At 33.1% G+C, this 50,897-nt stretch overlaps 4 protein-coding genes and 1 non-coding gene across 6 annotated transcripts; 3 read left to right on the forward strand and 2 right to left on the reverse strand.

Moving 5' to 3' along the window:
• The first annotated feature begins 5,052 nt into the window (after positions 1-5,052).
• LOC108844082 (probable pectinesterase/pectinesterase inhibitor 17) lies at positions 5,053-7,533 on the forward strand. The gene is made up of 2 exons (XM_018617284.2): positions 5,053-5,969; positions 6,613-7,533. Exons 1-2 carry the CDS (start codon positions 5,123-5,125, stop codon positions 7,296-7,298), a joined length of 1,533 nt encoding a protein of 510 aa, XP_018472786.1. The 5' UTR covers positions 5,053-5,122; the 3' UTR covers positions 7,299-7,533.
• Positions 7,534-23,231: 15,698 nt separating this feature from the next.
• On the reverse strand, positions 23,232-24,044 carry LOC108846555 (auxin-responsive protein SAUR36). Its single transcript, XM_018619782.2, has one exon. It carries the CDS (start codon positions 23,978-23,980, stop codon positions 23,498-23,500), a length of 483 nt encoding a protein of 160 aa, XP_018475284.1. The 5' UTR covers positions 23,981-24,044; the 3' UTR covers positions 23,232-23,497.
• Positions 24,045-35,220: 11,176 nt separating this feature from the next.
• Positions 35,221-35,327, reverse strand: LOC130510247 (small nucleolar RNA R71). Its single transcript, XR_008943925.1, has one exon. It is a non-coding gene; the product is annotated as a small nucleolar RNA R71 (small nucleolar RNA).
• Positions 35,328-45,295: 9,968 nt separating this feature from the next.
• Positions 45,296-47,219, forward strand: LOC130509442 (glutathione S-transferase T3-like). Of its 2 annotated transcripts, XM_057005403.1 has the most exons (3): positions 45,296-45,751; positions 45,870-45,973; positions 46,408-47,219. In XM_057005403.1, the coding sequence occupies exons 2-3, from the start codon at positions 45,930-45,932 to the stop codon at positions 46,964-46,966; spliced, it is 603 nt and encodes a 200-aa protein (XP_056861383.1). In that variant the 5' UTR covers positions 45,296-45,751; positions 45,870-45,929; the 3' UTR covers positions 46,967-47,219. The 2 variants fall into 2 exon arrangements, with proteins under 2 accessions (XP_056861383.1, XP_056861384.1); XM_057005404.1 differs by having other exon boundaries at positions 45,296-45,973.
• A 1,350-nt stretch (positions 47,220-48,569) lies between these two features.
• Positions 48,570-50,128, forward strand: LOC108817122 (putative disease resistance protein At4g11170). Its single transcript, XM_018589728.2, is given in 3 exon segments — positions 48,570-49,183; positions 49,274-49,422; positions 49,425-50,128. Coding segments are annotated over 3 exon segments (1,212 nt in total). The 5' UTR covers positions 48,570-48,638; the 3' UTR covers positions 49,943-50,128.
• The last annotated feature ends 769 nt before the right edge of the window (positions 50,129-50,897 follow it).

Genomic DNA, 50,897 nt, shown 5'->3' on the forward strand with positions numbered 1-50,897 from the left:
CTCTATGGATAATCAATGAGAAGACTAATTAACGTCCAGAGGTCAGATTACTTTGTTATTTCATGGTCAAATGAAAAAGACATGATAATTGAGGTCGTTGCTAATAAAATAAGTAACCTTTTTAATTCGCGTGTAGAAAGTCAATTCAGACCAGATGATAATGTTGGTAATCTACCCATAGATTGAGACCATATACGTTTTCTGCTAGTTTCTTCCGCCAAGGTTACATGGAACGCAGACTTGTTTTGAACGGCGAGGTTTCAAAAACCCAGAGCTTGATTGATAATACTAAGTAAACCTTTCAAAAAGAATGGGCAAAAAGGAATTGAAGGGAAAAAAAAAATGCTTTGTGTAACAGATTTTTTAAATGTATATTTTCCATTTCGATGGTGGGGCTTAATTCTTGGGCAGACTATGACGGACCACAGTCTATGATGTATATATAAACCTTAGCCCTTAGCTTGCACTAGTTCATTGTCTTGTGATCGTAATTTCAAGATTGACGTATGACTCCGGCGATATTGGTGCCTCAGCCTTTCTCACTATTAGTTTTTTTTTTTAAGTTTTAGTCTTCACATATTTTAAACACAATAAACATAATTAAAGAAAATGCAAGCTGTATTATGTCAAGTAGTTTCCAATTCTCACTCTTTTTTTTTTGATAAATCCTATCAAATTATCATATCGGTTCCGAAAAGAATACACTTAGTATTATAGAACGGACTATCCTGAAAACATACCACATTGTCTGACCGAATTTGAAATATCTTCCAACTAGTGCCAGGAATGGACCGATCATCTGTTACGGTTCATCATATAAACCACTTAGATCAAAGTCCAATTCCAAACTGGCCAAATAATGATAATTTAGTTCCAAAAAAAGATCGAACCCATAACTGATGTGAATACACATAGGGACGGAGGCAGTGTGTTAGGAGGGGGTCAGTTAACCCCATGAAATTTGGAAAATTAGTTTAGTTATCATCAAATATCCTATACTAACACCAATCCAAAAATATTATTCCTATAAAATTTTGTCTAACTACAAACCAATAAAAAATTATAATATATTAGTCTATACTATTATATATAATTAAAATAAATTGACCTAGTAAAACTAAATAAGCACACTTATTTCTTTAATTAGTTTTTCTTTTTATTTTTTTCCTTTTATGTATATATAATATTAATTTTTGCTTACTGAAATCAAATGCAGTTCAAGAATTTAGATTAAAAATAATACCTTTTTATTTTCTTCTTTTTAACTATAATTTATTTTTAATAAAAGTATTAGTAATCTATTATTTTAAAGAAGTAATTAATAGGAAAAAACTTATACTCCATTAAACTTTTCACTTTATGTAATTCCATAAAAATATTGTTTTGATTGAAATATATTATAAAACTAAAAATAGTATTAAAATTAAATTAGTAATAAAATAATGTAATGTGCATAATGTAAAAGTGCATAACGTTAATAATGATAATATTCATTTCATTTAAAAAAAAAATTTTAATTAAATATAATATGATCCCGGTAAAAATAATTTATGACTCTTCCAGTAGATACACACCAAATTCTAAGAGATTGTCATTATGCTACCACTACTCTGTTAATTCTAATTCATTTAATTTGAATGTTGACATAGATTTTTAGTAGTATGAACATATATTGGCATATAGCCGTGCATGCATGCACATTGCATGCATGTAAACCAGCTCTTCAACCACTTAATAATCCGTTTTTGGAGGGATAAGATCATTAATATCTTTTGCTTTTATAGTAGATGACCAACCTACCATCGCGATACGATTACGTAGGTACTATCAATTTCCTAATTTCAAGCAAACAAAATAGTTACATATAGATTTATGTCTATATATATTTTCCGTAAAATCTTAAGTATATCATTAGTCTAAAGATTCTAAACGTAGTTAACATATGTCTAAATGTAGTTGTCTTTCATTAGTCTAAACATGTACTAGTTATAGAGTTTAGTTTTGTACATGATCATAAGAATATATTTTTGTTTCAACTATGGAATCTTTAAGATAGATCTTGCTTGTGTTGTATTTGATTATGTAAACAAAAATATAAGAAGTAAAATATTTTTTGCCAATTCAAAGGTTTTTTAATTACCGGGGGTCAAAGTGGACACGTAATACAACTAAACATAATCTTCAGAAAAAGTGTCTCCTTTATACATTATCTTTTCACCGTTATAGTCTAACATACTTTAACCAAATAAAATAATTTGCTCTGATATCTAGAAAAAAAATGTGCAAATGGTTGGTAGTCGTATACTACGGCAAATGAATCGTATATATACGTTAGAAAAAAAAGCAGTGAAAACTGAAAATTTACGAAGTTGACGCGACGTCGATGGTTGATTAGTCATCGTTGAGGATAGGATGACGCTGTCTCTGCCTGACCTGCATATAATAAATTTTTATCATTATTGTTACAATTAGACACATAAACCAAACTAATCATATAGAGGCATGACTTTGAAATTTATTATTTCACTTTTGTTTAAGAGACCATTGGACATCATATTGAAATATACTACCTCAGACGCGTATATGCCAATAATGTTCTTCAATTGTATATAAATTTTGATAAACTATGTATTAGACTACTAACCAAGTGATAATAGCATAGTAATACTCATATCAGATATGGATTCAATTTTTTTTTAAACTGAATTGTCAATTATTTGATCAGTGCAGATTTGGATTTCGATCTATATTATTTACATGGTAGGTTATAGCAGATGATCAATCTACTTTTGATATTAATCGAAAGTTGTTCCAAACTCGAGTCAAACAGTGTGATACGATTTGGAACTACTCCATTTTTTAGCATTAAGTGCATTTTTCAAGATCGACCGGATCAGCCGATAGGACTTATTTAAAAAAAAAGAATAGGCTACTATATATGTAAACTACTTGCGATTTCCTAATCAATCAATACTATTAAAACATGAACATGACCTATTGATATATGTGTGGTCCAATTATTTTAATATAATTATTAAAGCTTTTTATTAATCATTTAAAAAGAAATATTATACAAATAAAAACATGAGTATAATTAAAAATACATAAAAATATTTTTTTTTTAAATGTAAAACAAAAAATATATCCACTTTTTTAAGGACGGGTCAAAATCCAGTAAACCTATTAATATTGGCTATCACATTTAAGTCGCTTCTAAGATTCGTATAAATTTTTAGTTGTGGACTGACTGTTTTTTTTTTTTTGAAAAGACTGGTTTCTTTTTTGGGCTTATTTGCCAACTAGCCATATTTTGATTGTAAATTAAGTAAATGTCTTTGATTTTGACATAATGCATTTTTTAGCTTTTGTACCATAAATTATCCGGTTCTATCCTTTGTGTTTGCAGGTAACAGGTAAAAAAGCAGAAGAGAGTAACGTGGTCAATAGAAAAAAAATCATCCACGTATAATTTTATTGACCACATACATATATACTGAATGTTCCATTCTATATCACCGAAATAGTATAAAAATTATAACTTCATCTACAACCTCTAAACACTAAATATATCCCATATTATCCATCTCAATCCCACACAACCCATATACTATACCCTAGACTCTAATCAGTAAACTATAAACCCAAATATAAACAAAGAAGTTAATACTAACCCTTATCATATTCCTTCATCTTATAAATACTAAATCCTAAACTCTAATTACTAAACCCTAATCCAATTATATATAAACCCTAATCCATATATAAACCCTAACCCAAATATAAACCCTAATCTAAATGTCAAAATCTAAAAAAGTACATAATATTTTATAATATTAATTTAAATTATATAATATTAAACTATACACTATAAATCATACTATATTTTTACAGGTTCAAAACATGTAATGATAGTGAGAATTTAAGAAAATTATAAACTATATTTCTTAACAAAATAGAACACATTTTAGTAACCGTCAAATGAAATGGAACATGGTAAAATAGTATAGTAACATAATATACTATCAAAATCTAAAAAGTACATAATATTATGTAATATTATATAATATTAGAAAATACAATATAGATCATAGTTCAATTTTTACAGATTCAAAACATGTAAGAATAGTGAGAACTTAAGAAAATTACAAACTATATTTTTAAACAAAATATAACATTTTTAGTAACCGTCAAATGGAATGGAACATGATAAAATAGTATAACAATATAATATATTGCATAATAAAATATAAAAGTACATATTGTTTTACATTCTATTCTATATGCATATAATAGAATAGAACACAATAAGTTCATCTTCTCCGATCAATTTTGGGTAATTAATAGAGACAAAAGATAAACACTTTATTTGACGAATCCGTACTGTGAGACGAAGCAGCGGTGTGAGTCGAAGTGCCGATGTGAAGGGAAAGAGATTCACATTGCTTCTTCTCACCACTTAGACTGTAACAACGTCTTCTCGCAATCGGTTTCAATCAGAGAAGATAAACAGTGGAGGATTTCAGATGGAATAAATTCAGAGAAAACTGATAGTCCGATGATGTGGAACAAACGATGGATTCAACATAAACTTTTTACTTTCTCAAAAGTCAAAAAAAAAAGATCTAATTACCTTTTCCATCAGGTTACGCCGGTTGAAAAAAAGAGTAATACAGTATTATTACGTATATATAACGGCGTGCATAGGAATGTTAGGGGAATTGGTTACTCAGTGAATTATGCTTTTTTTCACGTCATACACCCCAATTTCTCTTCTTTTTTTCTGATTGAAACTTATTCCAAATGTCACCTACTCAAATTATTATTATTGTAAACAGAAGAGAGCCAAAACAAGAGAATAAATTTCAACATAGAGAATATATGACGGGGTTACCAATCCGTTGGTTGGTACAGAAATATATGCGTTTTTGCTTCAGCTGCGACGAAATTACATATTAAATATATTAATATTATTTATTTAAATCTTCAAAAAAAACATTATTTATTTAATAAAAGCATAAAGTCACACACACATCTATATAAACACATCGATTCAAGACATGAATCTCATCATCCAATACCTTCAAACACAAGCTTCTCGTTTCTCAAAACATTTGGTCTTATAATGGTTTTTCGAGTTGATATTCTAACATTTGTGTTCCTATGCATTTTAGCGGCATCCACTGTTTGGGGGTACAACTCCAAAGACGTGAAAGCGTGGTGTAGTCAAACTCCAAACCCGAAACCATGCGAGTACTTCTTAACCCACAACTCAAACCAAAAGCCCATAAAATCCGAGTCAGAATTCCTCAAAATCTCAATGAAACTAGCTCTAGACCGAGCCATCCTCGCCAAATCCCACGCGTCCACACTAGGACCAAAGTGCCGCGACACACGTGAAAAAGCTGCTTGGGAAGATTGCATCAAGCTCTACGACTTCACCGTCTCTAAAATCAACGAGACTATGGACCCAAACGTGAAGTGCTCAAAAACCGACGCACAAACATGGCTCAGCACGGCTCTAACCAATCTCGAAACTTGTCGTGCCGGATTCTTAGAGTTTGGTGTTACCGATATCGTTCTTCCTTTGATGGCAAACAACGTCTCAAATCTTATATGCAATACACTCGCCATTAACAAAGTCCCTTTCAACTATACCCCACCCGAGAAAGACGGGTTCCCTTCGTGGGTCAAACCCGGTGACCGGAAGCTTCTGCAAAGCTCGACACCAAGAGATAACGCGGTGGTGGCTAAAGACGGGTCGGGTAATTTCAGGACAATTAAAGACGCAGTCAACGCTGCTTCGGGGAGTGGTAGGTTCGTGATATATGTGAAGCAAGGCGTTTACAGTGAGAATCTTGAGATTCGAAAAAAGAATGTTATGTTGAGAGGTGATGGTATAGGGAGAACGATTATTACCGGAAGCAGAAGTGTTGGAGGAGGATCGACCACGTTTAATTCAGCTACTGTCGGTATGTATTACAAAACAAAAAAAAATGATTAATTTTATTTATTTTCATGAGAAATATATATAGACTAAATGGTCGATCTTGTTTGCAAATTGTTACGTGCATGAAAACACCAAACTAGAGCAAAACTGAAAGTGATATATAAGAACCACTTTCCGCGTCCTATAGGTTGTACATAATCAAGATAATCTTAAGGTCTTTAGTTGTCGTTGGTGTCTTTTTCTTGCAAATTAAATTTCCATAGAATTTTAGAAAAGGAAAGTCAAATCATTATTATTCAAAAAAAAAAAAAATCATTATTATTCGTGTCCTGAGATACTTACAAGTATAATCAATCTTATATTTTGTCGATCTAAACTATATAATTGCATTTTATGATTTGGTTATGTTTTTATTAAAAACGGTTGGTCAGTTCACAAATTTGACGATTAAATTATACAATTATAAATCAATCATTTTTCCTTTTCTTTCTTTTTTTGAAAAAAAAATAATTTTTCATTTTCGTCCGTATTTTTTTATTAGTTTGTCGATTTTACTAGCATGGCCATTCATATTATGATTATCTATAAGATTATGTAATAATTCAACAATGTCATAATCAAAAAGGTAAGTAATCATTTTTATACTTTTTGTCAAATTACTACAGCCGCGGTTGGGGACGGGTTTATAGCACGTGGAATAACATTTAGAAACACGGCAGGTGCGAACAATGCACAAGCAGTAGCTCTAAGATCCGGGTCGGATCTATCTGTTTTCTACCAATGCAGCTTCGAAGGTTACCAAGATACACTTTATGTTCACTCCAACCGTCAATTCTACCGTGACTGTGATGTTTATGGAACTGTGGACTTCATCTTCGGAAATGCAGCTGCAGTTCTCCAAAACTGCAACATCTTTGCACGTCGTCCACGTAGTCGCACCAACACAATCACTGCTCAAGGAAGATCCGACCCGAACCAAAATACGGGTATTATTATCCACAACTCTCGGGTCACCGCAGCTTCGGATCTCCGACCTGTTTTGGGATCCACCAAGACTTATTTGGGTCGACCATGGAGACAATATTCTAGGACGGTGTTTATGAAGACTTCTCTTGATAGTTTGATTGATCCACGTGGGTGGCTTGAGTGGGACGGTAACTTTGCTTTAAGGACTTTGTTTTATGCTGAGTTTCAGAATACAGGTCCGGGTGCTTCGACCTCAGGTCGGGTTACATGGCCTGGATTCCGGGTCCTTGGTTCTACCTCAGATGCTTCGAGTTTTACTGTTGGTAGTTTTCTTGCCGGTAGCTCTTGGATTCCATCGGACGTACCATTTACTTCTGGACTTTAAGGGATATATATTGCTAATTCAAAATTTCATATGACTATAATATATGATGCAAAGTTGTATATACGACCCAATTGATTGGTCTATTACAAAGAATAAGTATTGCTTTTTACAATGTAATAATGGAAATTCTTGTATGTTTGTAGTAATTTCGCGTAATCTCTCTTTTTCTTTAAGTTTATTGTATTCAGTTTTCTGAAATAAATTTATCATATGATTAAAAGTTAAGGACTGTTCATTTTGTTCCTTACTTCCTTTCGTATATTATTGTAAAGCCCAACTAGAAATTCTGGTTTAGTCCTGAGTGAATGGGTTTAGCAGAAGGTCGAAAATAATAGGGCTTAAATGTTATTGCTACACATAGTTCATGTAAAAAAGGCAATGTTTTTAAACCCGACTCGAACACATAACCGAAAAATTTTCCAAGTCACTAGATATTAGATCTTTCACGGACGAACCACGGATTAATAAATTAATTAAATTTTAATATATAATTTATTAAAAATATAAGGAGAAATTTCACATTTCCTTGGGAAATTTTAATTTTCGTCTCTTTATTTTTAAACTTTATTCCACATATATAATATTTAATAATAGTTTAAATTATTTAATAGTTTTTGTAAGAAGGTAGGAGTTAGGACATATAATAAAACATAGCAAGACATTAAATTTCATAAATTTTAGATATCTAATGTCAAATAAAATTATTTTCAATCAAAATAAACCAAAAATAAACATCAAGATTGTAATTTTTGATAAAAAAGAAAATTGATATCAAATTTTATTAACCAGTTTTGGCTATATCTATCATCGTTCACTATATCATCTTAAGGTGGCATAATGAAATATTTATCAAAATCTAAATATCACAATAATTTTTTTAGTTGATATTATATGTGATGATTTTACAGAATTGAATCAAATCAATGAATTTTATTCACAGAAAACAATATTTATTTAGAACATGTAAAATAAAACGAATACAATAAAAGCATGTGATTCATGAAAAAGTATAAAACACAGTTTATATGATAGAAGTTAGAACCTAGAACTAAAAGTTAAAACAAATGCTATTCACGATGAACAAAATAAGAAAAAAATAAAGTTGGAAGAGATATAGAATATATGTGGCAGCAAAGAAAATGAAAATTTCATGAGAAGATTAAAAATTTTAAAGTAAAAACCTAATCTTTTATTTAGAATATAAAACAACTGGAAAATATATTTACAATACAAAACATTTTGATAAAGTAACTAAAACCTAAGAAAAAAACTAAATAAAAATTACTCATCGGTTCACCAGTAACCGGATTGCCGGATTTAAAGATTTTTAGTGGGTTTTATTAGGTTTTTGCTTAGCGGATATTTTTAAAATTCAAACTGGATTACTTAGAGAGTCATCGGATTTATCGGTCTGACCGCGAATCTGGATCGGACATAAAAAAAACATATAAAAACTGAAATTCCGGGATTGCTCATCAGATTAACTAATTAGATTATGCATGAACAGTAACTATATCTGATCAGTTTTTTTGTCAACATATCATATCAGTATTATTTACATTAATTAGGCATATTCAATTAGTCTACGCTATTTATCATATCAGATCAGTATTATTTATTGATAAAATTAATTTATAGCTTTACAAACGTTTTGAAATATTTAGTTATATACATGTACACACAAGTATACATTCATTCATTTGATAAAATGTCAAATGGAACTTATTCTCATTAACTATTACCATCATCCAACAACAAGTACAGTTGATATTTTCCTTTGTATGGACCAAATCCGCTAATGGTTACGGCAACACACGCAAATGAATGTCAACTCAGAAGATAATTCTTGAAATTGGACCAATCTAATCTACAACTCAAAGAAAATTTTAAACCAACCTATGATTTTTTTGTCCAGTTGCGAATTTATGACTAATTAATACACTTGAAAACGAAAGATCTCGCCGATATGAACATATCAGGTGGAGAAATAAATGCAAAGCTAACTATTCCAAGAAGGCAGGAACCGAGGCGTTCATCACTTCATGATTTAGTTTGAATAGTTTATATTGATATACCTATACTTACATTATACCCGAACCCAAACGTTGTTTCTTATTTTCCGTAATTCATACATGCATGCATTGCTTGTAATTTTGTGCTAAGTCGTATAATTTGTTTATGTGAAAATATCGTTTAACCATAACAGTAGCAAAATATGCTTGCCAAGATCTGAGATTTTGGGTCATACAAATTTATTAAAATTTTTAATTTTGGGGGTGAAGATTATAATCTTTCATTTGTTATATCTAGATCCAGCACTGGCTCTCGAGTGACGAGGTGTAGTTTACGGGTATTTATTATTTTAGTTAACATTTTCCTTTCCTCTTTGAGATTAAGATTTATGTCTTTTTTCTTTTTACTAGATCCGTGTCCACGCTACGCGCGGATAATGTGGTTATATATTTCTCTTTTTAAATTTATATAGATATATAATATCATTTGATAAATTTGTCCTAAAGAACCTATAAAGTTTGAGCTGTGGGAAGTAAATTAAGATCTTGTTATCCCTTTATTAATATTTTGTTGAGCATCTCCTTTGACCTAAAGAAATATATACGATACATCTTTTATGTAAATTCACTATCTGGACAAAAGTTTAGAGGGGAAGAATTTGAATATATGTAGATAAAGTGAAAAAAGACTCATACATATCGATCTGAAGGGTTTGTGGTTTTATTTAGAGAAGCAAAACAAACTATATGAAGCATGCCGGCATTATAACTTTAAAAATAGCATTTTCTATGAAACTAACATGAAGAAATCTAAAAAGCCTTCAGCTTAATACTACACCTAGCAATTGAGCATTTTGTTATTTTTTTAAGTTAATAGTAATGCACGTAAAGGTATGTCTGCTTCTTGAGTGTAGAAGATCATACCCACGAAATACTTTGTAGACGTAAAAAAGGAAAATTGTGAGATGATGGTTCGAGTTAAGCGAGTATTTTTTTTGACATCAAACGGATGTTCTGTTGTTCAAGCTTGAGGTGAGTACTTGATATATGAGGTTTGATGTTTATGAGAGGGCAAGGGAGAAATCTGAAACAAATATTTTGAGAATTGCTTACTACGTGAGGAGGTTTTAATGTTTATTCTAGTAAGTATTACATGTCTAATATTTTGTAAAGACGTATTAAAATAAAAATAAATTAAAAGACATATTAAAATTAGAATAAATTATATTAAATATAGAAAAATGAATACGTGAAAGATACATTGTATGAGAACATAAATATTTTGAGCTACTTATGCGTTTTTCTTTCTCGTGTTGATTGATAATAACCAGATGGAATTATTGTATATTGTAGGATATGTTCCACTAAATTAGTTATGATTTTACATATGTTTGAATAAACGTTTCATGTAAACCATGATGCTTAGAAGCAGTCATCGTGGTAGCCCAAAGAAATAAAAACTTAACTATCTAGGCCAACATCCAGTAAATGGTTTAATAATGATGATTAAAACTTCAGACACGTTCCCAGAACACAACACTCCACCAAATGGAAAAGTAGAAAGTTAGAGCCATCTAATACCATTAGTTAAGATCTGGTCTGGATCTATGTTAATTTTATAATTATTTAAAAGAAATGAATATAAAAAAGAACAATGAGTACGCAAACATGACTGTAAACAATGATCTCCTGACTGTGTAAATTAAAATTTTAGCTTAGTATTACAAACTCCTGTTAATTCCTATTTTTTATCAGCTGTGCAGATTCTTTGCCTCCTAACCAGGTGAGGTACTGAATGAATTCTCAGTTTTCGTAGCAGGAGCAGTACCAGCTTGGTGTCTGCATCATGCATGCCACAGAGAGCTAGCACCATGTATACAATAAGCTGGTGAAAACTCATTTTTTACATTATACATATTTATAAAACCCAATGAGGGAATAAAGTTCTAGTGTATGTCACTTCCAAGTTTCCACCTTCAGTGGCAGCCCATATCTACAACAGGGGATACTGACATATTCATGATTTCTAAGAAGTTAATGAAAGTGAATTAAAACTAATCATTCACAATAATGTTCAAAAACATGACATAAGTAATTGATCCGTACAAATGAGAGAAACGACAACTCAAGTTTGTTCTGGAAGCTTTTGGACACACTGCAAATTATATAGGATCCAAAACCTATTAAAAACTTATGGAGTAGAAAACTATTAGCTCAAACTTAATACAAACAGAGATTTTAATTCACACATGATAAGCACAACTTACATTAATATAATTTCCATGGACCGAGATAGAGTCTCCAACATATAAAGAAACAACTCCAAATGTTAGGTTCGTGACGCAGCCAGATGAAAACAGCTAGTGGTAGTGTTGTATCTCTAAACCAAAGTAAGCCAATCCTGCACACAGAGAGTGTGATATATTCCTATAAGAACTTGTCACTTACCTTAAATCCAATATAGATGTACAATTCTATAACAGAAATGAGTCCTTGCAATTAAAAAGCTACTGTATGATAATATTTCAAGAGGAAAACAAATGTGAAGCATACAGATGATGACTCTAAAGGACAATTCTTCTCGGGCTAAGAAAGATACATCAAGTCAAAAAAAAATTGTACTCATTCACCTGAAAATTAGCAAGCCTTAGATCATCAGTCACATAGATTTGGTGAAGAGTAGGTTTGAGAAGAGAGATATTTACCGGCTTGGAAAGAAGGAGACCTTTCCCATTTCGACATGAAGACCTAAGAATCATATTTTAGAGATAAGAGTCACTCTTTAACAATATTGTCTTTTCGTTTCACTGATCTGTTCTTATCTACTATCTTCAACGCGTCGGCTAAGATGTTCCTCTCGGTGAGGCTCGTGCATGGAATAAAACTCTGATAAGATAGAGATTACAATTTGGTTAATATACTACTCAAGACAGAGAGTGAGTGAGAGCAAGAGGTTAGAATAAAAGGTATGATCGGAGGCATCAGAGGGAGTACCAATGTCGAAAATCATATTTGAGATGAACCACCAAACACTGCAGTGGTAGCAGCCAAATTCGGTTTGCCTATCGAGCTTTTCTCCTCTACGAAGTTCTGAACCGTCTTTGCTTAACATATAAAAATCGGCTCGAACTCCGTCATATCGTGGAACGGTTTCTCGAAGATTGAACAACTCAACACATTAGTAAAGGGACCATGATCAAATAGACGCTTGAGGCAAGATTTGAGCACTGGTTGCATGTTGACTCCAGCTGGATCTTCATCCTGAAAATGACGATGACAAAGATCTGACTTCTCTTGCTCTTCACCAATCATGATCCAGTAAAATTTGTAGTTGAAAGTAACTTAGACGCACGACTAAAAAATGAAAACAAACTCACCATCGGATCATTAGGTTGGGAGAAAGCAAAAGCTGAATTATTACGTTTGTTTGGAAGACATTCTCTGCAAAACAAATAAAATAGACATTAAACGAACCTAGAGAAAGACGTAATACCTTTTTTAATTGGATTGCTGAGGAAATTATTCTGAAAAAGGAAGAAGTTCTGATTAATATAGACCACGCTTGGCCAAAAAAAGAAGAGATTTATAGAAAATACGTTTTGCAGAGCAAGAAAGAGGAACCGTTTGAGTTTCATTGCTGTATTTGTTTTTGTTTAAATCACTTAAATGACATGGCTGATTTGAAAGATATAATTGGTTGATTTTTTAATCCTATGTGGCATAGCTCAATGGAGCTCTTATTCCCCTTTTAATATTGTTCTGAAAAGGAAGAAGTTCTGATTAATATAGACCACGCTTGGCCAAAAAAAGGAAGAGATTTATAGAAAATACGTTTTGCAGAGCAAGAAAGAGGAACCGTTTGAGTTTCATTGCTGTATTTGTTTTTTGTTTAAATCACTTAAATGACATTGGCTGATTTGAAAGATATAATTGGTTGATTTTTTAATCCTATGTGGCATAGCTCAATGGAGCTCTTATTCCCCTTTTAATATTGTTAGATTGTTGTTGCTAAATAAAGAGTATGCCAATTTAAATTAAACGATTTTATTAAAATAGGTTCAGAAGAGAGAAAAAATTTAATAGAAATCCTTTACCAAAAAAAAAGAGAGAAAAAGGCATAACATATATATCTATATATATAAAAAGAGAAGTTGAATCTCTCCTGCTGCACACATCAGCGTCCACGTCATAAATTAGAAGTCTCACGAGTTGACCACATCAGATACGCACCGTATCACTTAAACTTTGTTCTCTCGAAATGGGCTTCGCAGTGGGCTTCGTCCAGCGCAAATAAAATGCTCTTCGGCACTAGGCCCATCGACACTGTTCTACGGAATCCCTAACAGATGTTCTCCTTCGTGTTTCTTCGTCTGTTTTCATTTGGCGCTGAGACTTTCTAGATTCTGTAACGGTGTTTGTGGTTAATCTTAAATCGTCTTTATTCTCCATCCCACTACGAATCAACCTATTGCGCTCTTCGTCTGCTAGATCCTTATATATATAAACCTTCGATGCGTCGTTTCCGGCAAAATCTATAATCTTCGGAGATCGCGATCTCTTCATCTCTCTGAAAAAGGCAGCGTCTTGTGGGGTTAGCAAGCTATTCGTCGGCGAGCAGGTGAGGCCAGCGACCATTTGGCATTTACCCGGAGCAACTACAACTTCAAGCTTTCTGACTATACAATGTCCATACGCTTATGGGTATTCTCAAAACTTGGATATATTATCAATATATAAGATACTCCAATTTTTCTTTTTCTTTTCCAGCTTTAAAATACTCCAAAATTTTGTGAGGCTCATATAATCCGTTCGTGAATATAATTATTTATTTTATAGTTATAGTTTAACTTGCAAATGTATGATTATAAATACAAACAAAAGTAATTTAAAAATATATATTATATTTTAACTATGTTTTCGCAAATGAAATTTCTATAAGTTCTATATGTATTAATGCTTTTTAAAAATATTAATAAACTTTAATATAAATATAAAATCACTGTTATAGAATAACTTACCAAAATCCAATCAAATGACATAGAAGATTAATCTTATTTCTTCTAAGAATAGGAATAGATGAAGTAGAATAAAAAAACTTATATGATGTATAAATCTTTTATAATTACAACACATTGTGAATGATATAGATGATATAGATGATATTAAAAAGGGAAAAACATTGACAATACAAGTCAGATCAAATATAAATAAACAAAAAAAAACATATTTGGATATTCTCATTTCTAAAATAAAACTATACTGTATAGGAAAATTGGTCAATTGTAATAAAATTATGTTTTCATCAAAACTAAAAAACCACACAAAAAATATAAAATAATAATATAATAGTATGGTCTCACAACATATTACATCAAATAAAATTAGAAACATCACATTAAAATAAGTATATATTAAATGTTAAAACAAAATAAAAAATAGACATTTTAAACTAAATATTTATAGTATACATATATAGATATAATTATGTTTAAATATTTTAAAAATATATAACTGGTCCGGATCCAGTATTTACATGCCTAAAATTTCAGTATCCAGATCTTAATGTTTTTAATTTGTATATTAGCCGTTTGAAATTATTTTATAGTTTCACATCCCGCCCGTAGGGCGGGCCGACCTAGTAGGAAATATACATACGAGAGAAAGTTTCAGGGCTTTTTTCAAATATGAGCTAAAATTTCAGTCAAACATAATATATCCTTTTTTTTGAATTTTTTTTCATCCTAATGTTCGAGTTATTTACGAAAATACCATTTTTGTTGTAAAATTAGTATTTTACCTTATCAATTTTCATCTTCACCAAGTATTTACAAATTGCAACTGTCATCAATAGACCAACCACCGTAAACAACCAAATTGAACTCTTAATGCACAAAAGTTTCAATTTTTTTACCCTTCATATTTCATTACTTTGCACACAAATCAAATTTAATTTCACTTTCTATCTAAATTCATTCCAAAAACCCAAAATTTTGATTCCAAACTTTGTAAGGTTCATAGAGACATTGAAGCTCATGATTTCTTGATCCAAAGAACACTGTTTTTGTTTTGTTATGAGTGGGTAGAATGGTTTAAAAAAATTATTGGTATAGTGTATCAATAACTTTAATAATGTAAAGTACTTTTGGCAAATACATGAACAAATTTACCAAATTCTTTTTATTAACATCTCTTAAGGTTACAAAAGAATTCACAACTAAAATAATACACATATGAATCATAAAACAAGTCATAAACAAAAAATTATTACACATTGAACTAAAATATTATCATCAACATAGATAAGCTAGGACTCCACTTGACATCATTACTTCTGTACCACTTTAGGTAGAAGACTTCCTAAAGACTTCGTAGGAAGTTTTCTAGTATAAAAATACATTAGAAGACTTCCAAAGAAGTTCTTCCAGAAGTTGCCTCATAAGTCTTCCAAAATCTGTCTTAGGTATGAAAAATCTACATATTTAAAAAGCATTAAATAGATTCAAAATAGAGAAGACTTCAAAAAATAAATTTTATTCTTAAATAATAAACCAAAACACTCATATTAGGTTGTATCTATAACTTTTTAGAATCTAATATATAAAACACACAAAAAAATCCAAAATTTGTACCACTTTGGGAAGAATACTTCAAAAGTCTTCTAGCATAAAATGCATTAGAAGACTTTCCAGAAATATTCCAATAGTCTTCTCAGAAGTCTTTCAAAGTCTATTTCAGATCTGTAAAAAAAATTGCAAATTCAAAAAACATTCAAATGGCTTCAAAACGGAGAAAAACTTCAAAATGAAAAATTATGATTACAAAATAACAAAACAATCACATTAGGTTGAATCTATAGCTTTTAGACTCTAACATATATAAAGCACACAAAATACATATCCAAAATTTATAGATTGCCTTTTGAAAGAGTGAAAGATGATAATCATTTAATGAAAAACCTGCAAAAAGAAGATAAACTAGTGAGAAGTCATAAAAAAGTTAGAAATGATTAAAGTTTGGTGTTTTGATATTCAAAGAGATTAGAAAAAGGTTAGAGAGTTACAAAGTAAAAAACATTACATTTTTTGTTGTAGCCATTTGAAAGGAAGAAAAAGAACGTGTAAATTTTCTTTACATACGGAGACGAAAATTCTAATTATGTTAAATATTTTCGATACAAAAGACTTACGAAAAAGTCTTCTAAGAGAAGACTTCCGAAGAAATCTTCTTTACCTTAAAATCAATGCAATAACACCTAAATAGCAGAAAAAACTTCCTTAAACTTAAAAGAAACTTAGAAAGTGTTTAAATCAAGTTATTAGATATTAAGTAAACATATTATATGTCAAATTTAGAAAAAAAGAATTTAAAATAAGATTTCAAAATCTAACCCTAAAAAATACGACCAGTACAATAACATATGTTTCCAAACCCCCAAACCAAAGATTATCGTGACTCAATCTACATTCACCATTTATGTTAAAAATAATTCAAAATTCTAGTAAAACTAAATTTTCATCATTTATAATGTTTATGAACATGATTTCGATTTTTTCCGTTTCAATTTTTTTTATTAAACTTATTAATTACTTTTAAGATCTAATACATGAGAAGACTTCCGTAAGACTTCTGGAAGACTTTGATTTAGGCGGAAAACTTAAATTACTCTAAATTTTATGCGGGAACCCTAATCCCCTAGTCTATATTTGAGAAGTGATTTGCCACATGTCGTCTCTACAATCGTTTTCACAAAAATAATTGTGACGTGGCTATTAACATTGATGACATGTCATATGATTAAATATGACATGAATAATTACATTTAATGCTGATATATTATTTTTGGAAATGTTTTTAGAATATGGCAATAACTCATATATTACATTTAATATTGATTTATTTTGGTTAAAACTTTGTAGAATATGGTAATAACTCATAAATCATCACTAAAATAAATATATTCAAATATGAGATTTTGAATTTCGAAATATTATATAATTTTACATTTATAATCATTAAATTTTTATTATCTAAAATTTTCTAAATTTTCTGAATTAAAAAATAAAATAAATCGTAATATCATTAGTTTCTTTTAGATATCTACAAATTATATAAATATTATTTAGTTTTTATTTTTGATAACTGTACAATTTTATATGACTTTAGTAATTTTGTACAAGTTGATTTAATACATTTAACCAAATGAAATAAATAATTTTTTATCTAAGATTTTAACTATATATATATATATATACATATATATTCAAATATGACATTTTGAATTTCCAAATATTATATAATTTTACTTTTATAATTATAAAATTTTTATTATCTAAAATTTTCTAAATTTTCTGAATTTAAAAAAAAGATTTTAAATCGTTTATTTCATTAGTTTCTTTTAGATATCTACAAATTATATAAATATTATTTAGTTTTAATTTTTGATAACTATATAATTTTATATGATTTTAGTATTTTTTTACAAGTTGATTTAATACATTTAATCAAATGAAATAAATAATTTTTTATATAAGATTTTAACTTTATATATATACATATATATTCTTAAATATAATTTGAAAAAAAAAATATTTTCTCTTAATTTTATGCTTAATTAATGATATTTATATTAATTATTGGTCAAAATAATAAAATATATAATATTTAGAAATTACATTTTAAAATATAAAATTTAACTTTTAAAAAATTCATCATTACACATGGTGCAGGAAAACACCTAGATTAATAATTGTGACATGGCTACTAAAATTGATGACATGTCTTATAGATTAATATGACATTGACAATTATATTTAATGTTAATTTACATTTTTGGTAAATTTTTTAAAATATAGTAATAACTCATATATTATATTTATTATCGATTTATATTTTTCGACTTTTAAAAAATATGGTAATGTGGAAGCCCCTTTGGTCCAGTGGTTTGACTAAGGGTTCAATTGCTTCTACACCCGGAGGTTTGGGGTTCAAACCCGAGAAAATACCAAATTATGCAGATTATGGAGAAACATGTTACATGAGATCTTCAGCTTGGTGCAGAGAGTACCATCGAACATGGATCTCATAGGACGGCTCAGAGTGGTACAGTCAGACGTGTATTCTCACAGGGTGGTAGAATTGTCGCCTGTAGAATTGTCTTTGTAATATTCTCATCGTTGTAATAGCATAATTACTCGATAATAATCTATTCAGACGTTAAAAAAAAATGGTAATAAATCATAAATCATCATTAAAATCAATATATTTAATTATGGCATTTCAAATTTCGAGATATAATTTAAATTAAAAATATTTCAAAAATATAAACATATTTTTAGAAAATTATAAAAATTAAATCATAAAATCAAATTAAATCGTAAAATCATTAGTTTATTATATACTAGTTATGGACCCGTGCGTTGCACGGGTTTTGTTTGATTTTTTCATTTTGTGAAAACATAAAAAGAATGAGAAAGTTTTTTACATCAATTTTTGAATTTAGATGTATGTTAGGGGACACATTTTTGAATTAAAAACCTATTTTGATATAATTTATGATTTATCTACTTCATATTTTAAAATAGTCAATAATATTTTTGTTTTTATCAATAATTTTTTTTTTTGATATTTATTTCATTATAATTAAGTGAAAGGACAAAAAAATTATAACCATAAATAGTTTTAGTTTGCTATAACCTAGCCCAATCAAATAAGAAACTCAAATAATATTACCAATAGTCTAGCATTGGATTTGTCCGTTGTCAGATTAATATAGTTTGTTGCATTCTTACAATATTGTCAACTTGGCACTATCATTGCAAATCTATAATTTTATGTTAATATCATCTGGTTTTGATTTTTAATTTTCATTTTCTTAAAAATGAGATATTTTAACACATGTAGAATTTTTAAAAAGAAAATTACAATGGAATATTTTTTTGAAAAGTATAATATTTAATAGTCAAAATTATTTAACAAAATTTGTTTCTTTAGGATTTTAAAAAAGAATTTATCTTAAAATTAATATTAAATAAATTTTCAATTAGAGAACGTTGTACACAACTTTGAATGGTATTTTCCTATATAATAAACAAATTATATTTAATAACAAAACAATGTAAGATTTTTTAAAAATAAAAATAAAAATATTTACCTTCTCATCAAATAGGAAAAAAATTATTCCTATAAGCTCATTATTTTTGCTTAAATTTCTTGCTTCCCACTTTCTAGTAAAACGTACCACTATTCGATGGTAAGAACGCTTTTTATTTAACTGATTTAGTGTTAAATAATTTTCTGAAACCATCGTTTCTTGATAATTCCTGGTAAACAATTAAATTATAACTTTAGTAATAGGACAAACACACCTAAGAAACTATAATAGTGAAATTAAAACGTATTGCTCTTGATAAAAAAAAACGTATTGCTATGTGACAGCAATGTTTTTGTGACAGCGATGTTATGGTGTGGTGTCAATAACTTTAAACGTATTGCTATGTGACAAAACTCAGAAGTTTCGTTCAAAAAAAAAGACAGAACTCAGAAGCATGACAACGATCAAATAATAATCACCACAACAACGATCAACCATAACTTTATAAGAAGAAAAGAATATTGAACTTCACCTTATATTTTTCTTAAATCAATAATTATACTTGGTGATAAAATATGAGAGATCTTAGTTCTATATATATAGATATGAATAATCATAGTTCTTCTTGGGTTATGATATTTTTAATTAAAATTTTAATAAAGAAAAATTAACATTAATCAGTGTTTGACATTTTTTTTTGTTTAAGTTTTTTTTTTTAAAGGATAATTACTATCTAATATTTTTCTTTTTTCAGTAAAGAAAAATTAGCATTATGAGAGTAGAAATATTTTTAAAACAATTTTTTTTCAATTATCTTTTCTTTATTATAAAGGATTAACATAAAATAGTCCTTTCCAAATTTTTAGGTTTATATTTTAAAAAGGATAATTACAATTCAGTTTTGGAATAGTTTTTGAAAAATCGTTTGATTTTAATAAAAAATATTAAAGATAGTTTTATTATAAATCAATAATTATGCTTGGTGATAAAATATGAGAGATCTTAGTTCTATATATATAGATATGATAATCATAGTTCTTCTTGGGTTATGAACTTTTTAATTAAGATTTTAATAAAGAAAAATTAACATTAATCAGTGTTTGACATTTTTTTGGTTTAAGTTTTTTTTTAAAAGGATAATTACTATCTAATATTTTTCTTTTTTTCAATAAAGGAAAATTAGCATTATGAGAGTAGAAATATTTCTAAAACGATTTTGTTTTTCAATTATCTTTTCTTTATTATAAAAGAAAATAAACATAAAATAGTCCTTTCCAAATTTTTAGGTTTATATTTTAAAAAGGATATTCAGTTTTGGAATAGTTCTTGAAAAATGGTCTGATTTTAATAAAAATTATTAAAAAAATTTTTATTATAATAAGTTTCTTTTTTTCCTTTTAAATTTTTTATTTTTAAAAAATCGTTTAATTTTAATAATAATTTTAAAAAGATGTCTTTTCTATTTTTTAGGTTTATATTTTAAAAAGGATAATTACAATTTGGTTTTGGAATAGGTTTTGTTTAAATTAAAATTACTATGACTTTTTGAAAATTCGTTTTATTTTAATAAAAAATATAAAAAATATTTTTAATATATATTTTTTCTTTTTTGACATTTTTATTTTTAAAAATCGTTTATTTTAGTAATAACTTAAAATGTTTATAATAAGATAAGATTTTTTATTTTTTTGTTTTAACATTTATAATTAGGATTTTAATAAAGGAAAATTAGCATTATGAGAGTAGAACTATTTTAAAGAGAAAAAATATGTTTTATGGGACAATTTTGTTTGGATTTAAAAATCGTTTATTTTAGTAATAACTTAAAAAGTTTATAATAAGATAAGATTTTTTATTTTTTTGTTTTAACATTTTTAGTTAGGATTTTAATAAAGGAAAATTAGCATTATGAGAGTAGAAATATTTTAAAGAGAAAAATATGTTTTATGGGACAATTTTGTTTGGACACATGTCACAATCTTAAATAATAACTTGACATGTGTTGCAATCGTATTAATTAGTAACTTTAAAGAACCAAGCTTTATATAATAAGATTTAAAAAATCGTTTAATTTTAATAATAATTTTAAAAAGATGTCTTTTCCATTTTTTAGGTTTATATTTTAAAAAGGATAATTACAATTTGGTTTCGGAATAGGTTTTGTTTAAATTAAAATTACTATGACTTTTTGAAAATTCGTTTTATTTTAATAAAAAATATTAAAAATATTTTTAATATATATTTTTTCCTTTTGACATTTTTATTTTTAAAAATCGTTTATTTTAGTAATAACTTAAAAAGTTTATAATAAGATAAGATTTTTTATTTTTTTGTTTTAACATTTTTAGTTAGGATTTTAATAAAGGAAAATTAGCATTATGAGAGTAGAAATATTTTAAAGAGAAAAATATGTTTTATGGGACAATTTTGTTTGGACACATGTCACCATCTTAAATAATAACTTGACATGTGTCGCAATCGTGTCAATTAGTAACTTTGAAGAACCAAGCTTTATATAATAAGATATCTACATATTTTATACATATTGTTTTATTTTAATTTTTGACAATTATGCAATTTTACATATTTATTTAATATATTTAATTAAAATAAATAGATAGAAAAATCTACCTAAGATTATAATTTTAAATATATACATGCACATTCTTAAATATAATTCAAAATAAACAAAATTGTTTTTATCTTAATTTTAAAACTTAATAAAATATTGATAAGAAAAAAGAAAATTTATAATATTAATAAAGGTTAAATATAATTTATATTTATCTATTAAAAATATTTTAAAATTCTTTTACTGCACATGGTGCAGGAAAACACCTAGTTCTACTATAATTTAGGTGGGATATGTCAGAATACTTCTTGGGAAGTCTTATGTGAGTCTTTCGAACCCTATAATCAAATAACTAAGAAAAAACATTTCCTTAAACTTAAAAGATACATAAAAAGTGTTTAAATCAAGTTATTAGATAGTCACTAAACACATATATGTCAAATTAAAAAATAATAAGATTTCAAAATCTAATCCTAAAAATACCAACAATACTACAAAATATGTTACTAAACCATAAATCAAGAACTATCATGACTCAACCTACATTCACTCATCTATGTTAAAAATAATATATTTGTAATAAAACCAAATTTACATCAGTTAGAAATGTTTATTATTATATGATTTCAATTTTTTTCACATCAAAATAGTTTTTATAAAAAATTTAAATTATTTTAAAGATTTACTGAACGAGAAAACACACATGAGTTATAATGGTAAAACTCAATACATGTTTTTTGTTTGGTCAAAAAGAAGTTGTTGTAATTTCACTAACCTTTATGTTACTTTTGTATTTGATTGAATTTGAGATATATTTTTGTATTCAAAATCAAATTGTGAGTGGTTTTTGGCAATTTCCCCAAAGTCTCAAATTGATCAAAAAATCTGGTAGTTTATGGTTTAGTATAGTACATATGGTCATAATCTTCGGGTGAAAATGAAAAAGTTATCGTCTGGATATCAGCCGCAGCACATTCTAACTGACGCTCATTTTAATTTTTAACATCTTTCACATCAAAAATGTTTCGTATCCAAGTCAGACATGGCACTAGCAAAAAAAAAAACAAAATCGCTCTTGACATATATCCTTGTCATAGTTATATAATTTTTTTTTTTTTTTTTTTGGAACACTCCTTGTCATACTTATATAATATTAAAATTATAGAATAGGCTATTAATTGGGTGGGAATGAGCAAGCGACAAACAAATCCTAGCGCTTGATCGCTAAAATCTTCATTAGAGAATAGAATCGTGTTACACTTAACTTAGCTTCTCCTTTGAGGATTCATCACAAAAAATAAAATAAAAAGCAATGTACCATTACCACTAAAGTGTGTCCCCATGCTAATCACATCATTATCCAATATAATTGATACGATAATAAAAAGTATTTACATTTCCACCTTATTATAACACACTACCACAAAAAAAGAGTAAAGTGAAAAAGTAATAAGATACAAAACAGTAAGAAAATAAAGCATTGAAAAAGTTGAAACATTTTGAACTTTATGTTCTTATGGTCGCTTTAACTGCTACAAAGACGACTCCATGGAAATATCCGAGAATCCAACCCGGAAGCGATTCGGGTTTCGACACGTTGGAAATCTGAATACAGACAAGGTATAGTGATGCCTCCTTCGTGTCGGAATCCATACTCTTTTTCGGATTTTCTGAGAAGCTCACTGAAAAGAGGATGGTTAAAGTAAACTATAGGCACCAAAACTCTGCGAACGTCACCGTGTTTTTGACCCACGTAAACCGCCAAGTGTCCCCTTGGAACATGGTCAGGTTTATATTCGGATCGTCTTGTAGATCCCAATATGCTGAACCTTTGTTTGAGACGTTGGCTCCAACTTTTGAGTTTGGTGATCGGCAATGTCAACATACGAGTTGGTCTGGTCGGGTGTAACCGGTTGTATCCGGACCGACGGATCCGGGTTTTTCCAAGAATCCATCTAGAGACTCGTCGAACCCGTTTTCCCATTACAAACCCTACGAGCTTCCTCATCTTCTTTTCTTCTTGATGCTATAATCTTTGACTGTGTAATCAAACTGTTAAGAGGAAGTGATCAACTGAAGAAGTGAGTGAAAGGCAGATAGTTTTAAATAGAGGACTAAAAATGAGTTACTCGAGTCTATACAAATGAACGGTTGGATAAAGTACGAGCTTTTAGGCCGTTGGATTAGATAAAAACTGCCACTTAAGCTAGTCAAAAGAAGAAGAATCTACATTGAATAATGACACGTCCGCTTGACCGCTAGGCGTTAGCCTGCATACTTATCGTCTAATATTTTTTTTTTTTACTTATCGTCTAATCTTATACAATATATATAGAACCCTAATTACTAGTCTGGGAATGCTGTTTTACCTTTGTCAAACCATAATTACAGTGTTATAATGTGACTTGCGCGAGATATTACTAGTGATTATTGATTCTGAATCTGAGATGAGAATCGATCATAGGACAAAGGCCTACAGTTTTCTTTTATTGTCTGAAAATGTTTTGTCGGCGTTACATGTTTCTTGTGTTTGAAGATGCAGACAACTATGCCACCACACGCGTGCTGGCCACTTGAAACAAGTTTGTTTAACCTATTTGGGAACACTTACACCAGATCAAAACCCCACCATTTCGTTTTAAAAATGTTATTTTTTCTGATCATCATCTACTGTGTTTAATTAATCAGCTTAGTGATCATCTATCTGTATGTGATTTTGTTAAAGATACATTCAATAAATAAATATTTTCCTGAACGAGATGTGTACGGTATGTGTCCTCTAGCTGCGTTACTTGCGTACGCTAATAATGGTTGTGTATATGATATATTCATACCAGGACAAGCCATATACAGAAGTTACCAACATAGATAGATCTAGTTTTGAGTTATTTCTCAAACAATAAGTTTGTGTTTCTAACCAGAGAAGCTTTGTTTATATAATATTTAGTAATCATATTTTTGTAGTAAGCATCTCTTAGTTAAAGACGTTTAAACGTTCATGTTGGATTACAACCCTAAAACTATGGTCAATTGTGGATCAATGAAGCAAATTTCAATCATTAAGAAACTTTAATCCGAACATAGGAAAGATGTTTAATCGATATATGGTTATATCATACAGTCTCGTAGAAGATATAGGTCAAACGAACTTCTACGACCGGTCTGCTTCAAAACTAGAATAATAGCCTTAGCAGGAGAAGATCCAAAGTATCTTCGCAGCAACTTGTTAGTGTTGAGATCCCATATTGGAAGTTTTAACGAATCAACATTAATATATTAAAAACTAAGATCAATTAATTAGTTGTCAATTAGTTTAAATTGGAAATTCAGAAAACTTAACATTTTTAACCATTAATTATAAATCCTTAATCTGACTTGATTGTTCTTCAAATGATAAACTGGCATGTATTATTTTTGGTAAAAGCGGTGAGATGTCAATTTTTTACGAAAATATATATTTAATTAGTAAAAAAAATACTGAAAAACTAAAATATAAGATAAAATTTTAATCAATTTTTTTTAAAGTTCACAAAATTAGAAAGTTCAAAATATTATTTTAAGAAAATTATTAAACTATATTTAAAAAAAATTCTAAGAATATTTTTTTTCAAAAAATATCTAAAATACAAAATTAAAAAATAAATGTATCTTAAATATATTTTAAATTTTTCTTACATTTCATAATTGACACAACGATGATAACAATAACAGTTTCTGAAGTATAATTGTTGACAATAACAGTGATATGTCGAAAACTCTCATCATCATTGATTGCGTCATTTTCAGCGATTATATATTGGAAACGATCATCGGAAATATATTGAAATCTGTAATTGTTGATGGTTATATGTCAAAAAACCATGGACAATAATTGGAAATTATCATTGTCAACAATGATGTATGAGAAAAAATTTAAAATGCTTTTTGTAATTTTGTAGTCTTTATCTTTTTTAAATAATCTTCTTATATATAGTTTTAAAAATAAGAAAGATAATATAATTTATCTTTTTAATAAAATTTTGATTTTTTAATTTTAAATATATATTTAGTTTATTTAATTAATTAATTATTTATAAAATGATACGTCATTAGTTTTATCAATAGTACGTGTCAGGTTTTTACATGATGAATAATTGAATTAGATTAGAGGATTTTTATGATACAAATATCAATTTGATAGTTAAAAGTGCTAGGAAAAAATAAGATATAAAATTTTAGTGCACTTTATTTACTTTTATGAAATTCTCTATATTAGTGGTTTGTTAAAAAAATTTTTTTTACTAAAAATGTAAGATGTTGTATTTTCCTAGAAAAACTTAGTGCACACAAGTGTGATCGAATGCTACGGCAAGTTTGGAAAAGTGTTATACACTCCGGTTTCGAAACATATTATATTAGATCTACCCGATTCTATGATCAGACAATATATATATATATATATATATATATATATATATATATATATATATATATATATATATATATATATATATATATCTAATTTTCATTGCATATAACAAAATTTATCTAAACCCAGAGAATAAAACCTCAGGAGATTAGATGGTTGGGTCTCGAACCGTCAAACCCCCGTTAATAAAAAAACTTTAGTATTAATTAATTTTCGCTTAATACAAATTCTTCCCTATATCCAAAACATAAAATATTATTTTATATTTTTATAATCTTATTAATACGAAAAATCATCCAATATTTATCATCAATTTTGGAAAAAAATTTGTTAACTCTTCTTCGATTTCATAGTAGGTCATGGATATAGTTATCTACAAAATAGATAAACTATAATAATTAATCAATATTCTTTTTAAAGTTTAAATATTTAATACTTTGTATGTATAAAATGTTATTTTAAATAATATTATCTTATTTTCAGTTAGACATGTGATTTGTCTAGAATATTATAATCGAAATATATTGTAATGCATCTACTTATCAGAATTAATTATATTTATCGTTTTAGATTAGTTAGAGTTTTAATTAATTTGCTAGCTGCATTTAGTTTGGTATATATTAGTGAAAGTATACATGATTTGATTAGTTTGGTTATTTTCATTATATGTATATTAGATTGTAGGAATTCCTTTTAATTAAACCCAATTGCATTTTCGTTCGAATCTAGATATACTAAGATTAGAGATTTTAATTATTCTAAAAAATACTATATTTTTAGAATTTATTAGATTGTTGGTTGAAATCTAAATATACCAAGATATATTTATCTTTTAGTTATAATTTTACAAAAAGATGAAATGCTGATAGGTTTGACTTTTTGTAATCAAATCAAACATATAATATATAAAAATTTAATATATTTTTATTTATTCAGTTTTATAAAAACTGTAAATAAAACGAAAAATCATTAGGCAAAAAAATACCATTTTCAATAATGACATGGTATTGTATTTTTAGTTATTAAAATATCTCAACTTATATTTGTTTGCTATCAATTGATCAAAATAGTTTACTACATAGAAATATATTAATTTTTTCTAGTACTTTTCATGCTGCTTAAGATAACTTTAAAAATGTTATTTTACCTTTTTCCTTGTTTGTCATTATTTATTGGTGTATTTTTTTTTAATTTTTCTTATTACTATGAAATAAGTTATGTAAAAGTATCTTTGAAAATATTTACTTTATATAAAAATACTTTATGCAATTATGTATATGTTATCATTAATAAATTATTTTAAACAATTAATCTTATTAATTGAAGAAAAAATCATCAACAAAACTTAGCTAGAAAGTCTCATCATTTTACCCAAAATAAAACTTAGCTAAGGAAACAAAAGCTAAACTACCGCTACTATTACATTATCCGACTATAAAAAATAAACAAATTCTTAATGACACTAGGGAAAAGATTGTTCATTATTTTCCTTCATGAGATACATAATCCTCTAAAATATTCCTACAAAATAATAAAAATTATGTTATTTATTACTTAGGAATATGAAAATAAAATAAATAAATCATACAATGTAATAAGAGAAATTTCATTCATAAATAAAATGAATATCTAAACAATTAGAGAAAAAATGAGAAAGAAACAGAAATATTTAACTTAGAATATTAGGAGATATTCTTTAAACTGAAGAAGGATTTGTTTTATGGCCGGGGAGGAATATTTTAAAGGGAAATAACTATAGATATGTTATGTAGTTCTACTGGTTTTATTATTAGCATTAGGCTACCCTGGTCCGGGGCGATGCTTCACAACCTTTGTTTAATAGAATTGTTATGTTTTTTAAAAAGAAATGGACCCAAAAAAACATTTATGCTTCAGGGCAAACATATATCAGGCCTGGTCTCACCACGATGAATAAGTTTCCAAGCAAAAAGGTTCGATCTGATACTGTGGGGCTCTGCGGAATTGAGATGCTACGAAGAATAAGGTGGAGTCGTAGGAGATGACCCAGAGGTAAACAGACCGGAGGTTGAGCAAACTCCCTAACAAGAGTACCGATAAGGCTGCGGTTGAACAAATTCTCCAATAATTTCTGATTTAAATATGGGCTTTGATTATTGTTTATTTCTCAATCATTCATGGTTTGATAATGATTTCTCTCTTTCTTTAATTGTGAATTGAAAGGGTGAAAATGGAAATTTTAGTATGCATAGAAAAACAAAACTTGTGAGAAGGTGTTGGAATATAAATTTATTGGAAAAAACTTCTTGTTTAGTTGCCATCTTCACTCATGATTGAGCATTTTGATATTTTGTTTCTACTCGTATCTATACAAATACGAGGATGAGTGATAAGGAATATGATAATATATAGCAGGAAAAGCTTTAGAAAGAAATAAAAAAACTTACAATATTATTTTTTATTTAGAAGGTTAAAACTGTAACTATCCAATTGACTTGTTTTGGTTTGGTATTTTTTTATTGATCTATAAAAAGAAAATAAGATAAAATATCCATAAAAAATAGACCATATCAAATACAAACTACAAAGAGGAGAAAAAGTTAGATCAAGCAGACAAACTGAAATGATAAAAGAGAAAAGGGTGAATGTTGAAGCTTGTCAATGGTATTGACCACAAAGATAAAATTATTATATTTTTTCTCTTGCATAAATTTAAATTATTCTTAATAATATGTATTTATAAATTAGATGCTAGATATATATATAGTGATACGCAAATAAAATTTGTTAATATCTTTATTTTAGATTATCTTTATATTCCACATGATTATATTCTAATTTCTTAAAGTTTCTTATGCCATTCATATAGTTGGGTTCGTGCAATGAGCCATGCATTCTGCTTGCGTATCATAACATTTTGATATTCCCGGCGCGTTGTCACAGCAAACACAACGTCTTCCTCTACAATGAAAGGGACGGACGCACTTCCTGTCGAATTCTAAGCCTTCTGCATTTCCCACTGTATAAGAAAAAATAGGTTTAAATGAGTATATGATAGTATATGGCATAGTTGCAATGCATGTCATGTTAAAAATATGAAAATTAAATATCTTTGATATATGCATATTGCATTGTAAGTACATTGATGTAGAGGAACAAGAGAAATCATGATGAGGCACAAGATAGCCAGATGTGATGAAGACATTATTAGAATACTTGTCTAATATACTATTCATTTTTTTTGATATTTGATTGTTTTATTTCATAGGACATACAATAGTGACTATATATATAAGATCAAACTTATTATTCTAGTATCTAAAATGGGTTCTAAATCAAACTAAAATTATTAATTTAGCAAAAATAAATAATTAATCAAATTTAGATCTTTAAAATAGAGCAAGTCTTATATATATAAACAAATGAAATTAAAATTATTTAAGAGTATCTCATAATATCTTAAATAAAGTATTTTTTTCCTCTAATCTCATTTTTTCTTTATTACTAAGATATTCATTGAATTTTATGGATGAAATTGCTTAATTGGTTATGCATTCATTTAATGGTTTCTTTTTTTAGTTTTTCTTATTACTATGAAATAATTTATGTAAAGTATCTTAGAAAATAATTAATTTATATAAAAATATTTTATGCAATTATGTATATGTTATCATTAGTCACTGATTTTAAAAAATAAATCTTATTAATTGAAGAAAAAAACCATCAACAAAAACTTAGCTAGAAAGACTCATCATTTTACCCAAAATAAAACTTAGCTAAAGAAACAAAAGCTAAACCACCACTACAATTACATTATCCGACTATAAAAAATAAACAAATTCTTAATGACACTAGAGAAAAGATTGTTCGTTATTTTCTTTCATGAGATACATAATCCTCTAAAATATTCCTACAAAAAGATAAAAAAATAATAAATAAAAAAAATATGAAAAAATAAAATAAGTAAATCATATAATGTAATAAGGGAAATTTCATCCATAAAATTAAATAAATATCTAAACAATTAGAAAAAAAATTTTGAAAAAGAGACAGAAATATTTTACTTGGAATATTATGAGATATTCTTTAAAATTGAAGTAGGATTTGTTTCATGGCCAGGGAGGAATATTATAAAGGGAAATAATTATAGATATGTTATGTAGTTCTACTGGTTTTATCATTAGCATTAGGCTATGCTGATCCGGGGCGATGCCTCACAACCTTTTTAATAGAATTGTTATAGTTTTAAAAAGAAATGGACCCAAAAAACATTTATGCTTCAGGGCCAACATATATCAGGCCTGATCTCATCACGATGAATAAGTTTCCAAGCTAAAAGGTTCGTTCTGATACTGTGGGGCTCTGCGGAATTGAGATGCTACGAAGAATAAGATGGAGTTGTAGGAGATGACCCGGAGGTAAACATACCGGAGGCTTTGCAAACTCCCTAACAAGAGTACCGATAAGGCTGCGGTTGAACAAATTCTCCAATAATTTCTGATTTAACTATGGGCTTTGATTATTGTTTATTTCTCAATCATTCAGGGTTTGATAATGATTTCTCTCTTTCAAGAATTTTGAATTGAAAGGGTGAAAATTGAAAAATTTAGTATGCATAGAAAAAAAAAACTTGTGAGAAGGTGTTGGCATAAAAAGTTATTGGATAAAGCTTTTTGTTTAGTTGCCATCTTCACTCATGATTGAGCATTTTGATATTTTGTTTCTACTCGTATATATACAAGTACGACGATGAATGACGAGGAATATGATAGTATAAAGTAGGAAAAGCTTTAGAAAGAAATAAAAAATCTTACAATATTACTTTTTATTTAGTAGGTTAAAACCGTAACTATTCCATTGATTTTTTTATGGTTTGGTATTTTTTTATTGATCTATAAAAAGAAAATTAGATAAAAATATCCATAAAAATAGACATATCAAATACAAACTACAAATATGAGAAAAAATTAGATCAAGAAGATAAACTGAAATGATAAAAAAAGAAAGGGTGAATGTTGAAGCTTGTCAATGGTATTGAACACATTGATAAAATCATTATATTTTTTTTTCTTGTATAAATTTGAATTATTCTTAACCATTTGTACATTATAAAGTAGATGCTAGATATGGATATATATATAGTGATACCCAAATAATTATTTTATTAATATCTTTATTTTGTTATATATATTATCTTTATATTTCACATGATTATATTCTAATTTCTTAAAGTTTCTTAAGCCTTTTAGATAGTTGGGTTCGTGCAATGAGCCATGCATTCTGCTTGCGTATTATAACATTTTAATATTTCCGGCGCGTTGTCACAGCAAATACAAAGTTCTCCGGTACAATGAAAGGGACGGACGCACTTTCTGTTGAATTCTAAACCATCTGCATTTCCCACTGTATTAAAAAATAGGTTTAAATGAGTATATGAATACGGCATAGTTGAAATGCCTGTCATGTTAAAAAGATGAAAATGAAATGTTTTTTTATATATTTATATTGCATTGTAAATACATTGATGTAGAGGAACAAGGGAAACCATGGTGAGGCACAAGATAGCCAAATGTGATGAAGACATTATCAGAATACTCTTCTAATATACGATGTGTTTGTTTGATATTTGATTGTTGTATTCCATAATGCATACGACAGAGACTATATATATTTATATAAATATGTAAGATCAAACTTATTACTCTAGTATCTAAAATGGGTTCTAAATCAAAATAAATTTATTAGTTTAGCAAAAATAATTAATTAATTAAATTTAAATCTTTAAAATAGAGCAAGTCATATATATATATTAACAGATGAAATAACAATTATTGAAGAGTATCTCATAATATCTTAAATAAATATATATTTTCTATCATCTCATTTTTTCATTTATTACTTAGATATTCATCGAATTTTATGGATGAAATTTCTCAATTAGTTATGCATTAATTTAATGGTTTATCTTTTTTTTAGTTTTTATTACTATGAAATAAGTTATGTAAAAATATCTTTGAAAATATTTACTTTATATAAAAATAATTTATGCAATTATGTATATGTTATCATTAATCACTTATTTTAAACACTTAGTCTTATTAATTGAATAAAAAACCATAACCAAAAACTTAGCTAGAAAGTCTCATCATTTTACCCAAAATAAAACTTAGCTAAAGAAACAAAAGCTAAACCACCACTACAATTATATTATCCGACAATAAACAATAAATAAATTCTTAATGACTAGAGAAAAGATTGTTCATTATTTTCCTTCATGAGATACATAATCTTTTAAAATATTCCTACAAAAATATATATAACTTTTATGTTATTTATATTGTCTTTAGCCCAAAATTCCATAATTTGCATGAAATCTCCTTTTCTATTCCAAAACTCCAAGGAGACATCTGATTGGTTTTTAGTGCTGTTGAGTATATACGTGACGCCTTTTGTCGAGATGACACGGAGATTTTTGGTAGTCACGAATCCTTCTTACATATCCATCGCCCATCGCTGTAATTTGATGAAATCGTTTTCAACGTCATCACAAATATAATTTTTAACATGACATGCAACGGATTCGTCTTTGTCTTCCGTAACAACATCATGATAGATATCGAATTTTGGATCACCAACAATATCGATGTAAACGGTGTTTTCGCTTTCAGAAAACAAGTTTTCTTTCGTGAAAAAATAGATGTTCCTCTTCAACATGATTCCAGAATCGTTCTTCAATTAAGAAATCAAAGATACGCGGCTCTGATACCAAATTGATGTAGCGGAAACTTCTAGGGATAGAACTAGAGATTCGTTGGTTCTCAGAATACCCGGAAAATTAGGATAATCACAAAGATCTTATTTAGCAGAGCCGGCCCTTGGGCCAAGCCAATGAAACCCATGCTTCCGGCCGCCAGTTTTAAGAACAAATTCCGGCCACATTTTAAAAAATAATTCCTTAGTCTAGTGGTTTGATATATGGTGTTTTTCACATCATTGTATATATGTTTTCTTTTGTTTGAAGTCACTAATTCGTGTCAGTCTAGTCCTTTTTGACCTTTTACAGGTCTGGAGTTAGCAGAAGAAAGAAGAGAAGGTGCCTGATGAAAAGAAGTCCTTTTGGAGCATTCCTGCGGAGAACACTCAAGAGAACAATCCCGAGACTGTTCTCTCTCAAGCGGAACAAGCAGACGGAGTGATCCGGCGATTGTTCCAGACGAATATGGAAACTCCTATTTCGGGATTTTAAGCCCTGTTGCCCTAATCTCTTTTCTTCTGATCGGCGCCTCCATATAAAACGCCATCTATCTATTTTCTATTTTACTTACGCTAGTTTTTACAAGAGAACACTGAGTATTTGCGATCTGCAACTTGTAAGGGAGAAGAATCCATCCTCTCATAGAGAAGATCATCTGAACCCTTTTGTTTTCTACTCTGTTCTTATGCAATTTTATTCAGGATTTATGTCTTTGTTTATGTGCATCATGATCGAGTAGTGACCTTGCTCGCCTAGGGTTTTTAGGGTGTTGAGACATGAGCTAAACATAGATAAGCGATCCATAACTGTTCTTCATTCATACTGTTCTTACTGCTTTCATTAAACTGATCACTTGATGTTAGATCACTAGTTCATCACCTAGTTAACCGCTTAGGATGATAACTTGACATGTATTGAATGAGCTTAGTATCCCTAATCAGCGAAAGTAGATATTAGGGTGGTAAGTGAACTGATCGGACCTGTTCTCTAAAGCTTGCAATCGATTCTCATCCCAACGATAGTTAGGTGGTGAGATCGATCTGCAAAGCGATCACTACCACGACAGTGGAGTGTTCCAGCTGAGTGATCCGAGTTCTAGAAAGCACTTCATCGCGCTTGAATAATTGTTTGGCTCCAATTCATCACCCAATGAAATACCCTAGGCTAGCTCTTGTTTAATTGAATTAATCTCGTGTTTATTTTGCTTGTTTACTATCGCCTATTTCAACCAAATCATATCTTCTTCTTAGCTTGATTCTGAAACTTATAGAACTAGAGCGTAGACTGGTCCTCTGGATTTGAATCTCAAGTACTACAATTGCAACTGTTAACTTGGCAGTAGCAAGGATTCATTTTTAGTGTATCAAGTTTTGGCGCCGTTGCGACGGGGACCAGATTTTTTACCTCTAATTTTCGGTTTCACACCTAGTCTAAGATATCTAACTCGTGTTATTTTCTTTGTTTCAGCTGATGATCCAGGTGCATGACCAGTAGACATACTCGGAGCAACGCACAAGGGCCATTGCATCAGCTTTCTAACGAGGAACTAGCGAGATTGGAACGACAGAACCGTCAACAGCCGAGATCAACGAACACCGACATGGGTGATCATCCAGATGATCTCACTGCTGCGTTTGCACTCATGCAACAGCAGATGCAGCAGATGCAGCAGACGATCCAAGCGCAGCAAGCTGCTGCCGAGCAAGCTGCTCTGAATGCTGCGAACCAACAAGAGGGAGTGGTCCAGATCGGCCAGAGAAACTTACTGCGTAATCTGCCCGCTACGCGATCTGCCATAACCCCTCCACCGTGCACAAGGCAAGACTTCGAGATCAAGCCAGCCTTGATAAGTCTAGTGCAAAGGAAGATCTTCAATGGGCTTCCTGCTGAAATACCGATGGACCACATCGAGCACTTCGAGAAGATGTGTGGTTTCACTAAAGCGAATGGAGTACCACCCGATTACATCAAGTGTACTCTGTTCCCTTTCTCTCTTGATGGGAAAGCTGCTCGCTGGCTTGATTCACTACCCACCGGATCACTCACCACTTGGGAACAAGTCCGAGAGGCTTTCTTAAGCCACTTCTACACGAAATCGAAGACAGCAGCTCTGAGACAGAAGATCGTGACCTTCAAACAATTGGTGGACGAGCCGTTCTGTGATGCTTGGGAGCGATTCAATGTCTACCGCAGAGAATGCCCACATCACGGTTTTGAGGAAGACTATCTGCTGGGAGTGTTCTACGATGGAGTAGGCTGGGAGTACAGGAACGCTTTGAACTCAGCCAGTAAAGGAGATTTCATGACTCAGTCCACTCAAGGTGCATTCGAGTTGATTGAGAACATGGCCTCAAGCTCAGCTGACAATAACCGCGAGACTGATCGCACTCAGAAGGTGAAGAGCATCGACAACAGCAAGATTGATGAGCTCTCTGCCAAGGTCGACCAGCTGATTAAGAGTAACCAGAACCAGGTCTTCATCATGGAAGAATCCCCACAGGATAAAGCAACCGCAGAAGGCACATCAGAGGCGGATCAGTCGGCTGAGGATCAGCATGAAGTGAGCTACGTGAATGGGCAAGGATGGCAGTTCAAGAACTATCACCCGAACCCTAACGTGAGGAACAATCCCCACCTGTTCAATGCCCCTAAACCAGACGATAAAGCTCAAGGGAACCAGGGTCAGAACAGTGGATACCAAAGGCCTTATGGCAATCAGGGAAGAACCTTTGTCCTTAACCCAGCTCAGAATGCTCAGTTCCACAGCCAGAAACAGCCGGTTAATCAGCAAGCTGCACAACCGACTCAGACTGCTCCGCATGATGACATGAAGAGCCTCGCCAATATGATGAGCCAGCTGCTCCAAGGACAGCAGATCCAAGGGAAAGCACTGAACCAGGTCACAAACGATATCAACACCAGGATGAATCATATGTTCAATGACCTGAGTGTGAAGTATGACAATGTCTCAAGCCATATGAGACAGATGGATATTCAGATTGCTCAGACTGCTGAGAACGTGAAGAGACAGCAAGGAACTCTCCCTGGGAAAACAGACAAGAACCCCAAGGAGTGCAATGCAGTAGGGTTGAGGAGTGGAAAGCAACTGCCTGATCTAGACCCCAGGAGATTCACATCGGCTGAGAAAGGGAAGCAGAAGGAGTCGGATCAGCCTTCTAAAGCTGTACCCACAGATGAGGAAGACGCAGAACAACCTACTGAGACTGTTCCGCCTGAAGCAGAGCGACCCGCTGGGGTGGTTCCACCGACTGCAGCACCTTCTCCTGCTCGTCAGTATGTACCGAAAGTGCCCTACCCTGTTCCAGCTAAGGCTACACGCAAGGATAAGGAAGAGATGAAGTGCAGGAAGATGCTGGAAGACCTAACTATCAAGCTCCCTCTGATGAGTGCGATCCAAATGATACCATCCATGCGTAGCTTCGTCAAGGGACTGATCTCTGGGAAGATATCTGATGACAGCGAGTTCATGATTGTCTCTAAGGAGTGCAGTGCGGTGCTCCAGAACAGAAGGATTAAGAAGTTGGGTGATCCGGGAAAATTTGTTCTCTCGGTTCAGATTGGCAGAACACTCTTTTCATGCTCACTCGTCGATCTAGGGTCGAGCATAAACCTCATGCCATATACTGTGGCTAAGCGCCTTGGATACACGGATTTCAAGCCTACCAGGATGTCACTAGTGTTTGCTGATCGATCTGTGAAGTCTCCAGTTGGAATCCTCGAAGATCTTCAAGTTCTGGTTGGGAATACAATTGTTCCTGCCGATTTCGTTGTTCTGGAAGTTGAGGAAGATTCCAATGATCCCCTGATCCTAGGCAGACCATTCCTCTGCACTGTTGGAGCTATCATTGATGTCCGACAAGGGAAGATTGATCTCCACCTTGGAGATATTGTGATGAAGTTTGAGATGGATCAGATGCTCAAGAAGCCGATGCTGGATGGACAAACTTTCACTGTCCAAGAAAATGGTGATCCACTAGAGCCGCATGAAGGAATGATCGAGGAGATTCTCACCGAGGATCCACTTGAACTCGCCTTAGTCAGAGCTGAAGCCGAGCAGAGCTTAGAGAATGTTGATGCTGATGCCTATGCCAAGTTCCTGGATTCAGCCAGGACTATGGAGAGGATGGTGGCGAATCTAAGTCTGGGGGAGAACAGTGACTCCAGCACAGCGACTGGAACAACCGCACCTCAGAACTCGTCTGTTCCGGCAGCTCAGACTGATGACTCATGGAGCGAGCTGAAAGCTCCAAAGGTAGAGCTCAAATCCCTTCCCAAGGGACTCAGGTATGCATTTCTTGGACCCAACTCCACATATCCTGTCATTATAAATGCTGACCTGAACAATGCAGAGACTGCTCTGCTTTTGTGTGAGCTGAGAAAGTATCGTAAGGCTTTGGGTTACTCTCTAGCTGACATACCTGGCATTTCACCTGATTTGTGCATGCATAGAATACACCTGGAAGATGAATCGATGACTTCTGTAGAACATCAGAGGAGGTTAAACCCGAATCTAAAAGATGTTGTAAAGAAAGAGATAATGAAACTTCTAGAAGCAGGTGTGATCTATGCGATCTCTGATAGTAAGTGGGTTAGTCCTGTGCATGTAGTTCCTAAGAAAGGGGGGATCACTGTGATAACAAATGAAAAGAATGAATTGATCCCCACTAGAACAATTACTGGTCATCGCATGTGCATTGATTTTCGTAAGTTGAATGCTGCGACTCGTAAGGATCACTTCCCACTTCCTTTTATTGATCAAATGCTTGAGAGATTGGCTAACCACCCTTACTATTGCTTTTTAGATGGTTATTCAGGTTTCTTTCAGATTCCCATCCATCCAGATGATCAGGAGAAGACGACGTTCACATGCCCTTATGGAACATATGCATACAGGAGGATGCCATTCGGCTTGTGCAATGCCCCAGCGACCTTCCAGCGATGCATGATGTCGATTTTTACTGATCTGATCGAAGACATAATGGAGGTTTTCATGGACGATTTCAGCGTCTATGGAAGCTCCTTTCATGTCTGTTTGTCAAATTTGTGCAGGGTACTGAAGCGATGCGAGGAGAAGCATCTGGTGCTGAACTGGGAGAAGTGCCACTTCATGGTGAGAGATGGGATTGTTCTGGGACACAAGATATCCGAGAAAGGCATTGAGGTGGACAAGGCAAAGATCGAGGTCATGATGAGTCTGCAACCACCAACTTCAGTGAAGGGAATCAGGAGTTTCTTGGGACACGCTGGTTTCTACAGGAGGTTCATCCAAGACTTCTCTAAGATCGCGAGACCACTCACTCGGTTGCTCTGCAAGGAAGCTCAGTTTGCCTTTGACAGTGACTGCTTAGCCGCATTCCATACGATCAAGGGAGCTCTAGTCAGTGCACCAGTTGTCCAACCTCCAGACTGGGATCTCCCTTTTGAGATCATGACAGATGCAAGTGATTTTGCAGTGGGAGCAGTCCTTGGACAGCGTAAAGACAAGAAGCTTCACGTGATCTACTATGCAAGCAGAACTTTAGATGAAGCTCAATGCCGATACGCAACCACAGAGAAGGAGCTCCTTGCCATCGTGTTCGCTTTTGAGAAGTTCAGATCCTATCTGGTTGGATCAAAGGTGATTGTGCACACAGACCACGCGGCTCTCAAGTACCTGCTCACGAAGAAGGATGCTAAACCGCGCCTCTTAAGATGGATCCTCTTGCTCCAAGAGTTTGATCTAGAGATAAGAGACAAGAAGGGAGTTGATAATGGAGTGGCAGATCATCTCTCCAGGATGAAAGTGTCAGATGAGACAGTTCTTGATGTGGAACAACCGATGGAGTACGTCAATGCGATTGGTCTGCGCAACATGGAGCAGTCATCACCTGCCATTAAGGATTGTTCCCGCGTAGAAGGAGCATTCGTTGCAGTGATCCAGAAGGAGTACCCGAATCTTCCATGGTTTGCTGAGATTGCCAACTTCTTGGCAGCTGAGAAAGAGCCTTTGAGGTTCACTGGGAATGAGAAGAGGAAATTTTTGAGGGAGGCAAGGCACTACTTCTGGGATGAGCCGTACCTCTATCGGCAAGGCAAGGATGGGATCTTCAGAAGATGTGTTCCAGAGGCTGATATTCCAGGGATCCTTCACCACTGCCATGGTTCCTCTTATGCTGGTCACTTCGCCACCTTCAAGACTGTTTCCAAGATCCTCCAAGCCGGTTTCTGGTGGCCTACTATGTTCAGAGATGCTCACGCCTTCATATCTCGATGCAATTCATGCCAAAGGATGGGGAGTATAAGCAAGAGAAACGAGATGCCTCAGAACTACATCTTGGAAGTTGAAGTGTTCGATTGCTGGGGGATCGATTTCATGGGACCTTTCCCAGTCTCTCACAAGAATGAATACATCCTAGTTGCTGTGGACTATGTCTCCAAGTGGGTGGAAGCAATTGCTAGTCCAACTAATGATGCGCGAGTTGTAACCAAGATGTTCACCTCCATTATCTTTCCAAGATTTGGAGTGCCTAGAGTGGTTATAAGCGATGGTGGAACTCATTTTATCAACAAAGTGTTCCAAGGATTGCTGAGTAAGAATGGTGTGAAACACAAGGTTGCAACCGCCTATCATCCTCAAACAAGTGGTCAAGTGGAAGTTTCCAACAGAGAGATCAAGAACATCCTCCAGAAGACTGTCAACGCCACCCGCAAGGATTGGTCCCTTAAGCTTGACGATGCTCTCTGGGCATACAGAACAGCCTACAAGACCCCTCTAGGGACCACTCCCTATCACCTGGTCTATGGCAAGGCGTGCCACCTACCTGTTGAGCTAGAGTACAAGGCGGCTTGGGCTGTCAAACTACTCAACTTCGACATCAAACCTGCCAAAGAGAGGCGAACCATTCAGATCCACGAGTTGGAGGAGATCAGGCATCTGGCCTATGAGAGTTCTAAGATCTACAAGGAAAAGACCAAGGCGTTCCATGACAAGCGGATCATCAGCAGAAGCTTTGTTCCGAACGATCAGGTCTTACTCTTCAATTCGCGGGTTAAGCTGTTCCCTGGAAAGCTTAAATCTAGATGGTCGGGACCTTTCACCATTAAGGAGGTCCGCCCTTATGGAGCTGTTGTGTTGCTGGACACAAGAGGAGGAGAATTCGTTGTTAATGGTCAGCGTCTCAAGCCATATCTTGCTGACACAACAATCGCTGAAGGTGTAGAGATACCCTTGAGCGATCCCCCTCAAGCCTAATCGGCTCATTGAAGTCAAGCTAGTGACAGAAAACAAGCGCTTGGTGGGAGGCAACCCACTGGTGAGTGTAAATATTGTTTTCTCTTTGTCTTTATCTTTCTAGGAACTAACTTGCAGGTTGAAAAATCAAGAAAATTCGAGATCACTCCAGGGGAGCACTCCAGCGGTTGTTCCGCCGATTGTTCCCAGGTAAGTTCTCGAACAAAAAAAAAAAATAAAAAAATAAAAAAAAAAGGGGAGGGGAAGCGGTTTTGATTGGTTATTAAAAACCCAAACATTCCACTTCCCCACTTCATCTCTCTCGCCGCAAACCACCCCCCCCCCCTTAGAACCCTAAAAATCGCACAATCACCTCTCTCTTTTCTCATCGATTTTGGTTCTAAACTCTTGGGATTCTCTTGAGATTGGGTTGTTTTGCAGGAATCATCTCTCCAATCAAGATGCCTCCAAAGATGCGGAACGCCAGAGTCACCAAGAGCACGGCTTCTCCAGCCGCGAGTGCTCCACCAGGGTACCCGTGGCCGAACAAGACTGAGGGAGCGCCCATCGACCTAAATGATCAGATGCTTCTTGACTTCAACGTCGAGGGATGGGACAAGGAGTCGGCGGCGGTTTACAACAAGCTCCTCCTAGCAGAGATCTTGCCCACGCGATTCGTGAACCAGCAAACACTAGGCGATCTAGGCCTTGACACTGAGGTGTTCGACACGATGCAGGCTATGGGAATCATGCCTCTCTGCTACCAGGCTCAGGTTCTCTATCCCGACTTGGTCAGGCAAGTGCTCGCGACGTGCAAGATCACTTACCAGAACCCCAATGCGCCTTCGTATGAGAACTGCTTCTTCTCCTTCATGGCTGATGGCAAATTCTGTTCCATCTCTCTCGACGACCTGAACTCTCTATTCGAGATTGCAGACACGCCAAAGGGGATTTCAGTAGAAAGAAAGTTCAAACCGGCAGACACCTTTTGGGACCTCATCGCAGCCGGCAAGTTCACCTCTCGCAAGGCCTATCAGTCGCAGATCCGGAACCCCGCTATCCGGATCATCGCCAAGATTGTGTCCAACGTCTTGTTCGCAAAGGAGTACACCTCCAAGATCACGAATGGAGAGCTCCAAGTTCTCTACACGGGACTTGAGGACGAGATGCGCAGAGAGAACATCACCCCGATCCAGGAAGTCAAGACCAACCCAGGGTATCATCTCATCTCCATGTTCGCTGAGCGCAGAGACACACTGGTTCGAACTGATGATAAGAAGGATCGTTGCGGCAGTCTGCTCACTCCCTTGTTCCAGCACTTCAACGTCAACCTCAGCTCTTACACGGTCGTCTCTGCGATTGAGTACATCGATACTCCTTACCTGATCGCATGCCACATCCTGCGCGACGAGACCACCTACAAGTTCCAGGACAAAGAAGGGAACCCTCTGTACTGCAAGCTCCCTATGCCTGGGTTCACAGACTTCTTATCCTTGGAGAACATTGTGTTCTCACCGGCTGAAGAGCACCTCTGCGATGATCCTAAGGCACCGGTTCAGCACGATGATGAAGACATGGATGATGTGGAGCATGTGACTCCACCGGCTGATGGTGAGTACGACCTGGAGGACTTCACCGATGTGACTGATGATCACGCCTACAGACGCTGGATGGTTGATTCCCAGAAGAAGAACAACAGCCTCATGAAGAGGATACTCAGGGCGATCACAGGCGGCTGCATTGGAGCACAGGAGGAGCGTACACCGCAGAGAACAAGGCGCCCAGGCAAGGAACAAGCAGGCACATCGACTGGAGGAGTGAGACTGCCGAGGAACAGGAGGACAGCTGGTCACTCCGGTAGCGGCGATTCAGACTGAGTCCGAAAGGACTATTTCTATCCCTTGTCTTATCCATCTGAACTATTTATTTTTCATGTTATTTGCTTCTGTTTGGTTTGTTTCAGCTTCCTTTGATTTATTTTCACAACCAGGGATGGTGTGAACTAAGTCTGGGGGAGCAATGTACTTGTGTGCTTTTTGAGTCAGTCCTTGTGTCATTTTTATGTTTTTATCGAGTCAGTTTTTAGGATCGAGTCAGTCAAAACTATTGTGGGAATCAGGACCTTATTTGTGATGCTCTTTAACCACCTCGTGCTTTAACCTTCTTATTCAGTGACCTTAGCAGTGATGAAAGACCCACACATGGACCTGGAACACCCTGACTTATCTCATTTGACACTTCAGAAGTTCTATACCGATCAGGTTACACTGGGCAGACTTAACTCCACTTTATCTGAACCTAATCTGGACTTTAATTCTTCTTGTCATGGGCACTAGATCAGGGTAGAATGAGAACTGCACTCAGGACTTCTTATCCGATTTCATCCCTCTTGCTGTTCCTGAGTGGCTAGCTCATCTTTAGCTAGTTCCCACCTTGAACCCTGACCTTTAATTCCACCCTCATGCATTTGCTTTTCTAGTACTTTATGTGCAGATATGTGCAAAAAGGTCGGAGAGGAAAGGATCGACGCAGTTCTTACTCATCAATGCTCACACAATGGAAGCAGGCGGAACAACCGGAGTGCTTGTTCCGATACGTAAGGGAACAACCGGGATGCCTGTTCCGATACTATGGAGAACAACGAAGAAGTAAGTGGCTAGATCAGACCAGAACGAATCACCAGTGGCATCATGTACATCACTTGCTACCTCCTTGCTCGTCACCCCAGCATTTTGTAATTCAGTAAAAAAAAAAAAAAAAAAAAAAAAAAAAAAAAAAAAAAATTTGTTTTGTTTTGCTTTGATTTACTGGTGACGAGAAGGGGAAGAATCTATGATGCATGCCACTGGGGAAGTTGAGAAAGTGATGGTGATTTCAGTGAAGTGTTCTGAAGGGGAAGTTGAATCGCGCAGAGCAGTCCTATGATCGATCTATCGGAGAGCAGTCCGATTGGCAGAGATGAGTAAGGACTGTGGACCTCAATGGAGCCGTCCTCTCACGACCATTTTGTGCGATATCCTGCACCCGCTCTTGGTAAACCCTAAACACTCTTGAACTCCACCATAAAAGTTAGCCTGTTCTATACCTAGCCCGTTCTCTCTGAGTAGAGCCTGTGACAAGAAGCTCACGCTTATCTTAATTGAACATAAGGAGTTTTGTCTCGAAAGTGTTGCCTTTTCAGGTTAAGATATAGAGTAAGGAGCAGATCTTCGAACAGCGATCAGGGGGTTCTCAGTAAGTGTGTGTGGTCCTAGTCTACAGCTTGTATGGTTCAGAGATTTGTGGTAAGAGTATGGTTGCTGAGAATAAGCGAGTTCCCACGTTTTCAAACCTTTCTCCCTGTTCTTGGTACTTGCCTTGTTCGAGGACAAACAAGGATCTAAGTCTGGGGGAATTGATATATGGTGTTTTTCACATCATTGTATATATGTTTTCTTTTGTTTGAAGTCACTAATTCGTGTCAGTCTAGTCCTTTTTGACCTTTTACAGGTCTGGAGTTAGCAGAAGAAAGAAGAGAAGGTGCCTGATGAAAAGAAGTCCTTTTGGAGCATTCCTGCGGAGAACACTCAAGAGAACAATCCCGAGACTGTTCTCTCTCAAGCGGAACAAGCAGACGGAGTGATCCGGCGATTGTTCCAGACGAATATGGAAACTCCTATTTCGGGATTTTAAGCCCTGTTGCCCTAATCTCTTTTCTTCTGATCGGCGCCTCCATATAAAACGCCATCTATCTATTTTCTATTTTTTCTTACGCTAGTTTTTACAAGAGAACACTGAGTATTGCGATCTGCAACTTGTAAGGGAGAAGAATCCATCCTCTCATAGAGAAGATCATCTGAACCCTTTTGTTTTCTACTCTGTTCTTATGCAATTTTATTCAGGATTTATGTCTTTGTTTATGTGCATCATGATCGAGTAGTGACCTTGCTCGCCTAGGGTTTTTAGGGTGTTGAGACATGAGCTAAACATAGATAAGCGATCCATAACTGTTCTTCATTCATACTGTTCTTACTGCTTTCATTAAACTGATCACTTGATGTTAGATCACCAGTTCATCACCTAGTTAACCGCTTAGGATGATAACTTGACATGTATTGAATGAGCTTAGTATCCCTAATCAGCGAAAGTAGATATTAGGGTGGTAAGTGAACTGATCGGACCTGTTCTCTAAAGCTTGCAATCGATTCTCATCCCAACGACAGTTAGGTGGTGAGATCGATCTGCAAAGCGATCACTACCACGACAGTGGAGTGTTCCAGCTGAGTGATCCGAGTTCTAGAAAGCACTTCATCGCGCTTGAATAATTGTTTGGCTCCAATTCATCACCCAATGAAATACCCTAGGCTAGCTCTTGTTTAATTGAATCAATCTCGTGTTTGTTTGCTTGTTTGCTATCGCCTATTTCAACCAAATCATATCTTCTTCTTAGCTTGATTCTGAAACTTATAGAACTAGAGTGTAGACTGGTCCTCTGGATTTGAATCTCAAGTACTACAATTGCAACTGTTAACTTGGCAGTAGCAAGGATTCATTTTTAGTGTATCACTTTGCCAAGAACAGTTCATAAGGTTTTGAGAACACTAATTTGAATGTGTATATTAATTGATGGTTCATTTGTCACTAACAAAATATAAAATATGAAATTAGTAAAATAATATTTTATGAGAGACTCGCCCATTATCTATGGTTGCTGATGCTCTTACATAGCAATTTCCCAATAAGAAGTCATATTTGACTTGTTTACTGAGCAAAACAAAACACTGTAACAGTCCAGTCTGTCTCCTGACTCTCCTCCACTAATGTATGACTCAGCGACTAAAAGGAGCATACGTTCCTGCGTTTCTAACCCAGCTGCCCGATAATATGCGATAAAAATGCTAGAAATTTTGAACGACCATTATATTTAGCAAATATATCATATTAATTGTAAGACCATGATTATCGCTGTATGTTATATTGGGTATCAGAATAAATGAGCAATTAAAGAAAAGAAAAAATGGCAATTATCACTTAAGACGTATCTTAATTAAACGACACAAGACACGGATGCTATTTGCCACGCGTCGCATTATAGCGCATTTGGGAGGAGAAAACGAGGGGAGCAAAGATCAGTTTCATCTCATCGACGAAGTCAAGCAAATCGTCGGTTCCTCTCCTTCTCTACTCCGAATCAAATCTCCGGTTCATCTCCTACTCGACGACGAATGAAATCGACGGCTGCTCTCCTTCTCGAAGAGGAATAAAATCGAGGCCTTCTCTCCAACTCGAAGACGAATCAAATAAGAGGTGGCTCTGTTTGTGGACGAGGAATCAACTCATCGGAGACCAATTTCCTCTCCGGCGGTTCCGAGACCGCAAGCTTGAGAGCCGAAGACGACGCATCAGTTTAACTTCAACTCGCAGAAAGGTTTCAAGCTCACTATTATTTGTGTTTCTGATAATGATTTGCGTTTTTGATAATGATATATTGGTTCATATTGGTTCACTGATCATATCTATTAATTTTGATATGTTTCTGTGTCGAGGTCACGAGAGATTAGGAAGGTTTGTCATAAACAAGGACGATCAGAGATGGATCATGAGAGATGAGCAAGGCTGATCATAAACAAAGACGACACGAGCAATACAGGTAAATCATTTATCTTTGCTCCATTCTGGTTATGGGTGAACCTCGACAATAAATGATGCTGGTTGAGTATTAGAAATTGTTGAATTTAGGTAATTAATGTTCTGGTTAGAGAAAGATTGTGGTTAAAGCTTGGTAATAAATGGATAGGAATCGATGTAGATGTTGTGATGAATGTTTTAGATAAATGTCAAGTCTGTATGGTTGTGATGAATGTTTTAGATATATGTCTTGTCTTTATGGTTGCTCTTCACTTCCTTTTATTAAACACGGATCCTCCTTCTCTTCTTTATCATCTTTCAAACATTGCTCATCTCTGCTCATCTCTTCTGTCTTCTCATTCTTCTCTTCGTTATCATCTTTTAAACACGTCTCTCCCTTCTCTTCGTTATGGCTTATAACACACACCCATCAAATTTTGTTGACCTTCTCAATAGTCAACAAGATACTGTGTTTGAGTTAGGAGAAGATACTGTGTTTGGCACACAGCAAAGCGAGGAGCATCCAAACGTTGGTGACACTCCTTCAGGGCGTAAAGAACGAAGAACATGGACGCATACAGATGACATAGTCCTCATCAGCTCTTGGCTAAACACGTCAAAAGATCCCTTAGTAGGCAATGAGCAACGTTCTGATTCTTTTTGGAAAAGATTTGCCGCTTACTTTGCGGCAAGCCCGAAGATTGGAGTGGGTGAAGAGAGGGAGCATGGTAACTGTAAGCAAAGGTGGCACAGGATCAATGATCAGGTTAGCAAGTTCTGTGGCACGTATGAGAAAGCCACCAGGCTCAAAACTAGCGGCCAAAACGACAATGATATTCTCAAGGCATCTCATGAGATCTTCTTAAACAACTATAAGAAGAAATTTACACTTGAACATGCGTGGAAGGAGCTTAGATATGATCAGAAATGGTGTAGCCTGAGCACTTCCAAAACGGACAGAAGCTCTAAAAGGAGGAAGTGTGATCAGATGAAGACAACAACTGAGCTCGAATAAATAAATTTGGATCTTTTATAATGTTTTGTATAATAAATAAATTTGTTATTGTGTTTTTTTTTTAATCCATGTTTTAAATATTATCTTTTATGATGTTTTGTATAATAAATAAATTTTATTTTTATTTAAATTTTTTTAAGAACTCCAAAATAAGAGACTTGCATTGGAGGATCTAAATATTCGGGTATCTTATATAAGTCTCTTATTCTCACATTAACTACTAATATTATTAAAAAATAAATAAGACACCCAATTTGAGTATCAGGGATAATCATGGTCTAAGGTGCTTTGAATTATCCAGATCTCCAATGTTTGTGACGTTGAATAAGACATTAATTAACTTATTACTGTTTCAGGATGGATATTATGTTGTTATTTTTAGTAAATATCAACATGTTAAAGGTATAATATAACAATTCTTTAGCGATTTTTTCTCAAAGAAAGAAACCAATTCTTTGGCGATTTAGACTGGGATTTTACCTTAGAATGGTGTCAAGGTCAAGGGTGTCAAGATTAGCGGGCGGTACAATAACAAGATAGGCTTCGTTATTCTTTCCTAAGTTTTGTGATCCACATTATTTCCTTATAAACTACTGAATTCACTAATTCCCCGCCCCATCCAAGCAATCAATTTCAAAATTAATTTTAAGTTTACAATGAACAAAAACGAGTTCAGTCATTTGATATCACATTTTAAAAATCGCGATTACCCGACTCGATTATAGCACAAACCCTACATAATCTGTCCCAAAAATGTAAAAATAGTGAACAACTAGCTAAAATTTTCATTTTCTTGATATTAGAAATCAGAAAATCAGTGATAGATTTTTTTTTATTTTTTTTTAATGTATTAGATGAAGAAAAGAAGATATACATCAATCAAAATGACAACAAGCGGATTTATGACAACTAAATAAATTGACTTAAAATATAAAAAAATCGAATTCAGTAATATTTTAGTTTTTCACTTCCCTGTAAAAACAAAAAAATAGTTATTTCTTATTATCATAAATTATTAATTATTTAGTTTATTTTTGTCCTTTAAAATATTTTAGTTTGATTTTTGGTTGTTTAATTTTTAGTTTAAATCAAGCTTAAACAAATAATTTCATTTATCAAAGACTTATATCTAATGGTTACTTTATTTTTGATTTTTATATTTTTAAATTAGATTTAATAGCAAATTCTTAAGTTCAAACCAGCTTTTTATGCTTTCATATTCTCTTCCACGTTATGAACCTTAACTTCAGTGAAAAGAAGATATAAATTATCTTTTGTCAAACTTTGTACTTGATTTTAAAAAAAAATCTCAGTCAAGGTTGATTTGTATCAGATTCAAGTTGGAATATGGGTAAATAAATTTTCATGTTTGAGGAGAGGGGGGGGGAGGGTACTGATAAAACAAAAAAAATATGGGGTACAATGTGAAATTTAATAATAGGGAGGGTATAGCCAGGTTAACCATTGACTGCTGTTTTGTTATGGTCAGATTTAATATCTTAATAGATTATCCAACTTTTGAAAATTACCGGGAATATTCTTCAGGCCGTATAAATATCTGTATGCCTAAACCTAAATGCTCTTAAACAAAAGAAAGTTTTGCCGTCAAAAAAAAAAAAAAAAAAAAAAACAAAAGAAAGTTCCAAAAGAACAAGTGAAAAAAAAAAACAATATGAACACGGTCTTAACGAAACGATCGTGCTTTAAAACAAAAATCAAGTCCTACGGACTATTCGAATCCAGGTCATCGTTATCGTCTTCGTCTATCACTCCTCAAAAATACGACGTCTTTTTGAGCTTCAGAGGCGCAGATACTCGCAAGAACTTCGTGAGTTTTCTGCACAAGCACTTAGAGTCCAAAGGCATTCGAACTTTCAAAGACGACAACTCACTGGTGTGTGGCCGTCAGATTGCACCAGTGATTGACCAAGCCATCAAAGGGACGAGAATCGCCGTTGTGGTGGTCTCTCCGACTTATCCAGCTTCCAACTGGTGTCTTGAGGAGCTCCTGACGATTTTGAAACAAGAGGAAGAAAAATTACTCACCGTGGTGCCTATTTTCTACGAGGTTGAACCTAATGACCTGAAGAGACAGACGGGAAAATTGGTGAAGCAGTTCAAGAAACACGAGAAGAGACATAGCATACAGAGAGTCAACTCGTGGAGGGATGCGTTGACCAGACTGGCTACTCTCTCCGGCGTTTGTTCAAAGAATTCGTAAGCTTTCTATAACGTGACCATATCTATATGTTGTGTTGGATACAAAATTTTAGACTCTTAAGTTCACATTTTTTTTTTTCATTTCAGGGATGATGAGGCGACGCTGGTCGATAAAATTACTGAGTTAGTATCAAAGATGTTGTCCAGTAACGTAATTAGTGTCGACGAGCACATGAAGAGATTGTATCCGTTACTTGATCTAAATTCAAATGAAGGTGTTCAAGTAAGTGGGATTTGGGAAGAGGAAACAAGGGAAGATCAGCACTGGCGAGACACGTTTACCAAAAAATATCAACCAACTTTGACGCTCATTGTTTTCTCGAAGACTTGAGAAGTACCTCCCTCTTTCTACAAGAAGCGCTTCTTTCCAATATGAAAGGGGAAGGCTTAAGCACAAGGAGCTCTCACATGTGTTTGGACGCGATCAAAGCAAGGCTCTGGAACAAGAAGATTCTGCTAGTGGCTAACCACGTGGACAACATCGAAAAGTTAGATGCGCTTGCTGATGAATTTGGTTGGTTTGGTCCAGGGAGTAGAATCATCATAACCACACAAGATAAGCAATTGCTTATTTCGTCGAATGTGAAGAGTGTCTACGAAGTCGAGCACTTGAGATGCTGTGATGTTGGTACGCTCTGGAGGTCTGAAGCCTTCAAGCAGAAATAAGATCCTCTGAGTTTCGACGGGTCCATGAATCTTCCTGGTATTAATCTAATTTCTGTTCCTCTGAAATATTTATTTGATTATTTAATTTGAGTGATGGAGATCAGCTTAATGCAATAATATATAGTCTTTAGGTTCATTAAAAAGGAAAAGGCAAAGCCTTTATAGACACAAAGTACCTTATCTTAAATGATGTAACGCCATCATTTGGATCTGGATTTACCAGTTTTTATGTAATACTGTTTTTTTTTCCTCACAATGTAATACTGTTCTTTCTTATAAGGAATAAAAAGATACACCATCTTCTTGAAGCTTTGTCTGTAACTTTGGTGATTCGACATGTTTAACTTTATAGAGAATTCAATGATATTTACATTGGTCAGAGCCTTAGAACATCAACAATGATAGAGATTATTTCTGGAAGAAAATTGAAGTCAATTTCTGATTATTTTTTCTTCATTTTAAAATAACTGAATTACTATATAAGTGATATGTGGAGGATAAGTATCCCACAAATATATAGGAGTCTCTTAAATAAGAACATCTCTATCATTTTTCTTATTTTCAATATGATTTCACCTGAGAATAAAAAAAAGTGGTGTTTCTTTGATAAAGTGATATTAGCAATTTTTGATTGAAATTTTGAATAGACTGCTTATAACAGTGAAATCACTCCATATTTGGAGTGTAATATGCAATCAGCCTTTTATTGAGAAATTGCCACAAATACCATTTCTCTTATACCACTTTTTAATTGTACATTAACCAACTATACCACCAAATTTTTAATGGTCAAAATACAATTGTACCCTTGAATAGTTATACAATTGTAGCAGATGTGGACATGATTCTCTTCTCCTCGGCGGCGTCGGCTGGGGAGGACGATGCGTTGCTCGATTGGAGATCATCGATGGCTGCTGGTGGTGGTGGTGGTGCAGAGGCAGCAACCGTTGGTTCGGATTCCATGGAAGCTCTCTCTCTCTCTCTCTCTCTCTCTCTCTCTCTCTCTCTCTCTCTCTCTCTCTCTCTCTCTCTCTCTCTCTCTCTC

This window comes from Raphanus sativus, chromosome 3, assembly GCF_000801105.2.
Source record: "Raphanus sativus cultivar WK10039 chromosome 3, ASM80110v3, whole genome shotgun sequence".
In the NCBI taxonomy this organism is placed as follows: Eukaryota; Viridiplantae; Streptophyta; class Magnoliopsida; order Brassicales; family Brassicaceae; genus Raphanus; species Raphanus sativus.

Coding starts and splice junctions, on each gene's coding strand:
- LOC108846555 (XM_018619782.2), bottom strand. CDS start 23,980: ATGAGGAAGCTCGTAGGGTTTGTAATGGGAAAACGGGTTCGACGAGTC.
- LOC108844082 (XM_018617284.2), top strand. CDS start 5,123: ATGGTTTTTCGAGTTGATATTCTAACATTTGTGTTCCTATGCATTTTA. Junction 5,970..6,612: donor GTTTAATTCAGCTACTGTCG/GTATGTATTACA, acceptor AAATTACTACAG/CCGCGGTTGGGGACGGGTTT.
- LOC130509442 (XM_057005404.1), top strand. CDS start 45,930: ATGAGCAAGGCTGATCATAAACAAAGACGACACGAGCAATACAG. Junction 45,974..46,407: donor AGACGACACGAGCAATACAG/GTAAATCATTTA, acceptor CCTTCTCAATAG/TCAACAAGATACTGTGTTTG.